The sequence below is a fragment of the Lepidochelys olivacea genome (assembly GCF_965140295.1).
Source record: "Lepidochelys olivacea isolate rLepOli2 genome assembly, chromosome: 2".
Lineage (NCBI taxonomy): Eukaryota > Metazoa > Chordata > Testudines > Cheloniidae > Lepidochelys > Lepidochelys olivacea.
The window spans coordinates 130386513-130458601 of NC_140412.1; the positions used below are offsets into that span (position 1 = coordinate 130386513).

The 72089-nt window shown below is 40.3% G+C and overlaps 1 long non-coding RNA gene across 1 annotated transcript; it reads left to right on the forward strand.

The window, feature by feature from the left end:
- The first annotated feature begins 6322 nt into the window (after positions 1 to 6322).
- On the forward strand, positions 6323 to 60262 carry LOC311515191. The gene is made up of 4 exons (XR_014710078.1): positions 6323 to 6416; positions 33694 to 33808; positions 46420 to 46532; positions 60221 to 60262. It is a non-coding gene; the product is annotated as an uncharacterized lncRNA (long non-coding RNA).
- The last annotated feature ends 11827 nt before the right edge of the window (positions 60263 to 72089 follow it).

Here is a 72089-nt window from a genome sequence, read left to right on the forward strand (position 1 = left end):
TTGCTTTTTGACAATCATGGTCATTAACCACTCCAAACAGAGTGACTATGACAACTTAATTTACCATACTCTAACCATCTTTCGTGGTGTTTAGTAGTGACTATGTGGTAAATAATTTTTGATGGCCTAAAGAAAAGGTAAGAGACAGAGTAAATGTCTCTCCATCATTAGATTTAGGTGACTGTAAAATGGAGCTTGGAGAAGCCAGGTGGCCTAGTGGATGGCACACCTGACCTCCAGCTGTTTTCTTCCCTTGTTGATGTGCCTTAGTCTTTTAAGTGGTGGGGTAGGGGATCCGGGCCTTCCCACTCCACCAGGTCCCAGCCCAGGGCTTTGTGTTAGTCGACCCCTGAACAGGAGACCCTCCCTTCAGGGAGTATAAATCCACTGCCATGGGCTCCTTCCTCCACTGTCCCTTCAGTTTGAGGCATGGCCCCTATAGTCCAATCTGCTGGGGTGGGTTGGCTCCCATAGTTACCTCTCATGGACCTTGGATGGCACACTATCGTGGTCCCAGGCTCCTTCGTGTGGTGCAGCTGTAAGTTTGGTGAGGCCATACCCCACAATGTCTCTGTGCTTCAGTCACTCAGTTACTGGAGGTTCCTCGGTTGTCTCCACAGTCTGACTTTGCTTGGGAGACAGTGCTTACTTCCTGGTGGCTGCCTTCACTGGCAGGCTAGTGACCCTTCCCCTCAGGTAGGGAGACAGCTAGCTCCTGCCTCTTCACCACTCAGTCCTGAGCTGAGCCAGTTTGTGTCATTTCCTCCTCCCTCCAGGCCTGTAATGGGCTTCAGGTATAACAAGGCGGGCCTAGCTGAGCCCAAAGCCTCTCTTTGAACCCTAGTGGACAGTTTCTCTGTTCTAGTCTATTCAAATTCTTATTTCCCTTATGTTCAATCCATTAGGACACATGTCATAAATATAAAGGGAAGGGTAACAACCTTCCTGTATACAATACTATAAAATCCCTCCTAGCCAGAGGCGCAAAATCCTTTTACCTGTAAAGAGTTAAGAAGCTCAGGTAACCTGGCTGGCACCTGACCAAAAGGACCAATAAGGGGACAAGATACTTTCAAATCTGGGGCGGGGAGGGTTGGTCTGTCTGTTCTGTGTGCTTGTCGGAGAGAGATCAAGAAAGCAAGCAATCCAGCTCCATTAGAATAAGTCAGTACTAGCAAGGAAATGTGTTAGTTTACTTTGTTTTGGCTTGTGATTTTCTCTGTGCTGAGAGGAAGGCGTATTCCTGGTTTTCTTTTTGTAACTTTAAAGTTTTTGCCCAGAGGGAAATCCTCTGTGTTTTCAATCTGATTGCCCTGTGAGATTAGCTTCCCTTCTAATTTTACAGAGGTGTTCTTTTACCTTTTTTCTTTCTAACAAAGTTCTGTTTCTTTTAAGAGCCTGACTGATTTCTCTATTGTCCTAAGACCCAGGGGTTTGGGTCTGTGATCACTGTGTAACCAATTGGTTAGGATATTTTTCTCAAGCCTCTCCAGGAAAGGGGGTGTAAGGGATTGGAGGGATATTTTGGGGGAATAGGAACTCCAAGTGGTCCTTTCCCTGATTCTTTGTTAAATTACTTGGTGGTGGCAGCATACCCTCCAAGGGCAAAGAGTTTATGTCTTGGGGAAGTTTTACCCTAATCTGGTAGAAATAAGCTTCGGGGTCTTTCATACGGGTCCCCACATCTGTACCCTTAGAGTTCAGAGTGGGGAAGGAACCCTGACAACACAGTAGAGGATTTTAGGGCAGTGGCCTTTACCAAGATGTTTTTCCTTACAGAGATTCACTTTTCTTCCTCCCTTAAATAGCACTCTTCAGCAAGATGGCTTCTCCTTTCAGTCAAATCTAGATTTGAACACTGATAGGTCAGAAGAAGCCCTTGTCATTAGAGTTCCCTTATAACTTAGTATTTACACACTACAAATATTCTTGCTTTTTTTGTTTCTGACTAAATAATGTTTAAGCACACTCTAACTTGGGTCTGTTGCTACTTAATGTTGGTTTTAAAGGTCTTCTATCTATCTTCAGTGTATGACAAGTCTGATTTTTTAAAATATTATTTCTATCGTGTCTGTCTTCTCACACCTTGACCAGTTTTCTTTCTCAACAATGAATGAATGAAAGGAGTTTAAGGATGATTATTCAATATTGTCAAAACTATCATGAAGAGTTTTAAGATGTGAAACATCGTCCATTAGGACAACACTCTTCTTGGTATTACTGCCCTGCTCATGCCTTCTACTTTCAGAACAAACATACGGTACAGACTGGATAGTCAGAATTCAACTGATAGAATAAGCTGTTGAAATTGAAGGATTTTTAGCACTTAGCTGGAATCGGAGAAGTCTCTATTAATGGGTTCAGGAAGACATCTTATGTGTCACCAATGTATTTGGCTGTCCTGTTCTGAAAGGAGGGCAGAAGAGCCAGTGCATATATTCTTGGATTCTTGTGAAAATGTAACACACTAGCTGTACTTCTGTCTTAAGAGGAATTTGTTATGGGTGTAGATTTGGAAGTGCAGATGAACCCCTGGTAGTGGTGATGATCCCAGACCAATGAATATATGTGGGGAGAGTACAATGGAGGATTAATACTGTGCAGAATAGAAGTGAGAAGTGATTATATATGTGCTATTATGGCCATCTTTTTCTTTAACCTCATGATGTTCTTTAGAATGTTTCATATCTTTTCACTCAGGAGAGATGGATTTGTCAGAGTTCCTATCCAATCATAGTAGCAAAGAAGAAGTGCATCTGAAGAAGTGGAGCTTATGCTCCAATACCTCTGTTAGTCTATAAGTTGCCACAGAACTCTTTGCCACTTTTACACATCCAGACTAACACGGCTACCCCCTGATACTATCCAATCATAGAAATCTATTTGTTTCATATATTTTTCCTGATGACATTGTTGCTGATCTGTAGCAGCATGAGATAACACTGACCCCTGTCATAAATATAAAGGGAAGGGTAAACACCTTTAAAATCCCTTCTGGTCAGAGGAAAAACCCTTTCCCCTGTAAAGGGTTAAGAAGCTAGGATAACCTCGCTGGCACCTGACCAAAATGACCAATGAGGAGACAAGATACTTTCAAAGCTGGAGTGGGAGAGAAACAAAGGTTGTCTCTGTCTGTGTGATGCTTTTGCCAGGAACAGAAAAGGAATGGAGTCTTAGAACTTAGTAAGTAATCTAGCTAGATATGTGTTAGATTCTGTTTTGTTTAAGTGGCTGATAAAATAAGCTGTGCTGAATGAAATGTATATTCCTGTTTTTTGCATCTTTTGGTAACTTAAGGTTTTGTCTAGAGGGATTCTCTATGTTTTGAATCTGATTACCCTGTAAGGTATTTACCATCCTGATTTTACAGAGGTGATTCTTTTATTTTTTCTTCAATTAAAATTCTTCTTTTAAGAACCTGATTGCTTTTTCATTGTTCTTAAGATCCAAGGGTTTGGGTCTGTGTTCACCTAGGCAAATTGGTGAGGATTTTTATCAAGCCCTCCCCAGGAAAGGGGGTGTAGGATTTGGGGAGGATTTTGGGGGAAAGAGATTTCCAAGCGGGCTCTTTCCCTGTTATATATTTGTTAAACACTTGTTGGTGGCAGCAATAAAGTCCAAGGGCAAAAGGTAAAATAGTTTGTACCTTGGGGAAGTTTTAACCTAAGCTGGTAAAAATAACCTTAGGGGGTTTTCATGCAGGTCCCCACATCTGTACCCTAGAGTTCAGAGTGGGGAAGGAACCTTGACAATCCCTCTGATTGGTTTTATTATGTGATTCTTCACTTAGGGCCACATTGTTCACTCTGCCATAATGGGTGGATGAAGATGCATTGCATCCAGGTGAGTGGACAAAACATGAGAGTGTTCCCTCTGCCACATCATTCTCCTTTTCCCATGGTTAGCAGCAGTCGGTAGGCCAACACTCCAGCAGTGTCTAAGAGGGTTTGGATATTAACCTGTAGACCAGGATAAGGCAGCTGTGGAAGTAGGTGGGATTTGGAGCGGGATAAATGCTATTCACTGAATTATCTCCACCATAAACTTCTCTCTCCCGAGGAGGATTTCTTGAGGAAGAGTCAGGCAGGAAAACTTCTCCATCAGGAACAGAAGAACAGAAGAACGCTCATACTGTGTCAGACCAGAGGTCCATCCAACCCAGTATCCTGTCTTCCAATAATGGCCAGAAACCATGCTGCTTTGGGGCATCATCCAATGCAGGCAGACTGGCTTCCATGGAGCCAATGAGATTGACTGACTGGCTTTGGAGGATAAACCCACTCTTTTATCTGGGAAGCAAACCATCTCCCCAAGTCCGTAGAAGAATTCATCCTCCAGCCATGTGAGGGGAAGTTTGCTTTCTCCTGTACAGCAGTATCCCAGGTAGAAGGCAATGTGGTTCCATACACAACTTCATCCCAGACTTTATTTTACATTCTGAATTAAGACATTTTTAGCCTTCCAAATAGAGAAGCGCTCAAGGTTTTTCTTCCACAGTTGCCTGTGTCCCCAGCCCTCTCTTTGCAGAAGACATTAGGCTTATTGGGTTTCTTCACTATTTTTAGAACTATTAGAAGTTCACTTTCGTTCTTTCAGTGTGAGGCAATTCTGGTGACAATGCAGCGTTAGTAAACAGTTGTTTATAAATACCGTGTATTTGACCCCCATCTTGACTTGACGATTATGTGTATTGCAGAGGAGGTCAGAACTTTACTCTACCCTCATCAAAAATTCCATTATCCAGCTGACCTGTTGAGTGAAAAAAGGTCCATAGCCTGGATTCAATCCACTTTTGCTTTTTCTAAAAGGGATAACCACTGGATTCTCAGTTCACCCTTGGGTTCTGTAGTAAGAATCTTTCTAGCACGAGGCTTCCTGATATCTTGTATGGAAAGGAAAGATAGAGAAATTTCAGGCCAATAGGGAGGGCAAAAATGGTTTGGACCTCATGTTAATAGTAACAAACTCCATAAAAAACATGGGTTCACAGATAACCCTTCCTGTTTGTGTGCCCTTGAGAAAGTGCAAGGGTATGCAACATTTTCAGAAATCATCACAGAAAGTTGTTTAGACCTCAGGAAAGCTGGAGCTTGTCCCCAATTTGAGGGACTGATTCACCTAAACTTGATTTTAACTCAGAGTCCTTTCAAAATCATTTATAACCTTATCTATTAGGATTCTTAATCTGGCAAAAAAACAACAACAACAGAAAGTATAACAAACACTGAAAGTCTTATGGCCTAAGTTCCAACTGAGTACAGCAATCTTATGGCCTGGTCATATGAATATGAGTTATGTGAGGGATGTGCAAAGATGTAGACTTCACAAAAAATGAAGAATGATTTTTTTTGGGGGGGGGGTGAAACAAAGGTTTCTTTCCTTTATAAACAATATAATTTTTAGTTAAATAATTTTCCACTAACAGCAATTGACTGATAAAACTCCATATCAAAACAAGTTATAAACTCTCATTTTGCTGCGTGAAAGTCTGTACTCATTGCTGGAAATGTCAAAATTTGTCTCTCTGAAATGTCTGAACTCTTGTGGAAATCTGCAAACATCTGTTTTTAAATATGAAGAATACAACAACGTTTTCAAAATAACACAAGTGACACAAACAGACATCCAAATAATCACAAACTCTGAGTAATTATGAGATCAATAAACAAACAATGGGGAAATTCTTAAGGCATTCAAGTGACCTTTTAGAATAAAGAGAGAAGGCTATGCATAATACAAATCTGCAAACAGATTACCTGCCACATGAATTTTATAATTATTGCTCTGTTTTCTAAAGCACTTTTCATCAGCAGGAGTGATGAGTTCTTGAGTCAGCATGTTAAAGTCTTGTCAGCATTTAAACATTCTGCTTCCAGTATCGTAATTAACATAACAGTTTAATTACAGTATTATATATAATTTAATAAATGTATACATCTTCAGTCGTTGTTGGGCAGTGCAGAAACCCCATGCAGGTAAGGCACAAATGCAGACCATGAAGAGAGAGGATGAGGACCAGCTGAGGTCAATTATGACCACTGTAGAGATTTGGCTTTCAGACAGAACTCTGAGTGGAGAAAAGTGACTGCCTCCTCAGAGCCCTGAGGAGAGGATTCAAGGTCACTGAGCTATTGGATTCTGTAAATGGTTAAGCCAAGCACAAGATATGGTCAGGGAGTTAGGCTGATTTGTGTTTCTCTGGAGAGGACTGGCTCGGAGTCAAGCCATTCTCTTTTGCTTTTCTTGGACTGGATTGCAAAAAGTCATAAGGCAGTTTCTTTTGTTCTCCGCTTGTGTGTCCTAGAGGGGAAAGACACCTTTCAGTATGGCTGTAGAGACACATCACCCTGCTTGTGACTGGAAAACTAGAATGCAGTCAGAGAAAAGCTGGGGGAGGATTTGCACCTGACACAGAGGTAAGGGACTTTTCCACAGTAGGGCAAATAGTTCTGAGCTGCCAGTCATGTAATAATACTATAGTCAATGAGATGTAGTTACAAGAATATCTAGAACATGAATATGGGTTTGTTGAAGTAAAGTTACTGGACCACAGTGTGTCTTTTCTTACACCTTGTGTGGTGTTATGGACTCCAATTGGCTTTCATAGGTGTAAGTCAACACAGTGTTTACTACAGATATTTCACTATGATTGCCTGAAAATGCTTTGTTTCAGAGTAGCAGCCGTGTTAGTCTGTATTCAAAAAATGAAAAGGAGTGCTTGTGGCACCTTAGAGAATAGTCTCTAAGGTGCCACAAGTACTCCTTTTCTTTTTGAAAATGCTTTATTTAGCGCACATAGTAGAAATTTTAACAAAGATCATTATTCTCTAATTGAGGAGTTCTCTAATTGACTTGGATGGGACCAGGATTTTTCCTCCAAATTTGTGAATGCCCACTTAACAAAGTTATTCTGAAATGTACAAAGCCCTGTGCATGATTTTGTTGCACTGCTTTGATTAAAATCAAGCTACATAGCTCAGATCCTCTGAAACTTTTTGAAAATGCATCCCCTTATGCACATCCATGTGCAGCCCAAGAGCTGCACACACTTGACATATCAACATCTTAACCTTCACAAGGGTAGTGTCTGAGAGAAAAATGATCATTTTGATCCTTAGCTTGACTTTAAGAATGAGCAACCAAGATTTTGAGATAGTTTGAGAACACTGTGGCTCCTGCAGCTCAGACAAAAAATGCTTTGTAAGCTGAAAGTCAACAGGACAAAAAGAATGTATATTCTTTTGGGGGGTGAAGGGAAAGAAAGTGAAATGTCTATGCAACATTAAGGTTCAGTTAAAATAGGAAAGTCAAGACATTTACAGTAGCATTATATTGTAAGACAGGCCTTAATCCTACAAAAAAGATCTGCATGTGGATTCTGATCACTTCAACAGAACTCTGAATAGTTAATGGTCCACATGGGGTTTTAGATAAAATGCCAGTTTTCTTCCTTATCGCTGCCTCTAAATATTTTCACACTATCTGTAAACAATGCATGCCTATGGTACGGTGTAAGGATGTGAATAACCTGGCCATCTGATTTGAACAGATATGTAGAATTTTTTTTATTCCTGCTTTCCTTCTTAAGCATAACCCTGAATGCACAACTGAGGATATTTTAAACATGATTTTGAACACACAGGAAGCAAAATATGGCTAAGAAAGAAATAATGTCAGAATCTTAATTATTTTATTTCCTTATGCTTTAGACATTAATTGTGCCACTTTAAACATGAAACACTATTACTACAATGTTAATTAACAAAGTTATAGTCCAATAAAGCCTAGTACTGGACGGGAAGCAGTTTAGCCTTGCTTTAGGCTACGAAACTTAAAGTGCTGTGCACCGGGATGTGCCTGTATGACTTAATAGGGTTCAGAGGTGACTTTCATTCAAAGCAGAACTCTTATCCTAGTTCTATTAGCAGCTTAGCAATACCACCATTTGGTTTTCATACATAGCATAGCAACATTTATTTTAAAGAGAAAATACTAAGACACACTGGCACAGCAGTCAGTGCTCCTGGCAAACATGAGGCACTCTTACTAAAATGAATGCATGTTAAAGACAACAAACAGTTTTCCAGGTACTAGTGCATGTATTTCTGGAGCTAATACATTTCCATTATTTAAGTGCAAGCACAGAATGTACAGTATTAATGCTTACTGGCAGGACCCCATGGCTGCAAGGGCTTGATTGCACGGGCTTGTCTGTAACTGGCTGCATTACTTACTGGCCGAGGATTGTGGTGGATTCCCCAGCAAGATTTGGATGTTTTTTTCTACAAGAGGGTCTCTAGTTCAAATCGGCCACAAGATTTCCCTGAGTTAATTCGTGTGTCATACAGGAGGTCAGACTACAGGATCACAACAGTTGCTTCTGGGCTTTAAAGTACAATTCTAAATGCCTTTTTAAAATTAACTTTTGTTCAAACAATGTTAAAAATATTGAAGCACATTGCTGTAGTTGGACCTAGGTTTAACTGAAATATGTAGATAATTGCTAAAAGCTATTTGTGTAAATAAGTGCAGCCTCACTGAGATTACCTTATGCTTCCTAAAACCACTATGTCTAGCTATGTTGACCAAATTACGTAAGTGCCTCATCGCAAACAACTTGGTTGAAACAATACATCATCAGAATCTGAGTGAAACACTTTTGCTTCTGTAAACATGTAATTATGTGGAAGAGGAAGCACGTTCAGATCCTGAATGGAACGATTTGGATACAAATCACTGTGGTGTCAGTCTTACCAGCAGAACAATGCAACATCACTTATTTTGCTTCCTCATCTGGCAGCATCTCATTTATTCATTATCTTGCTTCTTGCTCGTTCTCAGCTAATTATACAAGCGCCTGTAAGAAGATCTTTAAATCCTTCATGTCATGAAGCAAGCTCTAAATCAAATTTAATTTCAAAGTAGCTATATAATTGATCTGTCTGGCTGACAGCTTCTTTAAGATGTTTGAAAACCTTCACAAATTATCTTGAAGTCAAGTGCTTCTGTGCACCATAATCATTGTATGTTCATGTTTTTAAGGAAGGTTTTCTTTCAAACTGAACTGGGCATAATTCAAAGTCTCCCCACTTAGGCAGTAAGGGTGAACCATTTTTACTTCCAATTGCCAAAAGAACACACAATTTGATTTAAGCACAGAGTCTTCAGCTATATTCTCAGTGGAATGTCTGCTGTTGCCTTTGTACTTGCTTAAGTCAGTGTCTTTTGCATAACTCTGAATGGTTAGAATTGAAATCATGATATAGGCCACCAATATCAATGAAATTCTTATGCACAGAGCTTAGCCTGGCACCTTTATAACTATCCTAACAGCTGATAATCAACAAATCCTTGGAACCACCACACAAGGCCTCCCTTCACTCTCAGTTTAGCTTTCTTCAGCTACTTGATTCATCTTGATGCTGTATCTAATGAGGGAACATCATTTAAGGTCACAGTGGTATTTGCCCCACCTCCCTGAAAAGTCAAGAGGAGCACATCATGCCACCAAACTATCTCTGATGCTATCGCTACTAAAAATAAAAAGCCAATGACAGCACAAATGGCTTCATTGTACTCATTTTGGTACAGAGACCTTGGGTTTATCCTTATTTTGCTGAAAGACACTATTGTTCCAATAGTGCCAACAAGGCAAGTTAATATAAGTATGTATTTTCACATGCTGAATGAGACTATATAGTTCCCCCAAGTAGGTCCCAAGTAAATGTAAGCAGCTCTTATATCAACTGTTCTAGATCACAATAGCGGCCAGGTTCAAGTGACACAACAATATTCTATCGGCCAGTCTGGGTATGTTCTAACTAACTAAAGAGGCATAATGGGCTATCTGGTAAGAGAGTCCCCAACTTGCTGTGCTCTAGAAAATTAAAAATAAGGGACTAATTTACCAGTCTGGAGCTTATTTCAGCAAGGGGCAGATGCTGAATCAGTTGTAGCTTCTAATAAAATCAGAGGGTGGCAACTCTGATTATCAACTTCCTAAGCAGCATGAAAACTGGATGTGGCACATTGGTATGTTAGCAGTGATTCTGTAAAAGAATTGGCCCTGATTCTGAGCTCCAATTGGTTAGATGATGGGCTGGGAGAAAGAATTGGCTACTTTGCTCATCCAGAGTGCTGATGGATTAGAGCAGGCAGGAAATTCCACACCTGGCTTCATGCTGCCAGCTGGCCTCGCACTGGAGGATGAAGATGGCACCCTAGGAGAGGGAAAGTATGTTCCTGTTGTAAAGAAGCAGTAGGACAAACAGCCTGAGTTTGGAGATGAAAGGTGGGTGCTGGGAGCAGCCTGGTACATGGAAATTATAAAGTCACACTGCATGCTAGAATCTGTCCCTGCCCCAAAGGGAAAAATAATCCCTTAATCTATGACTGAGGCCACAGGATCAGTTTGGATTGGTTGCTAATCTAATGAATTGTTTAATAATAATGCTAAATTCTGTGTATGGTATTATGAGTTTTACAATGTTTTGGGGATATATTCACACATTTTAGCTATTCTACAACTTTGGGGAAGGCAGAAGTTAGCAGAAGGGCTCTGAACTTGCATTGAGGGGTGGGTATCTGGGACAATCAATGAAAAAGGAGCCCCACTACACAGGTAACTGACACCAGTAAAACAAGTGTTAAGACACAACCTGTGTGTCTAAGACATTTCTCCTTCCATCTACGTTTAAAGGTGTCTGTCCTCTGGAACAAAGGGTTATGTCAAATCTAACTATTAGTAATGTTGATGCCTGTGGTTAGAGATCTTATATGTGCATTGCCTCCAACTGAACCATTGATTCCACCAGGTGTGTGAAGTTTGGCAGTATGGCTGCTCCCTGATACTACAAAGTGGAGAGTAGTAAGAAATGCTTGGTCTGGCTATAGCCCAAACCATCTGGGAAAGAATTTTGGTCTGGGCCTTCAGTACAGAAGATCACGTTCTGGCTAACCAACTAATGCAAAAGTGATTTTGCTGGTTCCAAAAAAATGAAGTGGGCTAAAAAACTAATTACATTGCTGATTGCATCTGGATTTGAACCAGTGTGGTGTAAAATCTGTGTTTTAAGGTATCACTGACTATTACAAATTCTAGACAGAACTTCTGAAAAGTTTCTTTTGTTTGAAATTCCATAAGCAAAGAAAATCTGTGGTAAGCCACTCATTTCAATCCAAATTTTCTTTTCCTTATTAGGTACCTGCAAATGTAAAATAATCGTACTATATTTGCTTGGTAGCTTGATTTATGTTAAAACATCCAATACTCAAGAACTGATCAATGCTTTATTAATGTTAACCAACCGGCATATGTAAGGAAGCATCCTTTATGTTGAAGTACTTATAATGTAACCTTTATACTGTTAGTGTTTTGCTTTTTTTGGTGTGACATGCAAAATATAATTTATAAGCTTCTACTTCGTTGAAGCATTTACTACTTTTGCAAATTTTAGTTATCAATATAGACTTCTTTCTTAGGTTGTAATCTGAATGCTTGGCATTTGTGAACTCACAGAATAAAATAATACAATAACCTTTGGTGTTTTGTCAGATATAATTTGTTGATTTATAGGACATCGTATTAAACTGAAAAATTTCTTCTTGCAATAAGAGCTAGACTTTCTTGAAATTAAATATGCCACTGAGAAATTCCCTTCCTTAAACACTGTAAAATTTAGATAAGACATTTTTATGGCACAGGAACTGTGAACACTTAAGTCAGGATTTATATGTTTAATGTAATTGCCCATTAAAATGAGTACAAAACAATGCTCAGTATAAATAACAGAAAATCAGTCAACAGAATTTCTACCATCATTATGTCTTATGCACTTAATATGCACAGGCCATCCTACCAAACAATGACACCCTTATGCCAATCCACATCATTTTGGAAACAATATGTACAGTATTGTGTATCAGGTTTATTAGCATCAACAAATAGCAACCTTTGATTTAAGGTGTTAAATACACAAATCACTAATAACAGGTTGTAGAAGCATAGGACTGGAAGGGACCTCGAGAGGTCATCTAGTCTAGTCCCTTGCACTCATTGCAGGACTAACTATTATCTAGACTATCGCTGACAGGTGTTTGTCTAAACTGCTCTTAAAAATCTCCAATGACAGAGATTCCACAACCTCCTTAGGTAATTTATTCCATTGCTTAACCACCCTGACACTTAGGAAGTTTTTCCTAATGTCCAACCTAAACTGCTCTTGCTGCAAATTAAGCCCATTGATTCTTGTCCGATCCACAGAATTTCAAGAGATTTTTTTTCTCCTCCTTACAACAACCTTTTATGTCTTTGAAAACTGTTACGTCTTCTCATCTTTAGACTAAACAAATGTATTTTTTATAAACTTCCCTCATAGGGCATGTTTTGTGGATCTTTAATCATTTGTGTTGCTCTTCTCTGGGCTTTATCCAATTTATCCACCTCTTTCCTGAAATGTGGCTCCCAGAACTGGACACAATACTCCAGTCAAGGCCTAATCAGCGTAGAATAGAATGGAAGAATTACTTCTCGTGTCTTGCTTACCATGCTCCTGCTAATAGAGCCCAGAATGATGTTTGCGCTTTTTTTTGCAACAGTTTTACATTGTTGAATCATATTTAGTTTGTGGTGTTGGATCATATTAAAGAAGTTCTGTATTAAAATCACAAATGAGTTTGATTCCCCAGAGTTTAAATTCCAGGGTATTACTAATTAAGAGGTCTCTTGGTTTTTGGTACTGTTTCTCTCCCTCTATGTGTGAAACTTGCAAGCTGCTAATTGTGTTAGTACATTCTAAGACAGAGTCTGTTCTCAAAGCAATTCACAGAGAGAGAGACTCAAAGCAATACTCTAACAACAGAAACAGCACCCAGAGACTCCCCACCCTTTTGTTGTATTAACAATTGTGATTAAAATAGAGATAGAGGATGTATGTAGATGGATGCTTGGTGTGGATAATAACTGAATGATCAGGGAGGTGCCAGCCTAAGAATCCAGTGTCCATCGGCTGAAGAAGGCGTCAAGTGGAAATAACCAGAGGACCCCACCCGGAGGGCAGACTGGAATCCACCCAACAGCCTCAAGAATGGGAGAACCAAAGAACAAGATAACATCTTGGAGCCGTCAGGAATGTGCTATCTGCTGATTGATTCAGCAACAGCATGATGAAGCAATTCCCATAGACTGGCATAGGAAGAAATTCCTATAAAAATAGACTCTAAAAAGTGAGAACTTTGGGGTCTGATTCTGCAAACCAACTTCCAGGAGCATCAGATGAGCATCTGACAAGGCCCTGCTCCCTCCTCATGTCCAGGCCACCTGGCCAGTGGCTTGGCATGAGCAACTCTAAGGCTGGTAACTATGATAACAACCTTGCAGAACCTGTGTGTGTGGGTGTGTATGTGTGTGTGTGTTTGTATGAATGAATGTGTGAATAAATATGAGATTGAATGGAATGTTATAGCTATAACTAACTGCTTACTATGATTCTTTCTGTATTCACAATAAATGTGGTATTTTGCCTTTTTCCCTTTAATAAGATCCTGCTGGTTTTTATTTTATTGGTACAACAGTGGTCCACTAGATCCCTTTTCCCCAGTTCTCTTTTCTTGGCAGTCCTTTCCCATTTTGTACATGTGCAACTGATTGTTCCTTCCTAAGTGGAGTACTTGCATTTGTCCTCATTGAATTTCATCCTATTTACCTCAGACCATTTCTCCATTTTTTCCAGATCAGTTTGAATTTTAATCCTATCTTCCAAAGCACTTGCAAACTGTCCCATATTGCTGTCATTCACAAACTTTACAAGTGTACTCTCTATGCCATTATCTAAATCATTGATGAAAATACTGAAGAGAACTAGACCCAGAACTGAACCCTGCATGATCTCACTTGTTATGCCCTTCCAGCTTGACTGTAAACCGCTGATAACTACTCTCTGGGAATGGTTTTCCAGCCAGTTATGCATCCACCTTATAGTAGCTCCATCGAGGTTGTATTTCCCTACTTTGTTTATGAGAAGATCATGAGAGACATTATCAGAAGCCTTAATAAAGTAAAGATATACCACATTTACCACTTTCCCCCATCCACAAGGCTTGTTACCCTCTTAAAGACAGCTATTAGTTTGGTTTGACATTGACATGATTAGTTCTTGACAAATCCATGCTGACTGTTACTTATCACCTTACCATCTTCTAGGTGTCTGCAAACTTGATTGCTTGATTATTTGCTCCATTATCTTTCTGGGAACTGAAGTTAAGGTTACCGGTCTGTAGTTCTCTGGGTTGTCTTTATTCCCATTTTTATAGATTGGTACTATATTTGCCTGCAGTGGTCCCTTGCTCTCAAGTGCTCTTCAAGTGGGGAGGGAGTCCACTCCACTTCACAGCACCAGGCAACAATATTCAGGATTGGGCTCCCTGGGTGATGGTGGTGGTGAGGCAAGTGACAAGCAGGCTATAGCTCAGACCCTTCTGGCTGGGGAAAAACAACTGTTAACAATCTAGAGCTCTGGCCCCAGGTGGGGTTGCGAACTAAGCAGTCTTTAACCCTGAGCCTCCCAGCTAGGGTGGACAGAAATCACCAGTCTAAGGCTCTGACCCTCTGTGTGGGCAGAGCAGGGAGCAGGCTTTAGCCTAACTGTCCCTGGTTAAGGCAGCCAGCAAACACACAGTCTGGGGCGCTGCAGCCAAAACACAGCACAGGTCTTCCAGCCACGGAGGAGTCAGCTGCCACTTCAGGGGTGGGGTTGGGGGTATGTCGATCTGGACCCACCCTACTTCACCTATTCTCAGCCCAGGGCCCTAACAGTGGCGGAGGGGTCCACCACTGGGTCAGCATGTATCCCATTGAAACACAGTGACTTGCACTCTTGCAGTAAAACTGGACTAAAGTCTGGTTTCCCTGGGCTACTAATCCGGGTGCAGGGATTCATAGTTCAAGGGTCCTCCGTCTCCTTCAAGGACTAGGAGTTGGTCTGACAATCTTTTATAACCCTTTTTTCTTATATTCTGACATTGCCAGGACCATTGATTAGTTTTTGGCCTCTTGCCCCTGGTTGCCGTTCTAAGGGACCACAATTAGGATTCTGACTGCTAGTATAGTCCTCTTGAATTGATACATTATGCAGTGCTTTCAATACATAAATCCTGCTGCTTCATGGTTACATATACAAAAAGCCTTTAAAAATCTGCTAATTCTTTCTCAAACTGTTATTCTGAAGTTTGTATTTATCACAAGATGCATATTGCTAAATCTTATAACCCTAGATCAAACACTTGGGCTAAGTTATACTAACTGCTAGATGGTGTGTTAGGCCTCAAACTTATTCCAAAGCCAATTTAAAATCTTATTTTCCCCCTACTTTCATAATATCATTGTTTTTATTATCACTTCCTTATGCATCTTAGTTTTTCCAAACAATTTATAGTTTGATTTTAGGTAGGGACCTCCCAATATCAGGTCAGGGGTCAAAGGTCAACAAATATAACTAGTAAGTCTGAACAGATTCTTAGGGGTGTTAAGCACCAAGTAATTTAGTTCCCCAAATTACAAAAAAATGTATAATCTAGAAAAACAAAGTGGCAGGCCAAATCTTCTCTCTGTTAATGCCACTCCATGGATAAACCTCTCCCACTATTGTAATTGCATGAGGTTCTTTACCATACCTTTGGCAACACCACAATTAAAGACAGGCAACATACTCCCAATTTATTGTTTATTAGTATCTTATTACTAAAAGGAAAAAAAGAAAACCAAAACAGAACACAAACAAATAGTAAAAATTGTACTTCAGTCACAGTCACCTCTATATATTTTCCTATGGAAAACTGTTAATAGTGACTACACCTTATGATTAGGTCCACTCTAATGGGGACACTTACCTAAGTAAGATACAACTCCAATATCTTAATCCAAATATCAGTAGTGAGTTTTGTCTTATTGTAATCACAACTAACTAAAATGGCTTATAGAAGGCCTATGGAATTTCTTATAACGGTTGGAAAATCCTGTTTGGGTAATCAGGGGTAACCCGATTTATGAATGGAGATAGGTAAATGATCTTAACTAAGTCACATACAAATTGAGAGTATTTAAATAGATTACTTAAAAAGTCATTCAAAGAACCGTCTTCAGATGAGAACATCATTAATCTTACATTCAATCCCACTAACTTTCTCTGTTTACCAATGTTATTTTATGTCTTCTTTCTAGAATACAATGTCTAAACTAGGGCTGTCAGTTAATTGCAGTTAACTCACAAGATTAACTCAAAAATTAATTATGATTAAAAAATTAATCACGATTAATCAGACTGTTAAACAATAAAATACCAATTGAAATTTATTAAATATTTTTGATTTTCTACATTTTCAAATATATTGATTTCTATTACAACATAGAATACAAAGTGTACAGTGCTCACTTTATATTATTATTTTTATTACAAATATTTGTGCTGTAATAATGATAAAGATAGTATTTTTAGTTCACCTCATACACTTTCACGATAAAGAGATTGCGCTACAGAACTTGTAACTTACAAATATAGATTTTTTTTTTACATAACTGCACTAAAAACCAGAACAATGTAAAACTTTATAGCCTACAAGTCCACTCAGTCCTACTTCTTGTTCATCCAACTGCTAAGACAAACAAGTTTGTTTACATTTACGGGAGATAATGCTGCCCATTTTCTATTTACAATGTCACCTGAAAGTGAGAACAGGCATTCACCTGGCACTTTTGTAGCCATCATTGCAAGGTATTTATGTGCCAGATATGCTAAACATTAGTATGGCCCTTCATGTTTCAGCTACCATTCCAGAGGACATGCTTCCCTGCTGATGATGCTCGTTAAAAAAATAATGCATTAATTAAATTTGTGACTGAACTCCTTGGGGGAGAATTGTATGTCTCCTGTTCTGTTTTACCTGCATTCTGCCATATATTTCATGTTATAGCAGTCCCGGATGATGACCCAGACATAGGTGCCGACTCTGTCGATTCTCCAGACCCGGGGAAAAATTAGTGGGTGCTCTGCAACCAAGAGCAGCCAAGCTCCTCGTCCCGCCCCACCCCACCTCAACTCCTCCTCCACCTCAACCTCCTCCCCTGAGCACACCTCATACCCCCTCCTCCCAATGCTTGCTGCTGCCAAACAGCTGTAGGAAACTCTGGGAGGGAGTGGGGAGGAGTGGGAACGTGGCACGCTCAAGGGAGGAAGTGGGGAAGAGGTGGGGTTAGAGGGGGGATTTGAGGAAGGAGTCGGAATAGGGGTGGGAGGGGGGACAGGGCCGGGGACAGAGGGAGGTTGAGCACCCACTGGCGCCAGTAGAAGTCAGCACCTATGGACCCAGCACATGTTCATTTTAAGAACGTTTTAACAGCAGATTTGACAAAACGCAAAGAAGGTACCAATGTGGGATTTACAAAAATAGCTACAGCACTTGACCCAAGGCTTACGAATCTGAAGTGCTGTCCAAAATCTGTGTGTGACAAGGTGTGGAACATTCTTTCAGAAGCCTTAAAAGAGCAACACTCAGATGCGGAAACTACAGAACCTGAACCACCAAAAAAGAAAATCAAGCTTCTGCTGGTGGCATCTGACTCAGATGATGAAAATGAATATGCGCCTGTCCGCTCTGCTTTGGATTGTTATTGAGCAGAACCCATCATCAGCATGGGCACGTGTCCTCTGGAATGGTGGTTGAAGCATGAAGGGACATAGGAATCTTTAGTGCATCTGGCATGTAAATATCTTGCGACTCTGGCTACAACAGTGCCATGCAAATTCCTTTCTCACTTTCAGGTGACATTTTAAACAAAAAGCGAGCAACGTTATCTCCTGCACATTGTAACCAAACTTGTTTGTTTGAGTGATTGGCTGAAGTAGAACTGAGTGGGCTTGCAGGCTCTAAAGTTCTACGTTGTTTTATTTTTGAATGCAGTATTTTTTGTACATAATTCTACATTTGTATGTTCAACTTTCATGATAAAGAGATTGCACTACAGTATCTGTATTAGGTGAATTGAAAAATACTATTTCTTTTGTTTTTTTACAGGTCAAATATTTGTAATCAAACTGAGCACTGTACACTTTGTATTCTGCATTGTAATTGAAATCAATATATTTGAAAATGTAGAAAACATCTAAAAATATTTAAATAAATGATACTATATTATTGTTTAACAGCGTGCTTAATCAAGATTAATTTTTTAATTGCTTGACAGCCCTAGTCTAAACCAACTGGTATTTTAACAGCTTCTGTTAGTACCTTTTATATTAAAACAACATTTCAATATCCCATTAAAATAATTTTAACAAAAATTTAAAATCCAGTATCTGGCAGTTCTTTTGCAAACTCCATATCACCAATAGAGTTGAAGTCCTGGTGATGTCACGTTGCAGAAACAGTGCTTGGGTTGGCAGATTGCTGCTTCCTGATGGTATATTGTGACTTCTTTGTTCTTATTATTAATCTTGTCGACACTGCTGTTTGCTTGCTTGTAGAGGTGTCAGCTTGAAGGTGTGATGAGATTAGCAGCCTGAGCTGGGAAGGGAAGTGTAGGAGAGAACATAAACAGGTATGCATAAGAATAAGAATACTAGAGTAAGTGTCTGAGCGAATGTGTGAGGGTGCCTCAGTTAAGAGGAATTTGAGGAATAAGGTGGAAGGCACACGTCTTTCACGGAATTAGCTGGATTCAAATATCAGCCGCTGTCACCATCTCATTGGCTCAACATCATCAGAGGATGGCCTTGCTAGCATCGTCAGCTCGTGAATATGCAGTTTGCTAATGCATATGCAGAAGGATTTTCATTCTTCAATTTTATGCACATTGCTTTTGTCTTGGAGTGGGAAATGTTCAGAACATCTTTAAGAAAGGAGTTTTAACTTTTTCTTTTATTCACTGAAATTTCTGAGCTATCCCTTTTAGTTCCATCAGGGTTTAATAGTAGTTGACATTTTGTTTAAAATGAGTCTCAACACTATAGAGTCCAAACACTGTAGAAAAAGTCTTTGAGCTCTTAAAATAGCCTTTTGAAACTTAAATGATTCTTTATCTTAAATGGACATCAAAGTATTTATGGTCTATTTACTCAACAATACTTGTGTGACATTCACGATACAGCCACCCTTAGGGGAAAACAGAAGGTTTAAACTCCCCAAAATTGAGCAGCTGAATCAACTGACTGCATACTGTATTATCATGCTATAAAAGTATATTGAGTAAGTTCTCTTCTGAAAGCTTGTAATGTTCTAAACTTAATGGTTACCCCGGGAGATGTATACAGACTGTGGTTACAAATGTATATATTTCTGTATCTAGAAATCTCTGCTCATAATTTAGTGCTGCAGTATTCAGCTACGCCTCACAGTAGGGAAACCGAGGCACAGGTGCTGCAGCCCAGAATCTGCTAGGTGTGGTGACAGCCTGGTACAGGTAAGAAAAGCTGTGGGCCAGGACTCCACTGGGAGTAGGGAGGCCTACTGGGTGAGATGAGACAGTGGTATAGTTAGGCAATGAGGTGGCTCAGAGCGTCGCTATGAGCAGGGGAACTATGCAGGGCTGTTATATGACATGGGTGGTAAAACTTTTGACAAATGTATGCTACCTGGTAAAGAGTTGGAAAAGCCCTGAAGGATGTGAAGCAACCTCTGGGGCAAGTGTAGATGTTAAGGAGCCCCTGCTGTGAGGTGGAGCTGAAGCTGCACACAAATTATAAGCACAGTTTTCTAGATACACAAATAGATACATTCATAACCACAGTCTCTATACATACCTCACAATGACTTGTAAGCTTAGTACATTACAAGCTTTCATAAAAGATCTTACTTCGTATACTTTTACAGTACAATGAGGCAGTATCAGTTGGTTTGACTGTTCATTTTGGGGGTTTAAACCTCTGTTCTCCACTGATTGTCACACCTTGGAAAAATGGTTCATGTCTTTTTCTGGGTTTGGTAAGCAGTTGCTTAAGCCTTGCCAGATAACTAACTCCCCAATTAATATAAATATTGATACCCAAAGGACTACTTATTAGCATGTAATTTGATTCCATATTTGTACATCAAACATCTCTTTCGTATGCATCAAGAGTTAAAAGCAACCGGCAGGTAATGTAAGAAGGGCACTCTAAAACACTTACAAAAAGTTTATGCCATTTTAAAACTTTTGAGGGAAAACAAAAGGTTTCCTCTTCAAGGAAAAATAAACAGATTAGAAGTAACAAATATATTTCGAGACATTTTCCAACCATAAATGTTCTTGGTTTAAAGAAATGAGATTCAATCGGGATATTCCTAGAAACCTTCTGTGCATCTTTAAAACTAAAGGCTTTTTTTGTTTGCAAAGAGGAAGAGTAAAGAGTTCTGCTCTTGATTTGGGCTCAGTTATATAACTTAGTTTATTGCTCTGATAACACGTAAGCACCACTCCTCTCTGGAATAGCCCAAATAAAGAATATTCTTACTCTTTCACACAACCAGGTCTCTTTCTGACATAAATATCCTGAGAAGTTTCTCTTGAGTTAAAGATCATATCTGTACAAGGCTGGTGTCTTGTACAACAGGGAAGATATCATATTTTCTGAGAAGATACTTGTGGTGGTTTACCCTCTAGCCAATGGTTCTTAAATTTGCAGCAAATCTACAACTTGCAATTAGACTCCCATCAAGCAGTCAAGACCAGAAACAAATCACAGTAACTTACCCTCAAATACAACATTCAAAACATATTCTAAGAGATACAGAATGTTAAAATTTGATATAAACCTGAATTGCAGAGTGTGTGTAAGCACACTTGGAGGTAATAAATACGGTTTTATGGTAGAGCTAGGTGACATTTTACAGATAAATAGCTTATTAGCTGAAAAATGCCATTTTTGGGTTGAATGAAACTATACATGAATTTGATCCAAATTTACCAATTTTTAACATGAATTTACCAAACTATACTTTTTTTTTGGGGGGGGGGGGTGGAAGGGGTGGAAGAGAGCCAGATTCATAAGAAGACTTGGTGCTATTCACAAAACTGGAAGGAAGGGGTGTGTCTTATACCCAATAACCCAGTAGCTAGGCCACTTACCTGTGATGTGGAAGCCCTTGTTTAGAATCCCTTTGAAACACAGGTCTCTCAGATGAGTGACCTAAGCACCAGGGTGCTGGCTATTCTGGGGTAGGTTTCTGTCCTTCCTGTTGGTGCGCTACTTCTTTTAAAATACATAAATATTCATTGGGCCAAAGTAACAAGAGAGTAATTGTCTAGCCTAGTGGTTTGGGCACATGCCTGAAATTTGGGGAAACCTGGGTTCAAGACCCCCTGCTCTGGAATGGGAATTCGAACTTGTGTCTTCCACATCCCAACTGACTGTCCTAACCAAGTGGGCATATTAAAAGAGCTCTCTTGTCTTATGAATAGAGCCCTTTTTCATAAATACAAGCTTTAAATGCCTGGAAACAAAAGTTTTGTTTAGGATCAAACAAAAGATATTTGACCCAAAAAACACTTGTCAATTTTTTCAATTTGCTCTAAACTCTGAAATTTTGGTTTGTTTAGCATTTTCTTGTTGTTGTGTTGTTTTCCAGAGCTGCCAGTGAACAAAACATTTATTCATCCAGCGGTATTTTATTGCTGAAGAGATATAGTCATCTAGCTCGTTTGGTGCTTGTCACTGGTTGACTGAAAGCAGAGAATTTCTAGGAATTTACTTCATTAGTTTGAAAATTTTGTTTAATTACATAAGCATGTAAGCATATCCTGCAAACATTGTGTCTAAAATAATTGAAAGTATCTCTTAATTCAGTAAAAAAATGACATAAAATGAGAGTGATATATAATTTATCGGGGGGGAGGTTTATTGGGTTTTTATTGAGGTCAACTTCCACAGTGATATGAGAAAAAAGACAAGAATGACAAAGAATTAAAAAGAAAACTAACAGGTTAAAACACACTTGTGTCTACACTAAAGGGTGTGGAAGGGAGAGAGAGAAGAGGTAACATTGCCTGACACTTCCTTTTTATAAGACCTTATTTTCAGTTGCATAAAAGTATGCAAAACTTCAAGGAAGGAGAGATATCTACTTGAATTTTGGGCAGAGTTAAAGTTGTGGGATGTGGTCTGTGGTGCTCAGTTTTGGTAATTGTGACTTGTCTGTCTCTGGTGAAGTAGAGGGTATATACTGTTAAATAAAAAGTCCTTGCTTTTATGGCTTTATTGTATATTGTATAGAAAACTTACCAAAAAAGCTGTATAATTTTTTGTGTTTATATATACACACACTATGTATATACATAAAGCGTAGTATGTTGACACTCTTCTGTGGCTATAATCTTATAAAACTATTCCACATATTCATTCCTTTTTACCTTTACTATACAGTGTGAGAAATCCATAATCTCTACTTAGTGTGTTATAGACTCTTCCAGAGGCCTCTGACCTAAAGATGTCCAGAAACATAATTTGGAAGTGAAGTTTTTGTACACATACTAGTAACAATAGAGGCATTGTAATCATCTGACTTGATTATTACCTATACTGGCACAAGTCCTTTAACTGACTGTTCAAAAAAGTGAGTGGGGCAAGAACTTAAGCTTTGAGTGTGTATTGGGTTTTGGGGTTTTTTTTGTTGTTTTTTGCTTGGTTTTTGCTTTAAGCCAATGTAGTCACTTTAGATTTACACCAGCACAAGCACATTTGGTCTTTACTTAAATTTTCTGGCTGAAATGTCTTGCCAAGTTTAATTCCTGACTTTGCATTTCATTAAATGTGACTGATGCATCTTCATTATAACGGATGAGCCATAACAAAACACATAATATAAAATATTTGAAGGGGGAGAACAAAGCACTAATTTTTTTTTCCAAAAAATCCATCAGCCTCTTAAAATGTTTGGTTTTCTTGGTTAAATGCAAAATTTACATTTTTTGTATCAAGAACAATTATAGGAGGCTGTTTCTCTCACCTAAAAGCACTGTTCCCTTAACTAAGAAAGCAAATTTGAGGTGTGTGTGTTGGGGGCGGGGTAGGAATCAACGTCAAGTCTATTTTTAGGTCTAACATAAATAAAACACTACAGGCTAAGTATGCACAAAAACTAGGGAATTATGAAAATACAGTGCTATTCTATTCAGTTATAAATACTTTGTGCAGAAGGAAAAGTGCTTATATATATATATATATATATATATATATATATTTTTCCCTGACACAATATTCATTAAGATAGAGTGAAGTTATAAATAGGTATCTCTCTAACTTAAGGGGAAAACCTTTATGTTCTAGTTGGCAAAATCCTAATGTCTGAAAACCAGGAAATCCAGTGATGGGTGCAATTAAAAAAAAAATCAGAGTTAGCGTTCTTAAGAGATATTAAAAAGGAAGTATGATGCTACAATTGGAGAATGACAATGTATATGGTTGTCATGGTTTGTCTGTATTTAAAATGGTCTCTTTAGAGTATGCAGACTTCCTAAAGCCATAAGGAAAAGCTCATGGAGCTTAGACTCCAAATATCATGAAACTTGCAATAAAATTGCAGAATGGCAACATTGCACCATACAAAGAAGTCCTTAATCAACAATAACAAACCTTAGAATGTAGGAGCCTGAAAAACCTTAATCCAAAAATAACCTGCCTAACAGTGTAGGTGCCGGAAAATCTCAATCCTATTGGTAAATGGTTAAAAGATCAAGTCATAGGCACAAGAAGAGTGAAGATGGGAGGCTAATATCACTACAGGGGCAAGGTTAGTGCCTTAACTGGGTATTTCTCCAAAGCCATTTTTCAAATAATTGGGTTTCATTAAAGTTTTAACTATGCATTTCCTAGGTTTCTCATGCTTCTGCAGTTGACTTGTGTGTTTCCTAACTCTTAAATTAGTCAAACTGAAAGTGTAGATGTCATTGTTTCTTTTTTTTTTTTCTGGGAATAAAAAAAAGATTGTTAGGTTGTATTGGATGGATGTGCCAAAATATTGGACAGATTCATAATGGAATACAGTGTACACAGTAGTTTGCCATGTTGTTGTAGCCATGTGGGTCCCAGGATATTAGAGAAACAAGGTGGGTGAGGTAATATCTTTTATTGGACCAACTTCTGTTGGTGAGAAAGATAAACTGTTAATATTACTCTGAGCTCTTTGTCTTAATTTGATTTCTTCAGTTTATTTTTGATTACCTTTTTCCTTTCTTCACACTTTGGAAGGTGCAGTAAATGTTGGGTAAAAAGTAGGGTGGGGAGGGAGAGAACAAAGGGAGCAAGAAGTGGCCATGAAATAACAAATTGAGATTCAAACTCTGTATATCCATGAGAACAGATCTAAGAAATAATAATCCACAGATGGACTATCCAATGGTTTTCTATAATGTCCATTATGGCTGTAGCCAATGCTTCCTGGATAAATTGGATGTGCTTGACATGCTGAACTTCATGAATGTTTCTCTTCCCTGTTACAGAAAGATCTGTTTGAACTCTTTCTTTTTCCTACAACAGTCATTCTGTTTATAGGGGAAAAGCTTTTCCAAAGGAGATGGCTCATAAAGTGTCAGGCTCTAGACTAGTCTACATAGTCGGGGGGGTACATTTTCAGGTTTTCTCAATGATGTTTCCAAACTTCCTTTGTTTTTAAAAATGACTGAAATAAAACAAAAAAAATGTTTTGGGACAAATGATGTTTTGTTTGACAAAAGCACTTTTTTAAAAGTATATTTTGCTTTTCGCTAGAACTTTTTTTTTTTTTTTTTGGCTTTAAATCACAGTGAATTTAGTTTCGATTCACCCAACCAGCTGAGAGAGTATTTGCACAGCTTTGGTCATGACCAGTGCCTTGAATTGGGAAGAAAAATGGGCAGAGAGCCAGTAGAGGGAATGAAGCATAGAAGGTCATGCTTGTGGCATCCTGTTTCCTTGAGGAGATGGCTGCCTCACTTTTAGTAAGAGGGCACCTTTTCATTGATTTTTCCCCCCTTTTAGCCTCATACACTGTGAGTTACAATAATCAAGTCTGGAGCTGACAAGTGTGTGCATCATTGTACCTAGATTCTAGTGTAGGAGGAAGGTGACTAGGAACTTTCTAGCAAGTTGAAGGTAGAAGAAGGCATTATTTTTACTCCTGACACTACATCATCTAGGTCTAGTAAAGAGTTAAATAGGACCCAAGACTTTGCATCGCATGGGGGGAGACAGTGTGGTGAAGGGGAAGAAGGAGATTGTCCCGAATAGTTCTGGAAGCATTTCCTCAGTCCAAAGACTGTCACCTGGTCTTTCCTGGGTACAGCCTGAGCCAGCTGTTCATCCAGATGCTATTTTCATGTAGGTATCGTGACATCCTTGTGACAGGGTTGAGTGTTATGTCATCCCCGGCAGTGCAGCCTACAGTGATTTTCCTGAGAGGTGTGTCACTTTGGGGAATTGGAGCACTTACTTAGTACCACTCACTTGTTCTTTCTGGAGAATGACTGAAGCTCCCCTGGTGTGGCACCTACTCTAGCTATATCATAGAAGCAAGTCAGCAGCACTTTGCAGCTGACTGTCAAAAGCTGCAGATATTTATTGAGGTATAGGTCCCAATCGAGACTAATGTCACCCTGTGCTGGGACTGTACACGACATAGCAAGTCACATGCCACAAAGAGTTCAGTCTGAAAAACAGAAGTTGTTGAGGTTACAAGCAAGGAGATGCAGGCTCTCTCCACTCTCACGGTGATGTTAACTTCTTGTGCCATTGGGGTTTTATGCTGTCCCCAAACCAAAAGCCCAATGGCAAAAAATCTTTAAAAAAAACACCCCAATCTAAAAAAAAAAATCCCAATGGCAAAAAATGTTGACAGATGTGTTGGAGCTTAGTTGTCATGACTTTCACAAATCTTCCACTTGGGAATGGGAAGATGGAGACAGAGTGATATTTGGACAGGCTTTTTCCATAGTGCTGGCTTTTTGAAGACTGGACAGATGATTGCATCTTTCAGGGAAATAGGTAATTTCATTTCTCTGAAGGAAGCATTGATAAGTTGTTGCCATTGGGAATGATTTATTCACTTTTACCTGCTGAAAGGAGCATAGAACTGTTTTGCAAGTGGTGGCTTGACTTCCAGAGCTGAAGTGGGGCTGAGTTTATCAGTGTAGTGAGGTCAGTGATAAGCAGTCCAGATCAGGTTTCTGGCTTGGCAAGTTCTTGTCTATTTGGCTGCTTTGCTGCAAAGCAGAATGAGAACTCTCTCTGCTTCAGTCAATATTTGGGACTGGGGCTTCGATCATGCTGTCCAACTTGATTAGGTGGCTCACAAAGTGAAAACAGCTTTGCTGGCTGTAATGGTGGAGAAGTTCTTTGTTTCCCTTATCGTGGCAGCTTTAGTCCTACTGGAAGCCTTCGTGTTGTTGGCAGATAGATTTGGAATGAGTTTTGCTCAACAAGTAGTTTTCTGCCTGTAAGTTCTATAGTGCACCATGGTTATGTTTGTGGTCAGTACAGGGGTTGGCTTGAGTCCAAATAATCAATGGTTGAAATTAAGTTTGTCTTCTAGTTTGTTGTCACCTTATCCCAGAAGCTTGGTGGCTTACCTTCCTAACATAATGAAAAGCTAAGGTTTTTGGAAGCATCTCTGTTCAGCTTTCCTTATGAAATAGACCCCTGATGCTGATCACTGTCTAGATGAGGTAGTGGTCAGACAAGAAGAGTGGAATGTTAATTGTCACTCTTAAGCTGAAGATTGTATCCAGCTTGTATCTAGTTCAGTGGGTCCAGACATAGATTATGGAAAATCCATTGCTTCCAGTAAGATCTGATCACCAGTCCTACATGTATTCTGGCCATTGCAGGTATGTACGTTGAAGTTGCCAAGAACAATGACTATGGGATATTGCAGAAAAATGGCAATAGGTCCATTAATTCCTCAAATAAGTCCACTGGGCTCCATTTGGAAAACTTGTATGTCTCTTGCACACATCACAGAATGGATGGAGGTATCTGAAGCTTTGATTCTTAAGTGGATTGTCCTCTGTCTGAGGTTGGAAGTAAACAGACCTGCTATTCCAATTCCTCTCCTTTTTGCCTTCACCTGGATTATTCCTTTGTTTATGGAGTATTCAGTAGCCTGACACTAGCTGGACAAGAATCGGGGTTGAAGGGAAGACTAAACAAGGGCCTGATGGTGCAAGCATGGTGTCTCAGTAAATAATATTATAAATACTGCTGTTTTTTCTGGCAGATGACCTTCCATTTATGAAGGAAAAATGTGAATCGCTTCTTGTTTGGAGGCAGTTGCTGAGGGAAGGATTGGCCTCATACATGAATCCAGGAGTATTCCCAAACAGACATCTGTGTTAAAGAGGTTATGGTTAAAAGCTAGTGTCCTCATACTTTTCCAAAATGTGGAAATCAGTATCGGAAGGCTGAAACATCACAGAACCAGAAAACAAGCACAACAAAACAAAGCACACCTGCTAGGGTAATGCCTTCCACACCACACATCCTTGACTCTGCCCCTTTGAGGGCAAAAAAACCCAAAATCTAAATGTCTGAAAAGCAGGAAATGGAGAGTTAAGAAAACATCTGTCATGTGATGCTCAGCCTGTGATGCCTTCTAGCTGTGGCCCTCTGCAGTCCATATGGCTGCCATGGCAATGGTACTTCCCGCCCTGGAAAAGACAGTGGTGGTACCACAACTGTGTGAAACCTCTGCTGCTGGTGTACTTGGGGAACAGGACTGGGGGGCAGACTTGCTGGCTGGTGGCAATAGTTAGCAGAGGAGTGTAGCAGGTCCTCTTGATTTTCTTCCCCTTGTTGGAGAGAGGACAGAGCTTGTCTGGATGATGCTGCTAGGATGATATTATGGTGGCAAGAGCTGGACAAAGGCTGAAAGAAAATGGCAGGGAAACACTTGGAGAACCAAGTCCAGAGAAGTAAGGTGGTGGTAACCAGAAAATGTGATCTATCACTTATATGGTGCTATACAGACTCTGGACCAGATGCATGCCTGAATGCATGTGGATGCAAATTTCACCTTCTGTGTCTGAGAGTATCTGACCCCTGGGGAAAGTGGAGCCAGAAGCACTGCTGCTATCCCCTAGGGATTCTACAGGTGAAGGCAGTTTTAAGTTCTGGATGGACTCCACAGCAGCTCCACTGACTACTTGGAAGATTAAAATATAAAGTGTCAATAGAATGTATAGGAGAGGAAGAAATACAATTTTGGATTGAATAGTGTAAGACATGTCATAGAGTAGGGAGGGGAGAACATATCTTTAGGGACTCTGCACTACAAGAATTGTGCACTAGTATGATTATTTGCCACAGTTAGGGACATGCATTCTATAATGTGTGAATGTCAAAATATGACTCTATCAGTGAGAGGTGGCACTGTTATAGCTTAAGTATGGGATCATGTGGGTTGACAGACATTTTAGTGGCATGAGTTTTGATGTCTACAAAGCCAACAATGGATGGTACCCATTATCCAAAATGAGTATTTTTCATAACACACATGCTGAACTTGACATGCACGGTAAATTAAAGACAAAAGTTTAGAAATGCTTTGGAAGGTTTAAAAATTAATAGCTTTTTTTTGTATCTTGTATACTTAGTTATGAGTCAATTGTACAGGTCTGAGGCAACCATAAAAACCTGTGCAAAGGGGCATGCCCTCACTCGGGTGGAGAGAAGACTAACAAAGTCTTCTGAGCCTGTTCAGCACTAATTAGGTACACGTGTAAGGCTTGCTCTGCCTGGAAGGGGTGCGTGTGTGTGTGTGTGGGGGGGGGGAGAGTTTAAAAAAGGAAAACTTATGACAGGAAGGGGTGGCAAAAAAGAGGAGGGCTTCTCTATCTCAGACTGCTGACCACAGCAAGCGAAGAGCCAAGGGGGAGATAGTTGCAAGACTCACTGCTCTGGAAGCTGCAGACAAGCTGCAAAGCAGGATGCTGCAAGAAGCATGGCTGGAGGTAGACCCTAATAAGACAATAGACTTACTTATAGGCCAATCCCAAAGTCTGAACCCAGAAAGACTCCCTGAGAGCCAGGCCACCTTTGCTTTTATTTGCTTTCACTTAGATTCCCCTCTTTCATAAGGGAAGGGAAAGAAAGGAAAGGATCCTTCTTATAGAATCCCTCATATGCTATGAACTTGGTGGAAGAACTGTCCCTGGGAGGACCCTTTCAGTGTGCAAAACACCCATTAGGGTCTCACTCATTCACCAGGGTAAGCCACTTGACTTCATCATCTCCTTAGACTGAACCTCCGAGCCTTTAGCACCCCTGCTTCACACTGTGAGCACCTTTCAGTGAGTCTACTCGAGTTGGACATCAAGAAAAACTTGTACACCCAAAGGGAGCAATGCACACCCACCTTCAGCATCTGCTGTGACATTCAGCCAGTATTGTAAAAGCAGTAGGATTTATTAGATGTCTGGAACACAACAGTAAATGTCCTTGTTTAGCATAAGGAACAGAAAGTTACACCATGATCCATCTTGGTCAGCCCAGAGCCTTCTGACTGCTCTCTTGTCCCAGTTCAGGACAGTCTCAAGTTTCCAGCAGCCCACTCTTAACAACCCCCTACCTGGCCCCTCCTCAGTCCTTGTTCTTGTCCCTGGGCAAACATTATCAGCCTTTGTTCTTCAACTGGTCAAACATGGTTGGTTTCCTGAGGTGGGGTGGGCCCTGCTTGTTACTTGCTAGGTACCAAATGTCAGGGCAGTGGGAGTAACCATTGTCTTCTCAGAATGGGGCCTGCACTCCACGTCCAGGGAGAGACTGGTAGGCATCAGTAACCCCTGTATGTCTGGGTCTGTGCACAGAATAAACAATCTTTTCTCACCACCTATATGCAGCATATAGGGGAACCTGAGGCATACACTATTCATATAAAATATTACAAAAAATTCCTGTGCTGTCACAAGGATATTATAAACAACTTGAAGAGGCGTCTGGAGGGCATTGGGGAGCCCCTACCCTTCACAAGCGGTGAAAATAAGACCAACAGCAAAATAGGCTATTTTTACAAAATAAATTCTAATGACTTCGAAGGCCTAGAAGCAAGTGCTCCAGTGTCTTATCAGAAAATGGTTAATCTTCTCTTTCCAACAGCCAAAAGCCCTTGTTTGATATCTTGCAGCGTTGTGAGGTATTAGAGATTTGGAGAGGCTTAATGTGGAGAGAGCAAATGAAGTGGTCAAAGGTGCATGAGATCTTATCACATGGATATCACCTCCATAACTCATGATTATATACATGGAAGTGCTGGTGAAGCTCCTAAAACCCATTTCTAATAGAAAAATGAAACAAGGGGAATGGGTTATGCAATTGTTAACAATGGTAGAGTGGCATTAATTACTCTGATGATAAGAAGGGGGATTTAATAGCAACAGGTGGTATTCCTTATTCCTCCGTCACATCACTTCTGAGACATTCCTTTATGTTGCTTATTTGTTGATGTTTAGAGGTGTGTTTGCTTTTATTTATTGTAACACCTGAAGAAACAAAACCAGCACAGTTAATGAATTTAAGCTGTTTGTTGGTTCTGCATAAATACTTACATGAACCAATTTTCTAAGCAAATTGTAACAGTACTAAGTCTCACCAAGACACAGTGAGTGACTATCAACATGACAGTGAATGTGACTTAGGAACAATGACAAAATAATTGCATTAAGCATGTGAAGAAATAGAGATATAAAATGACTCCCTGTGAATGTTTAATAGAAGCTTTTTCCAAGTCTCAATTGATCTGGAGAAAAACCAAAGACTGCAATACTAATTTTACCTTATACTGTGGGATAGTCATTTAAATGTGTTAACTAAATCTCCCAGTACAAAACCATATTGTCCTATCAAAAAATTAGTCAGGCAAGAAACTGACTTCTGAAGCTGGCACTATGTGTTCTAAACTCTAAAGGGATTTTTTTAACTGTCAACTAACTGAGACTGAAGATATGAGGTCTCTTCTCTCACATTTTCAGACTTTCACTCTTCTGCCATATTTCATAAGATCATGTAGGACAGAATTCTGAGGCACAATACTTAGGTAGCTTATTAACCTAAGCTGACCTTACAAAATGCACTTAGGTGTGCAAGTGGGTAATCTTTCATGGACAGTGTACTGCTTCTTGGAGATGCAGAAACACATCTAGCCAAACAGGTGACAATCTATGTGGCTACCAATTTTGAGAACGCAACTGCATACTTTGTAGGCCTGATTACTAGTGTGTACCCACAAACATAGTATTTATCAGTATACAGGCCTCTAGAGTCTTATTTTCCATTGTCTTCATCCTTATGTAGCAACTCCAGACCATACAATTTGGCGGCATTTTATAATCCCTTTGTGTAGCTGTTCTATGGAATGAAAACAATTTAAAAATACATCCTTGGCAAACCCCAAAATGCCATGACACTCAAGCCAGGACCCTTAGCATTAGGGCGTTAAACATTTAAACATTCACTTCTCAATTCTACCAACTTATATGTCTCTCAAAATATTTAGTGACACTAAAATGCCATTTTACAGGTTAAAAATAGTCTCTTACGCATCTTGATAGGGACTTCATCTGTCCTGATTTCCGAGGAATCAAGATTTTGCCAAATAGCAGTATGGCGCTCATTAGAATGCAAAGCCAAATTAAAAACAAATTTTGCAAATTTAATCAGTATAGTACATTGGTTTTGGAGGCTTGCAGCTGTTAAGGTCAAAAGTGCCACAGTTTTCTCCCATGTTCACTACTCCTCTTACATCAAGAATCATGTATTCCTAGACATTGGACATTCAACCTACAGATTTTTCATAAACTATTTGCTTTGACTCTGAGGTAGTTACCACCAGCACAACTCAGGTTGGAAAGCATCATAGAATGCCTTGGACCATGCTTCCTTCATGAGGTGAAACTATCTAAGCTCTGACTTTGTATGTGTCAGGACAAATGGTTCCATTGTTTACACTGTAGGTGGAGAAGTGTGCAAGGTTTGGACTTGACTCTGAAAGCAGACTCCTATTAATGGGGAAAACATAGAGATAGTCCTACTGGATGAGGCCAGTGGCCCATCTAGTTCAGTATCCTGCTTCTGAAAGTAGATGCTACCAGTTGCGGTAGGGAAGAAATCTTGAAGTAAGTGGTTATGGGCTAATCTGCCCCAGAGAAGCTTGTCTCCTGACACCCAGTAGCTAGAAGTTGGCTTATGACACAAAACTTGAGAGCTAATATTCCCTTCCAAGTGATATACAATCACTGTGATGCTCCATTAGGTTCCCTGAACTAATATTGTGCAATAGAAATAAATATAACTTTTTAGAAAAGGGATTGAATCAATGACCTAGATCTGATTACCCTTAAACTTTGTGTATATGGTGGACTGGGAGTGGAGATCGTGAGAATTCAGATCTTGATCCAAATTTTACATTTGGCACCTAATGTGTCTCTAATGAACTGGAGAAACCCATGGATCCAGACATATCTTTCCACTCTTGAAAATTTTGAAATCTAGAACGTAAATTTGGCTAATGGGCTTATCTCTAAATCAGAGATCAGCAACCTTTGTCACGTGGCCCTCCAGGGTAAGCCCCCTAGCGGGCCAGGCCGGTTTGTTTACCTGCTGCATCCGCAGGTTTGGCTGATCGCAGCTCCCATTGGCCGCAGTTCGCTGTCCCAGGCCAATGGGGGCTGAGGGAAGTGGCGGCCAGCACATCCCTCAGTCCACGCCGCTTCCCGCAGCCCCCATTGGCCTGGCACGGCGAACCATGGCCCGTGGAAGCTGTGATCGGCCAAAACTGCAGATGCGGCAGGTAAACAAACCAGCCTGGCCCACCAGCGGGCTTACCCTGACAGGCTGCATGCCAAAGGTTGCCAATCCCTGTTCTAAATGTTCAACATCTTCTTCAGTCTTTTTTTTTTCTACTGTACTATTTGTCACCTAGTAAACACAACTATATCCCAAAAGCTGGTCTCCTTTCCTTGAATGCATATTCCATGCCTGCCACCTGAAACTTCTGGAGTTCTTCCCTTCCCAACACTTCCCCTAAACAAACTTATGATGTGAGTTTTCCCTGTAGAATAATGTTTAAGAGCCTTACAGTTCAATATTCACAAACCTCTCAACTCATGCCTTTTATAAGGTGGTTCAGTGGCATCCTGCTGGTTTGTGCATAAAGCATATTAGGAGCATTAAATCAAGGCATCACTACTCACATAAGCTGCCTGAACTGGGACTTGTTTTTACTTAAACAGCACAAAGTGTAGGTCATAGCATATGAGCTAGCAGATGTGATAGTGAAATATTTGCCTATGGGAGCTGTGGCCAATCATTCCTCACCAACATTAAAGCACTAAAGATGTTGGAGTGTGTTGCCTTTTACAGCCAATTTTTATCAATTTATGAGCCCTTAAATTTCTGTACAACCTAATGGATTAAAGCATTAGTGATGGGTACAGTGCATGGTACCTTGGCTGCCTCTGGAGACCTGCTGCCATGGTTGTATATTTCACTGGGAGATGGCTGAAGCAATGTATTGTTTACCATGGAATTCCAGTGGACATGGCACACAGATATTAAAGAGGTAAGTGACATAAATACCACAGAAACAAAGAGATACAGCTGTTTAATCAATGTTTCATTGTTTGACATTTGAAAACAAAAGGAGGGGAAGATTTGAGGCTTTTACTGCAGTGAAAAATCCTAACACTTGACTGACTTCTTACAGAGCATGAAGGCACTGTGTAGCAGGAAGATCACATGCTTCTCCTGATGTCTGGATCCATACAGCTGTCCAAGCATGGATTCTCTCTCTGTACTTGGCACCAAATTCATCTAAGCAGGTAAACAATCTGAGGTCCTTCCTTTTGGGTAACCAGCAGATTGTCCCCTTTATAGTTACCTTTTCTCGGAGGGCTCCAACTGTAGGCTTTGTTCTTCTAGACTGCTAGGTAAACGAACTAGCTCGATGCATTGCTGATAACAGCTTGTTCCTTGAACAAAACTGTACAGATAAGAATCCCAGGACATTCTTGTTCAGGTGAATGCAAACTGTCTCTTTCCTGTTTACACAGACTCTTATCTCCTTGCTGTGTGCCCCCTAGTGGCCACATTGAATTGTAGCTCTAAACAGTCACAATTAACTCCACAGAGCTGAGAGGTCACACTCATGTACCTTCACCCTGCTGAAGCTTCCCTGGGTTTCCTAATGTAGCTCTTCCTGACCCTATGTCATGCTGCTGCTGGACCACTGGGACATGTTGGCTGGAAAAAAAAATATGGCCCTGCAATAAAATAATTTCCTTCATTGCTACTGATAGTCCCAGGTAGAGGGCAACACTGTGAGGGGGTGGAGGAAGAGACCCCATGGTAGAGGGCCCAGGAAAGTGGCATTCCTTACCATCTGAGTTCAGAAGAAGCTTGATCTCAATGCCTTTGTTGGTGAGGGGCAACACAATCGTGCTCATAAAAGACCCTGTAAGGCATTCCTGGAAGATGGCCACTGAAGAGACCCTGCCAGGATTTTTCACAGCTATGATAAGGGAAGTGAAGAATGTAGGCCACATTTTTGAGTAAAATTTGATGAGAATCTTTATGTAACCATTATCTGGATATTACAATGACAGGTGCATCAGGTAGAGAGAATTCAGATTTACTTATAAGTGTATATTAAATAGCAGTGGAAATGACTGAAAGGTTTTTAAATGAAAAATAGCCATGGGTTGTAACTAGAATCCTTACACTATAGATGAAGCAAGAAAGTTCAGTCTGCAATTCACAGGTGAATGTCGAAGACGGAGAGAGGTTCCTAGCAAACTTGAAATGGTGTCAGCAGAGAAAGAAGTCTCTTGCTTTTGGAACAACTTGTTGACAAGTGGTAGTCAGGTGTGACCGTCACAAGTACCTTCAATTTGTTCCAAGTACATGTTTTTCTGTCTGCTCTCAATGGTAGCTAATTAAAACATGATAGTTATGCATATTATGAAAAGTGAGACAGCAGTTAGATCAAGATTGGTGTGTTTTGTGGGTTCTATCTTGCAAGGTGCTGACCACCACAGCCCCAATCTAATCAGTGGTCTTACTGATTTTAATGAGACTGCTTTTCATGCGGCTGGATTACAGGATTGGAGTCAGAGTGTTCTGCACATTGCAGAACTGAGTATTCTAAACTTTGGGAACAGATGGAATTGACTGATGAGATACTGATGTTTGTTTTTGATTTAAAATAACTCAGTATTAAAATGTTTATTAATATGTTTAAGCGAATGCTTAAATTAAAAGAAGACAGGAAAATGCGTATGTCTACAAAAACTTGCCAGACAGCCAAGAAAGAACTCTTACCCTCACTTCATTCCCATTTATGCTGTCTGTTTTTATATATTTAGTAACAAGGCCATAATTGCTTTTGCTTCTTATATCACTAAAAAGTGATATTTTATAAGCAGGCCTACACATTCACTAAAAGCAACATTACCATACCCTACTCTCCCCCTGCCCAATCTTCTGTAGTGTGTGAGACTCTGAAACCAAAGACATTTGTCCCCTAACTCTTTTACTTTTAAAGAATTTAAAGATCTTATACATATGTTCATCAACCAAAATATGAAGTTAGGTTTCACCATATGACTGATATAGCAGTATTTGGTGATGCAGACAAATTTTATTTCCATTTCTTGTCACTTGAACTTTTAATGTGATTACCATTATTGATAGCAATATGGAAGTGTTGCTTTGATAATTCTGTATGTGTCATATTTGCTATATATACTGACTTAACATTTGAATTTTTCACAAAAAAAAAAAAACACTTGAAGTCTGAATCAAGCCATGACAACCTTGGTATAGGGCATTTCCTGGAGGCTAATGGTAATCTGGGAGCACTCAATAGTTTGGAGCCATTAACTCCAGCTGCTGATTAATTTCCAGGAAATGATCTTTGCCCTATACTAAGGTAGTCGGATATTATAAACTGGAAATGAAGAAAAACATAAATGTAGTTTGAATCAGTAAATATACACAAGACATTTCTAGAGAATACTAATATCCTGGACACTCGCTAAATAGTTTTAATTATCCATTAAATTTATCACTTAATGGCTTCTGCCCTTCTGATGGTTTCCACAGCAACTGATTTTCTAAGAAAGGTTGCCATGTTAGCCCTTCTTATATTTGTCTTTTTCTGAGGCTGACACCTTAAGGTTTTTAGTATGTAAGGCAGGAATGTGTATATGCGAGCTTCTGCTCAGATTATATTTTATTACATCACAGTACGAACACAAGGCTATTATCACTATCTGGAGTAGTTCATGACCATGAGTGCCAACCTGAGGGCAGATTGTCAAAAATGGGTGGTAAATTCGATACATTTCACCAACCTAGTAACAAGTGTGAATTCCTGAAGCACCGTAACAATCTTACCATAGAGCCACAGACAGTCCCCTTGAGCACTCCAGTCTATTTTACCACCCAGACAAGTTGGACTCAGTGATAGTTGGTTGCCATATACCAAAGATCACAAAAGATTCAGGTTGCTTCCAGTCGCAAGAGATCAGTCACTTACCCCAGATCACTTTTTGTACCTTTGACCTCAAACCAAAGATGATGCTTATGGCCAATCCTGTAGTAAACTATCTAAGGATTATATTAACTTGGAAAAATAAATGAGTTATGTACAGGTTAACACCGGCAACATATATACACAAATGAGTTACAGTCTGTGGTTCAAATAGGTGATAGATTTAGTAATCTATGAGCACTGAATGTCTTTTAGAGCTAAACCAGGTTGAGCCTGGGGATCTCTGCTTTTGTTTCCAAGCTCCAGCCCTGAGAGAGTCCAAACAGCAAAGAGAGAACATTTTCTTTTGTCTATGTTTTATACCTTTCTTCCAGCGTTCAAGCTCATGGGACAGGCTTTCTTGCATGTAGCACCTTCATGGGTGTGAAAGGGCCATTAACCCAGTCTTTGCATCATGATGTTCCACAATGGCCCATTTAGTTTAGATAATCATTGATGGGCAGTGGAATCATTCCTCTCTGGTTTCAGAAGTTAGGAGCAGACATTTTTTAAACAATTATAAAGCAAAACTTTATAGCATGGGAGACAGACATTACAAATAAGATTAATGCATGCAGTGATTTATAAGCATTTTAGAGTCTAAACACTGAACATATCCTTACAAGTCTAACACCTATCTGGAGCAATACTAACATACAGGTGAAGTAGTTTGGTTTTCAGCTATGAATCTATCAGTGCTCAGCTGATGCCTACAGCCTTGGCAAGTGCTGCCACCTGGCCTATAAGTGTCATAATCACCTCATTTGCCGAATTCAGTGTCCTGATGCTCACACCCATGTTCCCTCTTTGCCAATTGGTAATAAAATGCTGGGGCCTTGCAAGTTGGCATGCTAGTACAGTAGAGGCCAGTGATGGAGTGTTTGCATATATTCTAAGCATAACTTTTTGCATACACCTGACCTGGAACAGAGGACATTGCAGACAACACACATGCTGTCATCCACATGTGCCAGAAAACTCACCCCACATACCGGTGCCTGTTTCTTGGGAAGCTGATCTGTCCCAATTATCATCAAGACAAATCCTAAAGGAGGTATGTGACCTCCTTGTAAATCAAGAGTCACTCAGATCTCTCTCTGGCAAGCTGGTTGCATGATTGCCAGTGATGGACAAATTGAATATAAATCTTGTTGTGCCACCAGAGATTTTCACACCTACATGATCGCCAATTGTGCAGTGTATTCCTTGGTGTACACACTTTGGAATTTGTTGGTCTTCCATTCTTATAATAAGTGCATATCAAAAAAGCTGCTGAAATCAAACCAATGCTGATGGTAGTGGTTACTGGATTCAGCTTTGAATATCCTCATTTCTGACCTTATCCTGGCACTGGATATGTAGTAGTTGACAGTGAGAATCAGGAACATCAATCCAGTGTTCTTCAGCCTTCCTCAGTGCCCACATTTCACTTCTGTACAAAGAGTTGGTATAACTGTTGTTCTATAGCTCTTTAGCTTTGTAGCAAGCTTCATACCACAATGTCCCCACAGAGCCTGATGAAAGGCCCAGAATACGGCAACAGCTGCTTATATAAGAACAAAAAGAAAAGGAGTACTTGTGGCACCTTAGAGACTAACCAATTTATTTGAGCATAAGCTTAAGGTGCCACAAGTACTCCTTTTCTTTTTGCGAATACAGACTAACACGGCTGTTACTCTGAAACCTATATAAGAACAGATCTTTGAATTGCCTATGGCCATTGAAGCATTCGAGACTGAAGTCTCGCTCCCTCTGTCATTTCATGAGTGGATTTCAAGTCATCAGTGCAGACTGCTACAGCTCAGCGCTGGGGCCTCAGCTCTTTAAACATCATCCAAGGATCAGTGGGGAGACGCTCAGGGCAGTTGGAGCTGAGAAAAAAGCAACGCTACAACTTGAGTCTTTAAAGAGACGTTTGCCAAGAGCAATCCCTCTTCCATTTGAAAAGGGGCAGAAAATGCCAGTAGAACTACCACTTTTGAAGCAAGAGGAGATCCCAACCACAATCCATAAGCTGCTACCAACTAGCAGTTTTCTCCCTGTTTTACTTTCTCTGTTTGCCACAGCTTCTCTATTGACATAACAAAATTAACAATATAAACAATGTACTTGTTTCTTTGAGAACTAAAAACTTTCTTTCAAATTGGGAGAACTCATAAGACTGTATTACAGTGCCATCTGCTAACTTCTGCCATAACAGCTGTGCTGTAACGTGTTTTGGTTGGGGATGAATGGGTCAGATTCTATTTTAGACCTTACATTGGTGGAAATAAGTAACTTGACCACAGCTTTGCCTAATCCAGTTATATCTGATGTCCTCTCTGCTTCCCCTATGGAATAGTGTTAAGTGTCCTTGCTTTTTCAATATCCAGTGACCAATACTCACCCAAACCGTTCTTTAAATAAGGAAATTCATGCATCACTTAACTTACATTTGGTCCATTGCAACTATCCAGCTGATATGTAGGTGCATTACCTAGCAAAATGGGGGCCTCATCTAACTGAAGCCTTTAGGCACTACTGCAATAGAAATGGTAATTGCAACTGGCTGTCAATGAAACAAAAAAGAAAATCACCAACAAATGCACCACAACAGTTACTTCAGGTCAGGTACTTCTCCATACAGACATCAGACTACCCAAACACACACTAACTGCTCATCACCATAATAAATGCCTTTTTAATGTTTCCAGTGTACAACCAGCCATGCTCAGGCTGCAGATAATTTTAGATTAGACTTGTGACAATGTACAATGTCTATTGGTATAGCTAATTTAAATGTTAAGGTTTAGATTAATATATTAAATCTGAGGTTGAATGGAGCATGTATGTTAAAATTAAAAATGGAGTTTGTAACAGAAGAGTCTGTTTGCTTGTATTGTATTTGGGTGCCTGAATGTTAATGATGTACCTGGGCAATTTTAAGTCTAAATTTACAAAAACACATAAGGGGACGACACATGAGAATACTGCAACCCATTTCTAGAATGAACATCAGCATACTGCAAGGGGAGCTGGGGATTCCTTGACCAAGGACCACACAGGAAAAAGTGCGGTGAGATTGTTGTCTACAGCATGCTAAGATGAACTCTGCTTTTAAGGCCTCAGAGGAACGATCCTCACTCTGAACTGTGCACTGTCTACAGCACCATGAAAAGTTGAAAGGCTGTGAAGACCCTGCAAGGATTTGAAGAGGGGTTTCTAGGAGTCTCCCTAAACCACTAAACCATACGAGAAAGTTCTCCAACAAAACTTGCTTATGATAATTAATAATATGAGTTGGCTGTACGGTGAGGTGTTGTATACTAAATTATAAGGCTTGTGTATAATAAATAATCCCATTCATATTTTTGAGGTGACTTCTTGTTGTCATATGACTAAAATTGCTGTTACTCATTTGGAAGCGCAGTACTGACAGCAATATGAAAATATATAACTGTAGGCGGAAGGTCTGGTGAGCAGCTGGCTTAATGGTCATCTTGTGGCCTTGCAGGTTTTGCCCCTCTAGTCATTCCAGAGTGAACTTCAGCTCCAGCCTCAATCCCCTGCTTGTGCTCTGATTGTTCCCCAAGGGGGCAAAATAGGGGGACCTCCACCCACCCACACTACCAATCCTGACCCTAGTGGTCTCTCCGTGTCCAGCCCAGTTTCTGAGCTACCCGATATTGTTATATGCAGGTCAATTCTTACCAGTCTGAAGCTCCTCAGTTTGGGGCAAGATGACAGATTTAGTAGACTCTTCTCAGTGTCCAGTTCATTTAGTCAATCTCTCTCAGGACTTTCAACTCCCAAAGATGGCTGGGGAGCCCAAGTCTCTGACACGAGAGCAGAGTTTGCAGAGCTGTTGCCACTCCTTGCACAGCTGTCAACATCACCTTTGCTTCTTGTTGCCACATGCAGCTCATTCAACCCCTTCTCCTGGGTGACTAGGGTCATTTTAAATTGTTCCTTCACTGAGAAAATACCTTGCACCCTTGAGGGACCGGGCCTTACTAGCACAGCGTTGCTCTACTTCCCACCCTGGTTCAGAGTGGAGCCTTTAGACCCTATCACAATAACAAAATCATTGTGCTGATTTGAAATGTTAAAGCCACTCTCAGAACATTTAAGTCAGTGTTTCTCAAATGCAACCACGCGTGCAGCCACCAGGGACTTTTCTTGCAGCCATAGCCTTCTGGACTGTGACTGGGGGAGAGGGGAATAAAGTAGCGGCCCTTCCCCCTCCCTGTTGCTCCTGGATGCACCGCCTTGGTGTTGGTTGCTGGGGCCACCAGCAGGAGTTGGACCCTGCCCTCTTCTGGACTCACCTGGGGCACAGTGCTGGAGGAGCAGGCAGCCAGTGAGTTCCCCACCTTCCCTGGGGTAATGGGGCTCAGGCTTTGGGCTTCAGCCCTGGAGTGGCAGGGCAGCAGGCTCTGGCTGTGGGGCTTGGGGCTCCAGCCCCAGGCTCCAGTTGCATGCCTTCAGGATCCAGCCCCAGGCCCCGTCTCCTTGCCATGGGGCTTTGTGCTCTGGCTATGGGGCTTCAGGCTCCAGCTCCCTGCTCCCTCCTTGGTCCCCCACCCACCTGCCCCCATTGTCCCTGGCACCTACTGCCTTCCCCGACCCCCACGTCCAGGGCTTAATTTGTCTCCATGCTTGCCAGGACTGCTGTGAAAAGTAATACTTCTATGTTTGTTAATATCACTTTTCACAACAGACTTACTAACTAGCAGTAAATTAAAATTATTTAGAAATGTATATGTCCATATCTATTTGATTTTCCTGAAGCTAATTAAGTATTTTAGGAAAAAGCGTGAGAGCGGCCACCAGCAAGAGTTGGTGACCCCACACTGAGGCCACCAAAAAATTTGTCCTGAGAACCACTGATCTAAGACACAGTAATGATATGTCAAGGCACAGAGGGAAATATCTTGCAATTCAAAATTAGGCTAGTCAAAGTATTAGCTCAATATGTGAAACTTGACTTTAATGCCATAACAAAGATAACACCTTCATTTTGGTGGTGAAAGACAGTGAAGCATATTCTGTACAGTGCCAGAGTTAACTGTTTTAAGCGGGTCAGAATGAACTGTAATATCTAATAACTGAGATTTTTCAAATGTTAGATTTACTGCTACCTCCTTGTTGTGTGCCACGTTCAAGAACTTGATGAGACAACCATTTTCCAGAAAGGAAGGAAAATAAAATCTAGCTGTAATATAGACAGAGACTTTAAGCTGGCATCACTACTACATAATGTGATTTAGTGTGCCCAGTGAGCCCCGCAGGAGGGGTAGAAAGCTTGGTGGGGTACAAGACTTGTCTACTAGCACTTTGAGCTGTGGGGACCTAATCATTGGTGGTCTTAAATGTTGTGCACTCTAATAGAAAACTCATTAATTATTAGGGCGGTAGCCATGTTAGTCTGTATCCACAAAAACAGCAAGGAGTCCAGTGGCATCTTAAAGACTAACAGATTTATTTGAGCATAAGCTTTCGTGGGTAAAAACCTCACTTCTTCAGATGCATGGAGTGAAAATTACAGATGCAGACGTAAATATACTGGCACATGAAGAGAAGGGAGTTACCTCACAAGTGGAGAACCAGTGCTGACAGGGCCAATTTGATCAGGGTGGATGTAGTCCACTCCCCACAATAGATGAGGAGGTGTCAATTCCAGGAGAGGCAAAGCTGCTTCTGTAATGAGCCAGCCACTCCCAGTCCCTATTCAAGCCCAAATTAACACCTTTGGAAGAGGACTACATGCACCCTGATTGAATTTAAGTATCTTCCTAAGGTCCAGAAGCAAAGCAAGGTTCAGATAGTGGGTCAACTTTGTTATATGTAACCTATTTAAGAGGCCATGGATTTATATCTCCTAGCCCTGCAGAGCTACAGATAGGAGCTTTTTTTAAATTGTAAAATTTCACTATAGACAAGGCAAAGGGTGGGAGAAAGGAAGTATATTTCATTTTTCAGATGGGCAGCTGAGTCATATATGTGTTATGACATGCCTGCGGTCATGCATGAATATGAATCAGAACCAAAAGATGAACACAGGTCTCTGGAGTCCCAATCCAGTGCCTTATCCACAGGACCAATCTTCCTGCTAGTTGCAAAATAGCTTCTGTAATGGATGTGGCATGTGCAGAGTACATGATGGTATAGAATATGGGCTTTATTGGTGCTCATTTTGCAACAGCTACCAAATTTGTTTGTGGCCTCTGGAATAATGCAACCATGTTAAGCTTGCACCAGAAATGTAGGCATACCCCCTCTACTATGTATTTTCACTATATAGACACGTAAACAAGTCTGCCTCCTGGAACACTTAGTGAAATGCTTGTCACCAGACCACTAGCTAACAGATAACACTAATACCCCTCACAGTTTGCTGTAGAAACCCCTCTGGAGAAGTGGGCCCCCTACTGGCACACTTCCTGTATAATTGTCACAGGCTTGGAATCAATCCTCCTCACACCAGATCTTACAGGATCTGTCACACAGGTATCTGCAGTCAGATGCCTGATCCTACAGAGAGTTTTCAGTTCAGGCTAAATTATTTACCATAAGATTTATATCCCAAAAGGATGATATTGAAACTTTGATACAACTGTAGAAATAAGCCAATTGGTGCTACAGGAATCTTATCCGGTCTTCATTGGTTTAGTAGGGTGTTGGCTCAGTGCACTGAGCTCCCAGGGAAAATGGAATCCAGTGCAGTGGGTAGGTCTTAAAAACAACAATATATTGACCCCTTGCCTTAAGGACCCATTACACTTCCATTACACTGTAAAGAGGTGCAAAGAGGTCTCAGTGTAATTGAGAATCAAGTCTTCTGTATTTGACAAGAATTCCCAGAAGATCAAATGTGATCATCAGCAAATCCTTCTGGTTCTCTTGCATGTTGTCAACAAGGAAGCCCAAGAAGATAATTAGATTGACTCAGACTGACTGTAGGGAAAACCAGCAGAGTAGGGAATTAGATGGTACTGTTCTCAATGGTCCTTTGTTAACTTTTGCCATCATATCTGGAGTAATGGGAAAGGGGAAAGAGGTCATGGGAGAATACTCACCATAGTAAGAATGTATCTTTCCTGCAGGAACAGGTGATAAATCAAATGTACGATAAATTGTGATATTCCTTGAGGGCAAAACCACCTCCTTTCTGTATGTCAGATGTCTCTGAATATGGTACTCCATGAAGTTCTGAGGCCAGTGTGAATGTTGTTATATGCCGACACTGGTGTAACAAATGACCATTATCACCCTTCCAGAGTTAATCAGATTTTGGATTCAGGCATGAGGCCAATTAAAAACCTTTAGTGTCCTATGTTTCATGCTGTGCTACGGCTATGAAGCCATCCAGTTGACTGTCAGAACAAGCTTTTCCTGTTATATGTTCTGAATGAAAAAACATATGACAGACAGCTACAGCAGACTGATAGAGCATACAAATCAATAAGAACAGATTGCGACAATCAAGCAGTGCGAATGGTGATAAATTACTGTAAACAATAAAAAATGCCATCGTCTTAAGTAAGAATTCTTACTTATACCTGGGATTCATACATTTAAAATGTTCATGTATTGATACTACACCGGGATACTGATTTGTAATTCAAGTAAAAAAAAAAATCTTATATGCAAATCAGTTCTTTGAATTGCAGATGCTTATGTGCCCTTATCAGAGATAACGAGACCTCATGCTGATAATAGTTAACTGTGCCAAAAATAAATATGAATGTAACTGCAGTGGGGTTCCATTGTGATCTATCATTGAAACTGAGGTATTTTAATTGTTCATTGATTAGATTCCATTAGTTTGTAAGGACTCAAAAGAAGCAGTTTAGTGGAGTTGATATAGTTATTGTTCACTTGGCAAGCTTTATTCATTAAGTAAATTAGAAGCTGAATTGACTTTTGATGACACATAATTGGTTTATCTCAATGACTCACTGAAAAATGAAAGTAAAACTAATGGTAAGTGTTCTGGAACAATCTTGGTAACATTATACAAGATCATTGGATTTCAGCGATCAGTTTTCTTCAGGACAATTTTCAAAATTTGCCATTTGTTTTCTGAATATTTCTTGATTATTTTTAAATATTTCTGTACTTAAAATATGCCAGCTGTGAATACACTAAAGAGATTACTTTTGCTACTGAGTCTACCATAAAGAAGAGACCACAGTCAACTGCACTCAGTGCTCAAACTGGAGATGGAGGAAGTAAAACTAGTCCCTCAATCTGAGTGTCAGATCACTCTGAAGAGACACTTCTCCACTTGCACCTCCAATGACCAACTGCCCCCCCACACCCCCTGCATCTTCATCTCACTACTCCTACTGCTACCACCAATTTGGAATGACAGCACAGCAAAATGTAAGAAAATGATTAGATAAGACTTATACTTCATAAGAACTATTCTTGCTGATTTTTCTTTCCTTTCCATTTTTGTGTGTCTGACTTTCTCTACAAAAAAAGTAATATTTTAAAATAATAATAAACTGTTACCTATTGATTTCTCTGCTTTTAAGGTGCTAGTTTCTTAGTCTTTAGTTTACAGATGAGGAAATTGTGGCAGAGAATTGTAAATTCCTTAGATCAGAGTGAGCCAGTGGCAGACCTAGGAACAGAACCCTGCAGTCTTGAATGGCTGTTCTGAGGCCTGTGTTTCTATCCCTTACGTGTCTCCTCCTTGTGTGCCACTCCTGTACACAAGTGCAATAGCTGAAATCATCCAAGATGTTCTCTCACAGTTCCTAGATTTGTGTAGTTGGAGACTGGAGAAAGGCATTTTCCGTGAACAGCTCTCAGTTATGGAATTGACTCCTGCTATTGGTTTGAACGAATGTGAATTTCTTGACCACCTGGGGACATTGTGAAATCCACATATTTTTGTCAATCTAGTTGGGAACAACCCAGCCAAACTCATTAGTGGAGGGTGGAGGCATGTTTATTGTTGTGTATCTCACTGAGTTTGTACAAAACCATATTATCATCAGGGTATCTTTACAGTGTCTGAGAAGTAGTGGATTGAGTATGGGGCTAGGAATTAGGTTCTCCTTCTGATTCTGCCACCAAGTCACTCAGTGAGCTCAGACAAATCACTTAACTTCCCGTGGCTGAATGCCACCTCTGTAAAATGGATATAATGTGTATTCACCTTCAGAGTACTTGGATAACCACCAGTGTGAAGCACTGTGTAGTGTCATCAGGGACTTTGTATTTATAACATGATAGTAAACAAGAGTACCACTACTCCATTACCTGCCACTATATTAACAATGACGGATAAGCCCATTAGCTGGGATGTTTCTGCTAAAATCTCTTCAATGGGACTCAGTGCAGCAGCAGGGGCCCCACTGGTGTGGAAGCTTGCAGGATCAGGAACTTAAGTTGTCGTTGTTAGGCTGACGCTTGTGTTGACTGCAGTGGTTCCTAACTTTTTTTGGTAGAGCTGGTTGAAATTTTTGTGTCAAAAGTAAGTTAAATGAAAAAAATGACTCTTGCATTAAACACATTTTTGCAGAAAAAAATCATTTTTGATTAAATATTTTTTCCATCTAAAAAAAAAAAATGTTCCTAGTAAAGGAAAAGAAACATTTATCTTTCCCCAAAACTTTCCACCAAAAGACTTGCCGGTCTTCAAACATCGCTATTCCTTGGATCTTATAATTTTCTTTAGGACTTTCTTAGATTATATAGAGATTCTGACCTGTGATTATGTTCTGCAGCTAAATTCTTTGGCAGGAGGGTAAGATTATGTAAGTTCTCTGGCCTGTGTATGCTTTTTGATACCCATTGGGTTTTTTTGGCAGGATGCTTTGTAGGCAGTTTTCCTTGCACTTTGTTGGCTAAATTGTTAACTATAGTTCTAACTTTATTTTCTCTCTCTCTCCATTTCTTTCATAGAAATAAGGTGATTGGATAAAGCTTACATGAGAAAGCAAGAATATGGAAGGGAGAAGAGATGTGGGGTGATTGAGGAGGGGAATGGAGAGATGGAAGAGGGCATCTTGAAGGAGGTGAGTGTAATAGAGTCCTTGGTGGGTTATGTGGCCTAGTGATTAATGCTCCTAATTCTCCCCCTGCCCCACCTCCTTGGTGGGTCAGTCTTCAGTCCTGGACCTCCTTTACTCAGAGGAGCAGTAAGGAATACAGATGGTTCAAGTTCCTCCTTTAATGGGGGCAGTGGTAGGGGAACCTGGATCTGCCCACTCCATTGGGCTCTGACCCAGGGCCCTGGAAGGGTCAACAGTATCTGCCCCCCAAAAGTGCCCTTGGAGTTATCCTCCATGGGTCACTTCCTACTTCTTCTTTTCTCTCCCTGCTTTCACTCCCAGATAAGGTAAAGAGAATAGAAAAGGGAACCAAACCATCAGCCCCAACTGGGAGCAGCATATAGCCTCAGCAGGAGCCTTCAGGAGAGGACTGTCCTCCTCCCCAGCCTCCTTTCTTTTGAGCTGGGTTGCTCCCTTTTCGACCCCTTCTCCAGGGGGAGCTTGCTCTGCCGGGGTGGAGGAGTGCAGTTTCCTGGCCCAGTACTGGCCTTCCGGGCCAGTGTGGTGATTGTATACTCCATCATGGTGGGGATCAGTGGGACAAAAACAAATGGCATGGTTAAGCTGGAAAGATCAGTTAATAGCAATATAGGTGGATAAGTTAATAGAAAATCATGGGCTACTTAAATAACATTCCAGTAAATCATTTGTTTTACTTTGTGAATCCTCAGCCAATTGGGTCACTCTTTGTTTTTAAACAAAAAAAGTAACAGCACACAAGTACTTTTTGTAAGTTTTGTATATTAATTTGGGGGCTTCAGTGGATGCAGACAGTAGAGTTCTCTCGATAGCATCAAGATTTTATTCATCCTCCCCCAAAGGCAATTTTAATTATTTTGTTAATTCAAAGTGTCTTGAAATCTCTTAACTTCCAAGGGCCAGTAACTACCCGTACTCATCCAGAATAGCACGATACTCCCCAAGTAGTATGCTCTCATTTGCTCCTGAAAACTGTTTTAAAACCAATGTTTAGGGGATGACTATGCTGCAAATACCTGCATTCATATGTAAACAAGGATAACATACCCTATCCATGACAAAATGACTTGCCCTAGTTATACAGCCTGAGTAACTGAATCAGGAACCAGAACCAAAACGTTGGACTTAGGTCACCTATCACAGACGATGAATTAGGAATGGTCAAAGAGAAAGCTGAAGAAAATGGTAAATTGATCTCAATCCATAGATTGAAATATATTTGCAAAGAAAGGTTTGGCCAGCTATGAATAAAGGGGGGGGGGGAACCCTGTAAAATAGCCCAATTGGTACCTCTCGGGAATTAACCACATGCACTCAGTTTGCATTTTATTTATTTCTTCTATCTGTGATTTTTTTCTCTCTCTTGCTTTAAGCCTTGGTTCAAAAAAGCACTTCAACAAGTGCCTGCAGTTAACTGTAACCTTAAATGCTTTGCTGAATAAAGGGCTTAGTCTTTCCAAATCACATGCCCAACAGAAGTTATGAATTATAGCCTAAGGGTGTCTATTTTAAGCACCCAAGGTTATAAGCAGGGTATTACAATATAAATACATATCAAGGTCTCCAAATTAAAACTCCAAAGCCTAGCTCAAAGCCCTGATCTTTTTTAATCAGCAGTCTAAGAGCTCTCTATTCCCTCCTGTGCTCCAGTTAGCTAAATGATATTGCTTAGATAAACACTATACCTATTCTGATTAGCTTCATGTTTATTCATGGAGTCAAAGAGTTTAGAGGTGGGGAAGAAACCTCCCAGGTCATCTAGTGCAACTCTTTGCCAATGCAGGATTGTTCCCAGTAGGATATTGCTAGGTGTTTTGTATGCTCCAGCTTCAAATGATTCAAACTGTGGGGCTTCTGCCACTTCCTGTAGGTTGCAGTGGTGTTCCCAAGGACAACTTTTACCCAGATTAATAGACTTTAATCTTTAAAAAAATGTGATGATACAGTTTGCATTTTCCTTTGCTCAATTTCTTTCTATTATACACAGACTAGCTAAAGCAATGGCCAAATGTCCTTATTAGGGTAGTTTTAGACTAGAGCTGGAGGTGTAATTTCCAGTTTGAGTTAACGTAACCATTCTCAATCTCATTGAGCTAACATGACACATATGGAAATGTTGCTATGATGGTGTGAGCCTGCCCAGGATTGTAGGCATATACTCGGGGCAGTTAGCCCCTCCTCCACTTGCTCTGCCTCGGCTACACTTTGATTTTTAGCCTGCCAGTTCGATCCGAGCTAGGCCTGGTTTACACTAGAAAATTAGGTCAGTGTAACTATGTTGCTCAGGGTTGTGAAAAATCCACACCTCTGAGGAACAAGTTAAGCCAACCTAAATCCTTTTGTAGACAGCACTGGGTTGATAGAAGAAGAGGGGGACTACCTTTGCCAATGGAAGAACTCCTCCCATTGGCATAGGTAGTGTCTACAACAAAGTGCTGGGTGACCTATAGAAAACACCCGAAAAATCTGGAATGCCAGCAGCAGCACTTTCTTTGGAAGATCCTCAACATAAAGTGGGAAGCTTGTTCCACTAATGTCGATGTCCTCACAGAGGCCAACATCTTCAGTGCTGAGGCCTTGATTATCCAGCACCAGCTGAGGTGGAGCAGGAACTGTGTGTGCATGCCTGATCTACGCTTAACAAAACAACTGCTGTACACCCAACTCACCAAAGGAGAAAGGAAATGGGGAGACCAAAAGACACCCTCAAGATAAACATCAAGAGATGTGGCATTGATACCTCACACTCAGAGACAGCAGCCCAGAATAGGGATAACTGGTGAAGACTTGTCTGAGAGGAAACGTCCACTTTTGAGGAAAATCTCCTTGCCCTGGTTGCAGCAATGCCAGAAAAGAAAGGAAAGACAACTGTCATGCAGCAATCGTGGCCCAATATAACGTCCCAAAGATATTGCAGGAAGTTGCTCTGTCTGCCATAGTAGCATCATTACTGATCATATTTTATGTAATCAATTACAGGAGCTATGTAAATGAAATCTCAGTCTTGACTGAGCATCTGAAAGGATCAAGATAGTGAAAGAGTAAATATATCTATTAGGAGAAACTTTTCATTTTACATTTTATCAGTTTAATAGATCTTTAATGGAGCTGACTTTTCTGATCTTATATTTATCAGTATTGTGTACTGCATATATATAATACCATTCAGTGCATAAATATGAACGTGAAGATCATAGAATATCAGGGTTGGAAGGGACCTCAGAAGGTTATCTAGTCCAACCCCCTGCTCAAAGCAGGACCAATCCCCACTTTTTGCCCCAAATGGCCCCCTCAAGAATTGAACTCACAACCCTGGGTTTAGCAGGCCAATACTCAAACCACTGAGCTATCCCTTCCCCCAAAAGTGTAGTGGCAGAGGGGGGATTCGAACCCACACCCCCAAAGAGACTGGAGCCTTAATACAGCGCCTTAGACCACTCGGCCATGCTACCTACCTACCTATAAGATAAAAGAGAGAAGCTGAACATTTTATCTTAAATAGGGAAAACAAACAAAAAACAAAAACAAACCTTTGTTTTATTTTATCTGCATTTTGATGAATTGAGGCGAAGTCGATGTAACCCTGACAGTTGCCTGGCCATGACTTTTTTCCCCCTTTATTGTGTACAGAATTGCAAGTCATGGCTTTCAGGTTATGCAGAAGGCCAAAGTAGATTATCATAATGACCTCTTTGAGCCTTAAAATCTTGAGTCCTCTACTGAGAAATGTATAGATGGACTCTTGACCTATTAGGAATCCACAGGGATCTGCCCAGCTGTTTCCCAGTGCAGGATCAGAGTCTAACAAAGGCATATCCCTTTTCAGTTAAAGAGAACTACAAAGTCCATGGTGTGTCTCTTTTATCTCACCTCTTTCAGTAAAAAATATCTTGAAGCTTGTCATTTCTGGCACAAGCAATTGTTCTGTAATGAAAGTTTTATTATATATACAAACAATACAAATATTTGTCCACAACAATATATAATTCATACATATTTTGAATAGTGTGACTGGTGACGGGATGAAGGGTTTTTTTTGTTTGTTTGTTTGTTTGTTTTTTAATGTAATGAACCAGAAGTATACATAACTGTTATGAATGAAAACTGGTCACTCTGCATATACCCACATCTTAAAGGTGGGAACATTAATATTTCACTTAGTATTAAAATGTAGAAAAATGTTACTTTTCTTGAGGATATATTTCTTTTTTTTTAAAGACGTTTGCATGAAAACCAGGATCTCCGGCATCTTTGTTGATGGTTCATCTGCTCCAGTTGGTTATTCTTAATCATGAACTTCTATTAGTTCCTCTTGTGTTTTGTACGGCCACACACTTGCATGTTAATTTTAATGTACGGGTTGTTTCACTGTACATTACAATTTTGTAGAACTTATGATTAGCTCCACATCTTGGGCTTTAATTCAGTGAAATATTTAAGCACATGCTTAAAGTTAAGCTTGTGGCTCAGTGTTTTGCTGAACTGCGGTGCTAGAAAAGATAGACAGGAATTTGGAAACAAGCTGTATGCAATGTGCAATGACAGATCAGGAAAAGGTTGGGGTTTTTTATTTGTTTGTTTGTTTTAAAATAGTCCTCATGCTCTCTCCAAAGTGGCTCTTTGTTAGTACCTTTCAACATGTGTGGATTAACAATCTGGGTGTTTCATGCTGTCCCCATAGAAGTCAACAACAAAACTCCCATTGATTTTAATTGTTCATGACTGGATCTTTCCTTGTTGTGTGGGGATTCTGAGCTGGTTAAGACTAATACCTTTCACATGCTTACCACCTCCTCTTGATATATTTGACTTGGGAATTAACACATTACAAAGCATCCATACTCTGTGCACTCAAGACTGCCTACTTGTGTGTCAGTTTGGTTTTCTTGTATCCTGATATACTGGTTCCACTCCATGCTGTTTGCTTGTATGTAGCCTAATCAAATGGAGGCACATATATCAATGTTGAACTCTAAAGAATGATAGATCACAACAATGCCCCAGCTGAGAAATTAGCACAAAGTGACAGCAGACTGAAAAGCCAGAATCCAGAAGCAATATCATGTTTTGTATTGTACTGTCCTTATTCAGGTTGGTGGACATTTACACAAGTAGTCATGAGAGCCAGTGACCAACGTAAGTAAAGGTTGCACAGGCTAGCGCTAATAGGAAGAAACTAGAATTAAAGCGTTCTCTAAAGTTAAGGACTTTCATTTGAGGAAAGATGAGCTTTAAAGATACTCTCCCAAAAATACAATAATAGTTGTAAATACAATAAATGCATGGAATGCATTACCAAGAGCAAAACACAGTTCCTATAACAGGGAAGGAAAAGAGAAATTGTATGCAGTTGTAAGTAAGAGACAAACAACAAGAAAAAGAAAACTCATTGATATGTTTCCCTAGAAGATAAGGGGAATTAACTAGCAATACATACCTATAGACTGACAGAGCTGTGTAAAGCTTTCAAATTAAAAAAAAATGTCCTTTTAAAGGAATTGTAACTTCAAGAAAATAAAAGTGAAAGGAAGTGAATAAGATATCTAGTCAGCATGAAAGGAAATAGAAAGACAACCAGTTCATCCAAATCTTGGCTAATATGAGAAAATGTTTTGTGAGAATGAGGTATCTGATGATTAAATAGGGCAGGAAGAATACTGAAAATAAGGATTCCAACTAATTGGAGAGAGAGTGCATTAGCTTCAGTTTCCAAACAGAAAAAAGTGAGTCTCATGCTGTTGCTGTCAGTAGTTGGGCATTTCATTGTCTGAACAGTGTATGACAATGTTGAAAATAACAGTAAACCATCAATGTAAATTAGAGAAAAAGTGAATACACCGCTGCTCTATAAAAAGTTCCTTTTTTATCTTTTCAGTTGTGAGACTTCTCAGACCTTATCTGCATAGTCTGACAGCTAACTGAAGGGAGAGATAAGAGATGAATACAAATAATATCTCCTTCCCTAACATAGCACAGATATCAAAAATACTTTTGGTCCAAAGTGAAGAAAAGGTCGAATGCTTTAATGCTGGTACTTGGGAGGGTATCAGCACTTTACCTGCTGTCAGTTTTTATTGTAGTAATACAGAAATTAGGATATGTGGCGCAAAGAGATTATGTAAAGAAAAATACTGCATGTGAAAGATGATCTCATTGCATAGAATCAAATGTGCATTTGGTGTAATACTCCTTTTTCCCAGAGTGCATGTCTCTTAGGGGATTATCAGACTTTGGGGCAGAAAATTAACTATGAAAGACCATTCATTAGAATGCCTAGTTTTTGAGGTAGTCAAAAAAGTAGTCCTTTTCTGCAAACTAAAAATTCCCTTAAAGAAAGATGAATGGCATCATTTACCAGTAGATAAACTGCTATAGTTAACACATCTTGTCCCATGGTGATATCAGTGGAGATTAGTATTGTGACCATTTGCTAGACTTGCAAGAACACCTGAATAGTTAGTGTTCAATAAGTGTCACCACTAAAACAGTTTTGTTTTGGTTTCTAATGACCAGCAGCCAACATATTGTTTTCCCTGAAGCATAATAGAGATGGGTCTGAACCACACTACTGCATTCTGTCGAACTCTGGATCCAATCCAAATTCTGGTTCAGGCCAATCTATAAGATGCATCCAAACTGTAACAACAGATCAAACCATCTCAGAGTTGGGCACATTCAGGTACAAGTTCTAAAGCAGGATTCTCATCTCAGTTACATCAATTTTATGTCAGTGTAACTCTACTTATTGCAGTGGAGCTGCTCCTCTAATTTATGTCTGTGTATGTGGGAGGGAAGTGAGTGGCTTGCTGATTTTTATGTACTCCATTTGTCCTTTGCAGCTGCATACTTTCCCTTGATCCTAAAATATTTTTTTTTAATTTCTTTACTGAAAACATTTAGTAAGATACAAGCAGCAACATAATTAAACATAGTTATAGGTATTTAGCAAAACTCAGTATGGTGTTCCCTGGGCATGAAAATTAATTCTTTTTTCTTTTAGAAGCTAGTCAACTACATCTCCCCTTACGTGACTATAGCTGATAATGTTTTAATGCCCATAGGGCTCCTTTGTGGAGATAAAATAGTACAGAATATATTGAATTCAATCACTGAAACAAAAACAAAAAATCTTACTGCTGTGTTTGACTTGAGACAAATAAAACATCATACAAAGTTTTCCCTGGAGTAGTCTCATTAGAATGTTAATAATAAATATTCAGTGATTACTGTCCTTTCCTGAAATTGGAGTCCTGTGCTAAAGGGAGAACTGATAGATGAGATTAGTCTATTCGAACTGTGAAGGGGATAGCATAGAAGAGTCTGGCCTCCTTCCTGGGTTCAGATCTCAGCTCTGGCCAACAAACCATTCCCCAAAAAAAGTTTCTAAGCAATAAGTTTTTATTAAAAAATAACTATAAAAATATTTGTGCAAACAATATTGCAAATGTGAGTCCAGTGCAGTGTTTTCTTCAATGAGTCTTCTAGCAAAAAGCTTTAACCAATAAAATTGAGGACACCATTTCATTTCAGTGAAGAGGAAACTGTGAAGCATCATAATCTGTCTGAGGGATAACATAGGGACAGTCTAACAGAGTATTTGAACTTCTAGTAGGCTTTGGACATCCTACATGTCAAAACTTAGCACACATTTTGACCGATGATTTTGAGGATAAATCTTCTATCTAGGAACATGTGTGATGATCCACTATGTGGATCACTTATAAATCTCACAATAAATAGTCAGTGTATTTGACCTTTGCTCATAAAGAAGAGGAGGTGAAACCATTGCTGTATTTAAGTCCTGTTCAAGTCTGAAGCCTCACTGGAAGTGATCTAAGATACCGAAGAAAGCCAAATGCTGTGGGTGATGATTTTCCACCAGCTTCTCAATTACATTACTAAAGAAAGCGAGATATCAGACAGGTTGGTAAGTTAGTGTTGTTAATGGTAATGTTTTCTTAAGTAAGGTCTGGAGGGCCATTTGTTGAAGTGCTGTGGGTAGTTTACTCTCTTCTACTGAAGGAATCAATTCTGAAGCACTAAGAGGAGAGGGAAGTGATCAGGAACAGTCTTCATGGATTCACCAAGGGCAAGTCATGCCTGACTAATCTAATTGCCTTCTATGACGAGATAACTGGCTCTGTGGATGAAGGGAAAGTAGTGGACCTGTTGTTCCTTGACTTTAGCAAAGCTTTTGACACGATCTCCCACAGTATTCTTGCCAGCAAGTTAAAGAAGTATGGGCTGGATGAATGGACTATAAGGTGGATAGAAAGCTGGCTAGATTGTTGGGCTCACCGGGTAGTGATCAATGGCTCCATGTCTAGTTGGCAGCCGGTATCAAGTGGAGTGCCCCAAGGGTTGGTCCTGGGGCCGGTTTTGTTCAATATCTTCATAAATGATCTGGAGGATGGTGTGGATTGCACCCTCAGCAAGTTTGCAGATGACACTAAACAGGGAGGAGTGGTAGATAAGTTGGAGGGTAGGGATAGGATACAGAGGGACCTAGACAAATTGGAAAAGTGGGCCAAAAGAAATCTGATGAGGTTCAGCAAGGACAAATGCAGAGTCCTGCACTTAGGACGGAAGAATCCAATGCACTGCCACAGACTAGGGACCGAATGGCTCGGCAGCAGTTCTGCAGAAAAGGACCTAGGGGTTACAGTGGACGAGAAGCTGGATATGAGTCAACAGTGTGTCCTTGTTGCCAAGAAGGCCAATGGCATTTTGGGATGTAAAAGTAGGGGCATAGAGAGCAGATCGAGGGACGTGATCGTTCCCCTCTATTCGACATTGGTGAGGCCTCATCTGGAGTACTGTGTCCAGTTTTGGGCCCCACACTACAAGAAGGATGTGGAAAAATTGGAAAGAGTCCAGCGGAGGGCAACAAAAATGATTAGGGGACTGGAACACATGACTTATGAGGAGAGGCTGAGGGAACTGGGATTGTTTAGTCTACGGAAGAGAAGAATGAGGGGGGATTTGATAGCTGCTTTCAACTACCTGAAAGGGGGTTCCAAAGAGGATGGCTATAGATTGTTCTCAGTGATAGCAGATGACAGAACAAGGAGTAATGGTCTCAAGTTGCAGTGGGGGAAATTTAGGTTGGATATTAGGAAAAACTTTTTCACTAGGAGGGTGGTGAAACACTGGAATGCGTTACCTAGGGAGGTGGTGGAATCTTCTTCCCTAGAAGTTTTTAAGGTCAGGTTTGACAAAGCCCTGGCTGGGATGATTTAGTCGGGGATCCGTCCTGCTTTGAGCAGGGGGTTGGACTAGATGACCTCCTGAGGTCCCTTCCAACCCTGATATTCTATGATTCTATTATTCTAAGCACTAGCAATGTATCTGAGCATGGGCACAGGTACTCTCTATGCATCTTTACCAATCTTGCAGAACAAGGCTCCAACTCATATGCTGTAGTATTGGTAAAGGCAAGCTCTCTATGCCATAATTAGTCAGATTCCAAGGTTTTTTTCCTCCATTGCTGCTCCAGTCTTTTGCCACCTTGCTTCAACTGTTACAGGTAGGGTTGCCAGGTGTCAGGTTTTCAACTGGAAAGTCCAGTTTTAAGGGGACTGTATCGTCTCCAGTCAAAAGTATTGACCTGTCACCAAAAGTCCAGTTACCACAATTCCGATCTTGTGCCCCCTTCCCCCAGCAAGCCCAAGGCCCCTTTAGCCCCCAAGTGCTGGCCCCAGAGCTAGAGGCACCCCAGCTGCTATTCCTGGCCGAGTTGCACAGGCTGCTCCCGGGGCCGGGACAGACCAACCTCTGGGAACCTCCCCCGGCTGCAGGAAGCTCCAACCCTTCTTTCTTCCCCCTTTGCTCCACGCAAACTCTTTGCCTCAGACCCGCTGCTGGATGGAGCCTCCCCCTTCTCTTTATGGTGAGTTGAGCTTTGGGTGGGAGGTGGTTCAGGTAAAGGGCAAAGGTACCAGACCCTTGTGTGCTGGGAAGCTCAGAGTTGTTTTGCTTTGCTTGGGGGAGATTGCTAAAGGAAGCCCCTGCACTTTCAATCTGAAGCCATTCTATCGAAGTGGCACATAGGGCAGGGCATGGTGAAGAATGTAGGGCTGGAACCCCCTCAAGGCGCCTGGGCTCTGCCTTGGAACGCAAGTGCTGCAACAAATGGAAGGATTTGTTTGCTCTGAAGTGTTTGCTATGCTAATAATAGCAAGTCAAAGCCAGCTTCCCTTCTCCCCCAGTCCCGCATTCATCCCATTCGTTAGTATTTCCATTGCTGCTAGCGAGCTTGTTCTGGCTGTTTGATAGTGTATATGCGGGTAAGTATTTGGTGCAGAACATTTTGACCATAGCTGTAGTGTCCAGTTTTGAGAAATTTGAAAGTTGGCAACCCTAGTTACAGCTCTGCAAGGAACAAAATCAATACGTGGAGATTGTAGGGCGAATTAGGGGCCATTATACCAATGTTTACTCTAGCACCCTACCTACAATTCAAACACTGGTTCATTGCTAGGTCCATGTGTTGCTGTGGGATGACCTGGTGGCTCCCTAACGCTAAGGGTATGCCAGCACAGTGATTTCACTGTGCTTTCAAAGGAGAAAGGGGAAGGCTTTACCTTTGTCTGGAATATGTGTTGGTCAGAACGTGAAAAAGAGGTAGTTTTACTTTGCTCTCAAAGCTCAGGTCCGGCGACGGGGAGAGGGGCAAAGGGGGCAATTGCCCAGGGCCCCAGGTGATTTAAAAGGGCCCGGGGCCTTGGCCGCTGCCGATGTAGTAGAGGCAGCAGCTGGGTGCCCCAGGCCCTTTTAAATAGGCCAGGCGGGCCACAGGGCAGGGCTCCTAGGTGTGCGCAGGGTGGTACCGGTGGTGGCAAAGGCAGCCAGGTGGGCATGTGGAAAACCTGGCCATGCCGGAAAAGTGCACCCAGCAGTGCAGCTGGCAGCTGGCTGGGCACCAGGAGCACAGATGGCAGCAGCTCACTAGGCACCAGCCACCATAGGCGCAGCACCTGTGTCCGTGCGGCCTTGGGGTCCATTGACTGCTCTGTCCTGGGGCCCGGAATTGCTGTCGGTGGGCCTGCCAAAGCTGAAGATTAACTCCAAAATATTTGTTAGTGTGAATTAACATCACCACAGGTACTAAAGAAATTGATATGAGATTATTTTAAAGAATCCTTTTTGTGGTTACCGGGACAAACCATCCCAATGTGTAGAAAGAATAGTAAATATAGCAGGCGACCAGCTTGGCTTAACAGTGAAATCCTTGCTGATCTTAAACACAAAAAAGAGGCTTACAAGAAGTGGAAGATTGGACAAATGACCAGGGATGAGTATATAAATATTGCTCGGGCATGTAGGAATGAAATCAGGAAGGCTAAATCACACCTGGAGTTGCAGCTAGTGAGGGATGTTAAGAGTAACAAGAAGGGTTTCTTCAGGTACGTTGGCAACAAGAAGAAAGCCAAGGAAAGTGTGGGCCCCTTAATGAATGAGGGAGGCAACCTAGTGACAGAGGATGTGGAAAAAGCTCATGTACTCAATGCTTTTTTTGCCTCTGTCTTCACGAACAAGGTCAGCTCCCAGACTACTGCACTGGGCAGCACAGCATGGGGAGGAGGTGGCCAGCCCTCTGTGAAGGAAGAAGTGGTTCGGGACTATTTAGAAACACTGGATGTGCACAAGTCCATGGGGTCGGATGCGTTGCATCCGAGAGTGCTACAGGAATTGGTGGATGTATTGCAGAGTGATTGGCCATTATCTTTGAAAACTCATGGTGATCCGGGGAAGTCCCGGAAGACTGGAAAAAGGCTAATATAGTGCCAATCTTTAAAAAAAGAAAGAAGGAGGATCCTGGGAACTACAGGCCGGCCAGCCTCACCTCAGTCCCCGAAAAATCATGGAGCATGTCTTCAAGGAATCAATTCTGAAGCACTTAGAGGAGAGGAAAGTGATCACGAACAGTCAGCATGGATTCACCAAGGGCAAGTCATGCTTGACTAACCTAATTGCCTTCTATGATGAGATAACTAGTTCTGTGGATGAAGGGAAAGCAGTGGACGTGTTATTCCTCAACTTTAGCAAAGCTTTTGACACGGTCCCCCACAGTATTCTTGTCAGCAAGTTAAAGAAGTATGGGCTGGATGGATGCACTACAAGGCGGGTAGAAAGTTGGCTAGATTGTCGGGCTCAATGGGTAGTGATCAATGGCTCCATGTCTAGTTGGCAAATGGTATCTAGCGGAGTGCCCCAAGAGTCCGTCCTGGGGCCGGTTTTGTTCAATATCTTCATTAATGATCTGGAGGATGGTGTGGATTGCACCCTCAGCAAGTTTGCGGATGACACTAAACTGGGAGGAGTGGTAGATATGCTGGAGGGTAGGGATAGGATACAGAGGGACCTAGACAAATTGGAGGATTGGGCCAAAAGAAATCTGATGAGGTTCAACAAGGACAAGTGCAGAGTCCTGTACTTAGGACCGAAGAATCCAATGCACTGCTACAGACAAGGGACCGAATGGCTCGGCACCAGTTCTGCAGAAAAGGACTTAGGGGTTACAGTGGACGAGAAGCTGGATATGAGTCAACAGTGTGCCCTTGTTGCCAAGAAGGCCAATGGCATTTTGGGATGTATAAGTAGGGGCCAGCAGATCGAGGGACGTGATCGTTCCCCTCTATTTGACATTGGTGAGGCCTCATCTGGAGTACTGTGTCCAGTTTGGGGCTCCATACTACAAGAAGGATGTGGATAAATTGGAGAGAGTCCAGCGAAGGGCAACAAAAATGATTAGGGGTCTGGAACACATGATTTATGAGGAGAGGCTGAGGGAACTGAGATTGGTTAGTCTACGGAAGAGAAGAATGAGGGGGGATTTGATAGCTGCTTTTAACTACCTGAAAGGTGGATCCAAAGAGGACGGATCTAGACTATTCTCAGTGATAGCAGATGACAGAACAAGGAGTAATGGTCTCAAGTTGCAGTGGGGAGATTTAGGTTGGATATTAGGAAAAACGTTTTCACTAAGAGGGTGGTGAAACACTGGAATGCGTTACCTTGGAATCTCCTTCCTTAGAAGTTTTTAAGTTCAGGCTTGACAAAGCCCTGGCTGGGATGATTTAGTCGGGGATCGGTCCTGCTTTGAGCAGGGGGTTGGACTAGATGACCTCCAGAGGTCCCTTCCAACTCTGATATTCTATGATTCTATGATTCTAGCGGTAGATTTAAAGCTGTGCGTGTTTCCGAAGCCATGGATGCTCAATAATGCTCGCTGATAGTTTTGAGGATTGTGATCCTGCAACTGCCTGGACTTAATAATACTTTCCACTTAGATATTACTTTACAAAATCAGTTAGATATCATAACACCCCAATAAAACAGGTGAAAATCATTATATCCCTTATGCAGATGGGCAAGCCAATGCACAGAGAGGATTCAGCAATTTTTACTGAGGTCAGAAAGAATGTCAGTAAAGAGGATGAGAAGCTGCAACTCCTTGGTTCTATTCTCAGCACTGGCAAAGACACAATCACTAAGTTTTACACCCATGTAATTCAACTGTCACTCTGATTTTTCTCAGGCATAGCGGGGAAGAGGGTTTAACCTTCTTCCTCATTCAAACAAAGTTCTTTTTTCAAATGTCTGCATTTACTCACAATGAATTTAAAACCAGACAATAAAATGTGTTAGCTAATTCTTTTATTTTTTTTCAGAGCACCTGATCATCCTTGTGAAAGTGTTCATTCCACTCTTACTTTTTTCTTTTCCTTGGAACAGTTCTTGGATGGACAGATGAAATGATAGCATATCTCTGCTGATGTTTACTTGGGTTGTTTTAATCTTTTTCATAATAAAGATGAGTTACAATGAGCAGTCTTCAGTATCTGCTGTTCCTGAAACTACTCCTGGAATAATTTGTCTTCTGAGACTTGTGACTAACTGCTTCAACATGACAACAATCACAAGTGTGTATTTCCATTTTACAGTTTTATATGGGAACTAAATCTGTTCTGTGTAAACGAAGCAAAATAAAATCCATGTTTATGATCCTTGTAAAAAACTGAAGAGAAAAAAAAAACGAAAAAACCCAACAACAATAAAGTTGGCTTACAGCCAGATTACTTTGGTATGGAAGCATGCATAATATCTTAAATGCAAAATCTGCCCATTAGAACAGCACAGAAAGGTTCAAAAGTCAAAGGCTTGAGCTGCTTCTTAACATTGGTACATTCTCTCTAATTTTAAGGAATCCCATTACTGTAATACAGTGCCCCCCCTCCGCCCCACAAACACCCTAGACCACCATCCTGCATCCAAGTTGATTCAAAATCCAGTCTTCTTTCTTTATGCTTGTTCTGTTTGCCTGAAAAATACCTTGTCTGGTAATGTCAAAACTTGCATGGCAGCTTAGAATTTGAATGGAAAAAGGATTTTAAAGTAGCAGGTTTAAAACAAATAAAAGGAAATTCTTCTTCACTCAGCGCACCGTCAACCTGTGGAACTCCTTGCCTGAAGAGGTTGTGAAGGATAGGACTATAACAGGGTTTAAAAGAGAACTGGATAAATTCATGGAGGTTAAGTCCATTAATGGCTATTAGACAGGATGGGTAAGGAATGGTGTCCTAGCCTCTGTTTGTCAGAGGGTGGAGATAGATGGCAGGAGAGAGATCACTTGTTAGGTTCAATTTCTCTGGGGCACCTGGCATTGGCCACTGTCAGTAGACAGGATACTGGGCTGGATGGACCTTTGGTCTGACCCAATCTGGCCCTTCTTATGTTCTTATATTCTTAAGGATATTCTTCAGGATATTCTTCTTATGCTGACATCAGGGAAATTTGAGTTAAGGAAAGACATTCCAAGTAGTAGCAATGACAGAGTGCCATTAGAATAAGATCTGAAGGGAGCTATTCACAGCTCATCACTGCTTCCGCTACCTTCTCCAAAATAATGAAATGAAAGAGAATAAACTGTTATGAATAATACCTAGGGCATAGCTAATATCCCCAGATTATTTGGGAGTTGAGATAACTTTACTTACAGGAAAGAGTGAAGTAACGTGTAATTATATTTTCTATCGGTTGCCTTAGCCAACTCCCTTCCCCCAAAATTTATGAGATGTTCACAGCCAGAGCTGAACTTTGTGGCTTTGTTCTTTCTGAAATAGATTAGGCAGACATAAACATAAATGGTTCCTTTATATTTGTATTCTGAGTCTCTACCTTTCTGTTTTCAAACATTCAGAACTCTGTGAAACTTTCATCTTTGGAGCTGATACTTTTTATTTATTTTATTTGCCAAAGTGTCAGCAAAATTCCTTCCAGCCATCTTTGAATTAGGGAAGAAGAGGGAAAAATGCATCTTTTTTCCTATGTAGGTATGTAAGTATGTATTCATTATTTGTATTACCAAAGCACCACTGAGCCCTATCACTGAAAAATATTCCAACCATCTTTCGTCAACATCGCCAGCAAAGTGAGCTCTAAAAGTGAGACCCCCCCGCAAAATTGAGACTGGTTTAAATCGTGGGAGAAAGATTAACATAAGAGGTACATCCAAATTGAGGCATGTTTTTGGGGAGAGAGAGAATCCTTACGTCCATTCTGACTGATGGGATGGACACTTTTCCTAAAACCTTGCCCTGCTCCCCCCAACCATTTTCCAGAATTCCTTCACCTTGGACATTGACCCTGACTGGAGCAGAGTGAAAAACTGGAACTTCTGACTCAGAGGAGATTATGATATGTCAGCATTTGTTTTTGTCCCAACTCAGAGTAAAATGTCAAAACATCATTTTTTTTAATGAAAATTTCTGAAATGAAGTTTTTCAGAAATGTCAGAATGACCTTTTTTCCAGTCAGTTCAACTTTAAACTGTGTCTACGTAAGAGGCTGTTTTAGTTTGGGTGTCTCATGCTTCCATTCTCCCCTACAGACTGGGCCCCAGTTGGCCTACTTATCCCACAATGCACTCATGTGGCTGCCATAATGCATCTTTGTTCTGACTGTGAGCAAGTTTTTGTGGTAAAGTAGATTGAAGCAGGAGGGGTAGCTATTGCTACACCAGTCAAGGAGAGGGTTTTGCAGGGGAGTACTGCTCCTCTAAGCCAGGAAGAGGAGGGGGAGATCTCCCCTGCTTTTGAATCTTGAAAACCTGGAGAGTTTTTTTGGGGGGGAGGGGTCAAGTGGGACAGCAATTAGATATGAAAACAACATGAAAGCATAACTCGGGGGCAGAGGGGAATCATGGCAGCAGCACCTTAGTTCCGATGCTGCCTAAGTTGGCAGCAGCTAGCTCACTCCCAGCCTCAGAGATGGCTGTCCATTTGAACCGCAGAAACTGGTCTTAGCACTTTGGGTTAGACCTATGAAACAACAGGTTTCTGCCATCTTTAATGATTTCACTTCTCACTTGATTCTCACAATTTCATTTTTTTCACTACCATGTCCAGGACATTTGAAACATTTTTGTTGATCTGATAGTTTTCTTAGGGCTTATTCCTGTCACTGTACATGGTTGTTATCAGTATAATGTTGGAAACGTAGATACAATTAGGAACTAAGAATATAACTATAGCACCCTTGGAGAATAACTGGACCTGATAGCAAAGCTGGTCACTGGACATACACAGAGTAACATACCCACAACTTCATCTACTCAAAACCCAGCTACTTTCCCAGAGTAGTAAACAATCTGACATTTCAAATGCATATTTACAGCTCCTTCAACCTGAGCAAACAGACTTCTTTTTTGTTTAAAGTCTTCATGTAGCAACTACTTTATTATCCCCAGTGTATATACGCCTGCATTATCAAAAAGGGCTTATTTAAGATTTAGCTTGATTTGACAGAAATTACCCTTTGTTCGTTTTCTGTTTTTTATGCAAAAAAACATGTGCAATGAGAGATGGAGGTCTGAAACTTAAAAATGGGGAGAAGATGTCAGCTTTAGTGGAGCTTAACAAGCAAGCTAGAAGTGAGATTGACATGGAGCCTGGTTCATTGGATTTCCTGAGTTCTATATGACTGTTTGAATTTATTCACAAAAATGACATTACAAAAATTAAGATCACAAAGTCAAATATTCAAAGTTAGGATGCATTATGATACTATTAGGACTGTTGATTAACTGCAGTTAACTCACACGATTAACTCAAAAATTAATCGCGATTATAATATTAATTGCGATTAATCACAGTTTTAATCACACTGTTAAACAATAGAATGCCAATTGAAATTTATTAAATATTTTGGATGTTTTTCTACATTTTCTTGTGTATTGATTTCAATTACAACACAAATGAAAAGTATATATAATTATTTTTATTACAAATATTTGCACTGTAAAAATTATAAACAGAAGTACTTGTATGAGGTGAACTAAAAATACTATTTATTTGTAGAGCAATCTCTTTGTCACAAAAGTGCAAATTACAAATGTAGATTTGTTTTTTGTTACATAACTGCACTAAAAAACAAAACAATGTAAATTTTTATAGCCTACAAGTCCACTCAGTCCTATTACTGTTTCAGCCAATCACTAAGACAAACAAGTTTGTTTACATTCACATGAGATAATGCTGCCCTTTTCTTATTTACATCACCAGAAAGCAAGAACCAGTATTTGTATGGCACTTTTGTAGCCAGCATTGCAAGGTATTTACGTGCCAGATATGCTAAACATTCTTATACCCCTTCATGGTTCAGCCAGCATTCCAGAGGACATGCTCCTATACTGCTGATGGTTTCTGCTCAGTTACAATCCAAAGGAGTGCAGTTCTGAATGTAACTTTTCAGTAAATAATCATAATTGAAATAATATTTTAAATATATTTATAGACTCAGCTGATTAGAATGATAACACGTGTTTTAATTGCATAGGAATAGAAGGCTGACTGTGCCATAATCAATGCAGCACAATACCATAACAAAACCCATTAGAGGGTACAGTAAGCACTTGTCTACATGGGGAAGGTTGTGCCCAGCAAGCTAGGGTGTGAATTTAACTGACACTTTCAAGTGTATTAAGCTAAACTACCTGAGCCACTTTTAGTGTGCAGATAATGTTTCCACAGGAAGTTAGTGTGGCATCATGAATATGCTGTAAATTCATGCTCTAGCCTGCTGTGCGACACTTTCTTATGGAAATGTCTGGCTGCTAGGATGATGAGTGACTAATTCCAGTTTTGAACTTAGGTACATTGTTTAGGAATGTTTTTTATTTATTAGCCTGTGGAAAAGTCCTATAGAATTTAGGAGAGGTTATGCCAGTATCATTCTGTAGAACTTGAATGGGGGTATATAGAAACTGCACTAAAACCTATATAATTTTACAGAGAATTTATCCCTTTTCTCTTTTTGAGCCATCACAGAATTCTATACTGGGGTTTAATTTTTGATTACATTCTCTAAGAGGGGTGCAAAAATAGAATGGTTATAATTTTCTATTACATACTGTAGGACATTTCCATAGGTGTAATATGTTGCAGAACCTTGATCTCAGGTTTAAATACAAATCATCTATATTTTAAAAACATTTGTTTCCTTCATTCTGGAGAAATTCTCCCATCTCTCAACCCCTGCCTACTCATTACTGTTTTTGTATTAGATGCAGCATGCAAAATATAGTAGAAATGAGGTGGTCAGATAGTGATGGCAGCCAATATGGGAACCTGGATATTAGAAACTTTTCTATCTTCTTAGTTTTGATGGCGTCACATTTCCCCAAGACCTACATTTTGGGAAATCACGTATATCTGTTAAAGTTACTTCTTGAATGTGATCATTCCACTGTCTACCAACAAACTGTAATCTGTTTGGCACTCTGGTTTGCCCAAGTAGATTGAAAATTTCCTCCCTAAGGGCTAGATTTTGTTCACATTAAGTCAGTGGTAAAATACAAACAGATTTTAATATCCTTCCCTTCTTCCCCCACTGCCTGCAAGCTGGGTTCAGAAGGTTGGTTATAGGAATGACTGTTGGGAGGGGCTAGGGAGGGGAAAGAGATCATGCACATAGAATCATAGAAATGTAGGGCTGCAAGGGACCTCAAGAAGTCATCAAGTCCAACCTCCTGTCCTGAGGCAGGACCAAGTAAAAGTAGACCATCCCTGACAGCTGTTTGTCTAACCTGTTTTTAAAAACCTCCAGTGGTCATGATTCCACAACCTCCCTTTGAAACTTATTCCAGAGCTTAACGCCCCTTTATAGTTAGAAAGTTTTTCCTAACATCTAACCTAAATCTCCCTTACTGCAGATTAAGCAGATTGCTTCTTTTCCTACCTTCAGTGGATATGGACAACAAATGATCACCATCCTCATTGTAACAGCCCTTAACATATTTAAAGACTATTATCAGGTTCTCCCTCAGTCTTCTTTTCTCAAGACTAAAAATGCCCATTTTTTAACCCTTGTTATAGGTCAGGTTTTTTTAAACCTTTTATTATTTTTGTTGCTCTCCTGCCAATTAAATCTATCCTTGTGTTCATCTTTCATTCACCTGTGTGTTCTGATCAATGGAAGTAGAGCTGAGTCATAAGGCAATCCATTTCTAATATTCAGAGCAGTGAGAGAGCTATTACTGATCTCATCATAGCTGTCTGTCATGCTACCTCAATAGTCAGAGAATTACCATTATCAAACTCTTCAGTTTGCAAAACACTTTGGGATAGCCTCATAAGGAATAATCTGATCCTGAAATTTAACTTCATAAAGTAACACCATCTTTCAGATGACACAGAAAACTGAGATCCTTAGCATTTATGTTTATTGAAGATCCCACAGCAGTTTTCATGAGCATAAGGTTGTAGCAGGGTATCCTGATTCGGCCAAAGTCCAACTATATTATTTATTGTCTATCTGGGCTATTGAACTTTTTGGAGTTATACCAATTTGCGCTACCTGAAAACAATTATTCTTCATTCCCTTTTCTAAACTGTTGTGTAGTGTTACTGTGTCAAGCTAAACAGATGTCATATTCTATCCCAGAGGTGGCTGCATTTCAATGGTGAGTGGCATGATTCTACTTTTTATCTGTCTCAAAAGAGTGTTTTAGAAGCTTAACTAATGTGCAGTAGGTGAGAGGCTTAAGGATCTTCAGAAATGAAGGAACTATATATGTTTAAAGTAATATAATTATATCAAAATGGGTAATCTAGGCAGATATAAAAATAGCATATCTTTGTAAAACTCAGAATGTACAGACAAAAGCCAATCAAACCCTTATGTATTTGTTCCTTACTTTATTATATTACTTTAACAAATTTGTTAACTTATTCCTAAACTTTACTTTGATATCTCAGGTTTCAGAGTAACAGCCGTGTTAGTCTGTATTCGCAAAAAGAAAAGGAGTACTTGTGGCACCTTAGAGACTAACCAATTTATTAGAGCATAAGCTTTCGTGAGCTACAGCTCACTTCATAAGATGCATATCGTGGAAACTGCAGCAGACTGTATATATAAAGAGAATATGAAACAATACCTCCTCCCACCCCACTGTCCTGCTGGTAATAGCTTATCTAAAGTGATCATCAGGTGGGCCATTTCCAGCACAAATCCAGGTTTTCTCACCCTCCACCCCCCCACACACAAATTCACTCTCCTGCTGGTGGTAGCCCATCCAAAGTGACAACTCTTTACACAATGTGCATGACAATCAAGTTGGGCTATTTCCTGCACAAATCCAGGTTTTCTCACATCCCCCCCACCCCCATACACACACAAACTCACTCTCCTGCTGGTAATAGCTCATCCAAACTGACCACTCTTCAAGTTTAAATCCAAGTTAAACCAGAACATCTGGGGGGGGGGGGTAGGAAAAAACAAAAGGAAACAGGCTACCTTGCATAATGACTTAGCCACTCCCAGTCTCTATTTAAGCCTAAATTAATAGTATCCAATTTGCAAATGAATTCCAATTCAGCAGTTTCTCGCTGGAGTCTGTGATATATGCCATCATGTGCCAGCAATGCCCCTCTGCCATGTACATTGGTCAAACTGGACAGTCTCTACGTAAAAGAATAAATGGACACAAATCAGATGTCAAGAATTATAACATTCATAAACCAGTTGGAGAACACTTCAATCTCTCTGGTCACGCAATCACAGACATGAAGGTCGCTATCTTAAAACAAAAAAACTTCAAATCCAGACTCCAGCGAGAAACTGCTGAATTGGAATTCATTTGCAAATTGGATACTATTAATTTAGGCTTAAATAGAGACTGGGAGTGGCTAAGTCATTATGCAAGGTAGCCTGTTTCCTCTTGTTTTTTCCTACCCCCCCCCCGATGTTCTGGTTTAACTTGGATTTAAACTTGAAGAGTGGTCAGTTTGGATGAGCTATTACCAGCAGGAGAGTGAGTTTGTGTGTGTATGGGGGTGGGGGGATGTGAGAAAACCTGGATTTGTGCAGGAAATAGCCAACTTGATTGTCATGCACATTGTGTAAAGAGTTGTCACTTTGGATGGGCTATCACCAGCAGGAGAGTGAATTTGTGTGTGGGGGGGTGGAGGGTGAGAAAACCTGGATTTGTGCTGGAAATGGCCCACCTGATGATCACTTTAGATAAGCTATTACCAGCAGGACAGTGGGGTGGGAGGAGGTATTGTTTCATATTCTCTGTGTATATATAAAGTCTGCTGCAGTTTCCACGATATGCATCTGATGAAGTGAGCTGTAGCTCACGAAAGCTTATGCTCTAATAAATTGGTTAGTCTCTAAGGTGCCACAAGTACTCCTTTTCTTTTTGATATCTCACTGATCAGTGAGTTTTGATTTTGAGGATAAATTGCAAAATGGTGATGTCATTCTGATTGATAGCTTGCAAATTTTCCTTTTAATGTTTCCCAATTTTAAATATCAATATTTGTATTTCTAAAACTTTGTATTGTTATGAAGAATATTGTACTGTTGAGGGTATGATATGTTCCTGCTTTCAAAATTGCTTTTCCTATGACAAAACCATTACAATTGCAAGTCCTGTAGAATTTATAATGCTGCTTTGTGCATAGCAACACATTTTCCTTGATTCAGAAGGAATAAAAAGAAGGTTTTTCTCCTTTAGTATGTAAAGTGTGCTGTTTTCTTAGTCTGAATTTATCATCTCTCTAAAAGCCAGACAGAGTACATATTAGGGCACTGATTCAGAATGATACTTAAGCATGAGTCTTACTTAATGGTATTTTTCAATTCACTGGCAGATCCAAAACAATCACTTTGGGTTGAAGGAAACATTCATTTTGATTACAAGCTTTTAAAAAATGTTTTTGCACTTTAAAGGAAATTGGAGGAAATTCTAAAACTGTCCTTTTGACTGTAACAATGGAAATGTTTTCTTTCTTAATTTTTGGATTTTCTTTTTTTCTTTTTGCTGAAACAATGCAGCAAAAACCACGATTTCATGAAATGTTTTGATGTAACCAAATCTGCATTTTTTTGCAAAAAAAAAAAGGTTTTAAAAATTCCACTCACTTCTAATATTAGGACCTGATTCAGCAAGATACTTAAGCATGATCTTTACTTAATGGGACTACTCAAGTATCTTGCTGAATCAGTGTCCTAGATCGGCAAAACCTTCCCAAGACAGCAGTGGAAGAAATCTGAGACTATGTCTATGCTGAAGACCTTACAGCAGCACAGCTGTACAAATGCAGCTGCACCACTGTAAGATCTCTCATATAGCTGCTCTATGCCAAAGGGAGAGTGTTCTCCTGTCGACATAATTAAACCACACCCAAGGAGCAGTGGTATCTATCTTGGCGGGAGAAGCTCTGCTGCTGACATATTGCTGAGCACACTACCACTTATGCCAGTGAAACTTATGTTGCACGGGGTGTGTGTGTGTGTTTTCACACCCGTGAGTGACATCAATTTTACCAATGTAAGTGGTAGTGTAGACCTCGTCTGAGTCTTCTGCTGGCTTCACTGGCTCAGAAGTTGATTGCTTTATTCAAAGTGCAGCCTAAGTAGGCAGTACAGTTAAGGGAAGATTTTCAAAGAGACAAATGGCAGTCATTAAACTTCCATTTTAAATCAATGAGAGAGACAAAATGGGAGGTAATATCTTTTATTGGTCTGACTTCTGTTGGTAGAAGAAATAAGATGTTAAGCTTCACAGATTTATTCCTCAGCTCTTGGAAATGTAACCAAAGTGTCACAGGTAAATACAAGGTGAGACAGATTGTCAAGCATAAGGGGTTAACACATCATGCAAGAAACCACTTCAAATGAAGTGGGCAATTAACACCTCTGCAATCACAGGACAAAGTTGGTTTAATAGGTTACAAATTGTTGAAATGGGCCATAAAACCAAGGTGTCTCTTGAGACCATAGTTGTTGGTATCTAGCAGAGTTATGAATTTAAGTTCCCATGCTTGTCTTGTGAAGGTGTTGTGCAGGTTTCCTTTGGGGATGAGGTGTGAGAGGTCACATTTGGAGTGATCACTTTGTGAAAAGTTTCAGAGTAACAGCCCTGTTAGTCTGTATTCGCAAAAAGAAAAGGAGTACTTGTGACACCTTAGAGACTAACCAATTTATTTGAGCATGAGCTTTCGTGAGCTACAGCTTCATCCGATGAAGTGAGCTGTAGCTCACGAAAGCTCATGCTCAAATAAATTGGTTAGTCTCTAAGGTGCCACAAGTACTCCTTTTCTTTTTGTGAAAAGTGTTTGCCCATGTGTGATATGGTGCTTTCATCCATTTTTATGTGTGAATTCATTCAAGAGTGTAGAGATTGTCTGTCCTCACCCACATAGTAGTGGGGGCATTTGATGCACTGCATAAGGTACACCACCTGTTGTGATAGGCGGGTGTAGGACTTATGGATTTTGAAAGGTATGTTGTGTGGAATATTGATCATCATAGCAGTGGAAATATGTCTGGAAGTTTTGCATCTGTTGTTCTGGCTGGGTCAGATGCCACTTTGTTGATCTGCAGGGAGTTTGCTTCTGATGATGAGCACGGTGAGTTTGGGGAGCTATTTGAAGCCCAGAAGAGAGGATTCTGGCTGCATTTTCTGACTAGTTCTAATGTATTCCTTTCTACCTTGCTACACTCTCTCAATATACACATAGATAAATTTATATACATGTTCATACTAATTTTACTTTCCAAACATTATGAAAGGCAAAAGAAGGATGTCTTATGTTCCTAGCTATTAGCAATGATTTAAATAATATTTTTAGGCCTAATTCTAGGGAAGAGGGAAAATGGAAAAAAAAAGTTTCTTTATATAAAACCTTGTAATGACAATGAAGTCTATTGACATTAACAAGAATGGTTAGGTTTATTCTTCCTCATGAATGACATGTTTTGAATCAAAAATGTCCTGCATTTCCCTGGTAAAGTGTGGGAGCGGACAAGTATGACTAAGTTTGCCGTCAGTTCAATGACTTTAATAATAGTGCAGAGACTTTAATGTGACTGCACTGAACTGTATAGACTCTAATAGCAGCTTTCAGAAACAGTGATGGTTTGGGATTGAGTTTGAGCTGTCAGTCAGGACTGTGAGTTCTTGTAAACAAGTTTAGCAGATGTCCATGTAATCCTTTCATTCATGTAATCCACTCTGAAGAAGTACTTGCTCCTAGAAGGCTCCTGAAGACTAAAAAAAGTATTTATAACACTTAAATGCATATACTTTGTGTGTATATGCTTTCATGTAGTACTTGCATATGAAAGACAAGTAGAGTTGATGAACACATTTAAAGTGGAAAGAATACACAGCCTTAGACTTCAAGAGATATTGTAGTGCAGAGTGCAAGATATAAGTTGTGAAACTTGTGATGTCCCTCAACTCCTCCACATGCACTTGACTGGAAACACTGTTGTATTAATTTGGGTGGAATATATGGGCTAAAGGTGCTAACATAACTCAGTCACTATCCAACATTAAACAAGATTCAGGATTTGGTATACAGAGACTTCACCCTGCTTGGTACCATGGTAACTCACCATGAAAATCCTTTTTTTTTTTTTTTATTAGAGACACAGAAAAGAAGGGAAAACAGTTAAAGCCTTTGCAATGTAAAAATATTAAGTAAGGCTTTCATTTTAACAACAGTCCTTGTTCTCTTTCTCTGTAACTGGAGAGAGTTTTAGGAGGAAAAACCCCTTTTTTCACAGTCTTTTAGATGGTATCAAAGATCGTGATAACTGTCCATTTGGGTAAAAGAGAAGAAGTTAGTTGAGATGGGTTGGAGCTGTTGTTCTTGCTGCTGCTGTTAAAGACCAATCCGGTTTTATCCCAGGCCGTGTTTGGGATTTAGCTGTAGCTGGTCGGGGTGACAATGTTATCTGGGTCCCTCTCTCTGCCCCGGGCTGGTCAGGACATCTCTTTGGATTAGGATGATGAAAGCCTGAGACACCAGGAGATGGTGGTTGTGGCAGCCATGATGGTGACGCTTAATTCAGTAGCCTCTGGCTGTTCTTTTCTATTTTCTTCCAAAGTCTCTTTCCTTAAGGTCCCACAAAGGGAATGATAGGAGGAATATTATTTTCCCCACCAATTAGGCCTAATATTTGACACACCAGTTTGGGTTCATTAACTTCCAGCTCCATATCTTCTGGGTTTTTTTTCCCACCTGT